This window comes from Elephas maximus, chromosome 16 (genome assembly GCF_024166365.1).
Source record: "Elephas maximus indicus isolate mEleMax1 chromosome 16, mEleMax1 primary haplotype, whole genome shotgun sequence".
In the NCBI taxonomy this organism is placed as follows: Eukaryota; Metazoa; Chordata; class Mammalia; order Proboscidea; family Elephantidae; genus Elephas; species Elephas maximus.
The window spans coordinates 31,866,763-31,938,851 of NC_064834.1; the positions used below are offsets into that span (position 1 = coordinate 31,866,763).

At 38.6% G+C, this 72,089-nt stretch overlaps 1 protein-coding gene and 2 pseudogenes across 1 annotated transcript; 2 read left to right on the forward strand and 1 right to left on the reverse strand.

Moving 5' to 3' along the window:
• Positions 1-11,376: 11,376 nt before the first annotated feature.
• ZWINT (ZW10 interacting kinetochore protein) lies at positions 11,377-15,317 on the forward strand. Its single transcript, XM_049855051.1, has 7 exons — positions 11,377-11,477; positions 12,537-12,627; positions 12,780-12,903; positions 13,052-13,218; positions 13,376-13,432; positions 13,974-14,104; positions 14,184-15,317. Exons 1-7 carry the CDS (start codon positions 11,437-11,439, stop codon positions 14,353-14,355), a joined length of 783 nt encoding a protein of 260 aa, XP_049711008.1. The 5' UTR covers positions 11,377-11,436; the 3' UTR covers positions 14,356-15,317.
• A 5,472-nt stretch (positions 15,318-20,789) lies between these two features.
• Positions 20,790-21,320, reverse strand: LOC126059986 (tropomyosin alpha-3 chain-like; annotated as a pseudogene).
• A 6,255-nt stretch (positions 21,321-27,575) lies between these two features.
• Positions 27,576-49,177, forward strand: LOC126059988 (developmental pluripotency-associated protein 4-like; annotated as a pseudogene).
• The last annotated feature ends 22,912 nt before the right edge of the window (positions 49,178-72,089 follow it).

Here is a 72,089-nt window from a genome sequence, read left to right on the forward strand (position 1 = left end):
TGCATGTTTGATCAATTTTGGACTATAGAAGTTGGTAAAACTCTTCAATTTCTTTACCATTGGCATTAGTGATTGATACTTAAATTTGAATGATGCTTGTATTAACTGGTCTTCCTTGTAGGTGTATGAATATTATCCTATCACTGATAGCATTGCACTTCAAGACAGGTCTTCAAATGTTCTTTTTGGCAGTGAACGTGAGGCTGCTCCTCTTCAATCTGTCTATTCTATCATAGTAGATAATATGATTTTCCAATTCAAAATGGCCAATACCAGTCCATTTCAGCTTGCTAATGCCTAGGATATCGGTCTTCTAGCTTTCAATTTCAGTTTTGACAACTTTTATTTTTCGTTGATCTGTTATCACATAGTGAAATAGAATTCAGGACATTTTAAAGCATCCTTTGAAAACATCATGGCACACGTGGTTTATTTACCTAAATCATTTCTGCTTTAGCCTATAATTTAATAAAGATCATAACTGGATTATATTTTTGTAATCTGAGAGTAATTATAACACGGAAAAAAAAAACGATTCCAGAGAGAAGAAAGGCTGATGTTAAAATGACAAATTCTGGAAAAAAGTGGATCTTAAAATATTACTTTTTAGTTAAGGTTTATGGTGTAAGATGATAGATATACACACATAGGTATACGTGAATACACACACATATTTATATAAAAAATCATATTCATCTGATTTCCCATGACTTTTTTTGATACACTTGCCACAGGATAGAGAAGATATAAAAATAAAGCTTCAAATCTTAAAACAATGCTAAATAAATAACTGGACCGCCCATGTGTCTGTCAGTTTGTCGTACTGTGGGGGCTTGTGTGTTGCTGTGATGCTGGAAGCTATGCCACCAGTATTCAGATACCAGCAGGGTCACCCATGGAGGACAGGTTTCAGCTGAACTTCCAGACTAAGACAGAATAGGAAGAAGGACCCAGCAGTCTACTTCTGAAAAGCATTACCCAGTGAAAACCTTATGAATAGCAGCGGAACACTGTCTGATATAGTGCTGGAAGATGAGCCCACCAGGTTGGAAGGCACTCAAAAGATGACTGGGGAAGAGCTGCCTCCTTAAAGTAGAGTCGGCCTTAATGACGAGGATGGGGTAGAGCTTTCAGGACCTTCATTTGCTGATGTGGCATGACTCAAAATGAGAAGAAACAGCTGCAAACACCCATTAATAATCGGAACCTGGAATGTATGAAGTATGAATCTAGGAAAATTGGAAATCATCAAAAATGAAATGGAACGCATAAAATCGATATCCTAGGCATTAGTGAGCTGAAATGGACTGGTATTGGCCAATCTGCATCAGGCAATCATATAGTCTACTATGCTGGGAATGACAACTTGAAAACGAATGGAGCTGCATTCATCGTCAAAACGAATGTTTCGAGATCTATCCTGAAGTACAACGCTGTCAGTGATAGGATAATATCCATACATCTACAAGGAAGACCAGTTAATACGACTATTATTCAAATTTGCCCACCAAACACTAGGGCCAAAGATGAAGAAATAGAAGATTTTTATCCGCTGCTGCAGTCTGAAATTGATCAAACATGCAATCAAGACGCGTTGACAATTACTGACAATTGGAATGTGAAAGCTGGAAATGAAGAAGGATTAGTAGTTGGAAAATATGGCCTTGGTGATAGAAACAATGCTGGAGATCGAACGATAGAATTTTGCAAGACCAATGACTTCTTCATCACAAATACCTTCTTTCTCCAACATAAAGAGCGACTACACATGTGGACCTCGTCAGGTGGAACACACAGAAATCAAATTGACTACATCGGTGGAAAGAGACGACGGAAAAGCTCAATATCATCAGTCAGAACAAGGCCAGGGGTGGACTGTGGAACAGACCATCAATTGCTCATATGGAAGTTCAAGCTGAAACTGAAGAAAATCAGAGCAAGCCCACGAGAGCCAAAATATGATCTTAAGTATATCCCACCTGAATTCAGAGACCATCTCAAGATTATATTTGATGCATTGAACACTAGTGACCAAAGACCAGAAAAGTTGTGGAATGACATCAAGGACATCATCCTTGAAGAAAGCAAGAGGTCACTGAAAAGACAGGAAAGAAAGACAAGGCCAAGATGGATGTCAGAGGAGACTCTGAAACTTACTTTTGAGCGTCGAGAAGCTAAAGCAAAAGGAAGAATTGATGAAATAAAAGAACTGAACAGAAGATTTCAAAGGGTGGCTGGAGAAGACAAAGTAAAGTATTATGATGACATGTGCAAAGAGCTGGAGATGGAAAACCAAAAGGGAAGAACGTGCTCGGCGTTTCTCAAGCTGAAAGAGCTGAAGAAAAAATTCAAGCCTCGAGTTGCAATAGTGAAGGATTCTATGGAGAAAATATTAAATGACCCAGGAAGTATCAAAAGAAGATAATAGGAATACATAGAGTCATTACACCGGAAAGAATTAGTCGATGTTCAACCATTTCCTGAGGTGGCGTATGACCAGGAACCAATGGTACTGAAGGAAGAAGTCGAAGCTGCTCTGAAGGCATTGGTGAAAAACAAGGCTCCAGGAATTGATGGAATATCAATTGAGATGTTTCAACAAACAGATGCCGCGCTGGTGGTGCTCACTCATCTATGCCAAGAAATATGGAAGACAGCTTCCTGGACAACTGACTGGAAGAGATTCATATTTATGCCTATGCCCAAGAAAGGTGATCCAACCAAATGTGGAAATTATAGAACAATATCATTAATATCAAAGGAAGCAAAATTTTGCTGAAGATTATTCAAAAACGGCTGCAGCAGCATATCGACAGGGAACTGCCAGAAATTCAGGCCTGTTTCAGAAGAGGACATAGAACCAGGGATATCATTGCTGATATCAGATGGATGCTGGCTGAAAGCAGAGAATACCAGAAGGATGTTCACCTCTGTTTTATTAACTATGCAAAGGCATTCGACTGTGTGGATCATAACAAATTATGGATAACATGGCAAAGAATGGAAATTCCAGAACACTTAACTGTGCTCATGAGGAACCTGTACATAGATTGAGGGGCAGTTGTTTGGACAGAACAAGGGGATACTGATTGGTTTAAAGTCAGGAAAGGTGTGCGTCAGGGTTGTATGCTTTCACCACATCTATTCAATCTGTATGCTGAGCAAATAATACCAGAAACTGGACTATATCAAGAAGAACAGGGCATCAGGATTGGAGGAAGACTCACTAACAACCTGCGTTATGCGGATGACACAACCTCGCTTGCTGAAAGTGCAGAGGACTTGAAGCACTTACTAATGAAGATCAAAGACCACAGCCTTCAGTATGGATTACACCTCCCAGCTGGACCAATGAGCAACATCATGATAAATGGAGAAAAGATTGAAGTTGTCAAGGATTTCATTTTACTTGGATCCAAAATCAACAGCCATGAAAGTCAAGAAATCAAAAGACCATTGCATTGGGTAAATCTGCTGCAAAGGACCTCTTCAAAGTGTTGAAGAGCAAAGATGTCACCTTGAAGACTAAGGTGCGCCTGACCCAAGCCATGGTATTTTCAATCACATCATATGCACGTGAAAGTTGGACAACGAATAAGGAAGACCAAAGAATTGATGCCTTTGAATTGTGGTGTTGTTGAAGAATATTGAATATACCATGGACTGCCAAAAGAATGAACAAATCTGTCTTGGAAGAAGTGCGGCCAGAATGCTCCTTAGCGGCAAGGATGGCGAGACTGTGTCTTACACACTTTGGACATGTCATCAGGAGGGATCATTCCCTGGAGAAAGACATCATGCTTGGCAAAGTACAGGGTCAGGGGAAAAGAGGAGGACCCTCAATGAGGTGGATTGACACAGTGGCTGCAACAATGAGCTCAAGCATTGCAACTACTGTAAGGATGGCTCAGGACTGGGCAATGTTCCATTCTGTTATTCATAGCATCACTATGAGTCAGAGCTGACTGGACGGCACCTAACAACAACAACAACAATTAACTGGACATACCAAATAGAAGATTTTATGTAATTGGAAATTTGTCACAAAGCCATGATATGTCAGTTCTAACTTTTCATAAAGTGAGAAAGGTGTTTTTATACAGACGATCAAAAAGAGATATTTTTTTCTCAATAATTATATTCACTTAATGCTCTATGAATCTCAGAAGAATTTGCTCCATGATCATTCTGAGATAGGGAAAAAAAAGGGACTGAGCCCTTAGGCAAGGAACCCTAGAACACGTGCAACTTACTTTTTTTTGTGTGTGCTTGGGTAATGACCAAAACCCCCATCCTGGAATGTGATAAGTAAAGAACAAAAAATGTACTTCCTTGCAAGATGTTTTTCAGAAGGATAGACTTGATCTGGTCCCTGGAACAAGCGCAGACATCCGTAAGGTTACCGACAGATGACTTCTGCCTGATGCAAGTACCCGTGACAGGAATCGAACGGGCACCACAGGAGGGACTGCACAGGTGCAACACCCCATAGTAAGTCCTGCCACCCAGTCCCAGGAGCCTTTGCTACGGGTTCCATCTTGGATTTCAGATATGGCAGCAACCTAATTTAGTATGCACCGCCATTCTGAGAAGTAGCAGGCCCTTGAAAGAAATTTACTAAATATTCATTACCCTATTTTCCTCAGAAACCCTGGTGGTGTAGCAGTTAAGTGCTTCGGCTGCTAACCAAAGGGTCCACAGTTTCAATCCACCAGGCACTCCTTGGAAACTCTATGGGGCAGTTCTATTCTGTCCTATAGGGTGGCTATGAGTCGGAATCGACTGGACAGCACTGGGTTTGGTTTTTTGCTATTATCCTCGCCAAACCCATATAAGCCCCAGAAAAACTTTTGTTCAGGGGAACAGAGACTAGCGTTGCCTGGTTGCTCTCTGTTCCCCACTGTGAGCCTCTGGTTTCTTTCTGCTGCTAATAAACCTTTGCTTGTGTGGAACCTCTGAGCCTTTCCTGGTCATTCTTGGTCAGTAGAAGGGAAGAACCTAGGAAGGGCTTAGTCCCGAGCTGGGAAGCCTTGGCCTGCAACAATTCCATGTGTACTGAAAAAGCAGTTATGTTCTGTTTGACTGCTAATGTACTATCTTCACAGCCATTTCACATGTGCTACACAATAAAAGCTTCAAAATAAGTAAGGAGATTTTCTATTTCCAAGATTGCATGCTTTCTTTTTTTGATTTTACATTTGCTCAATGACTCTGAGTAGATGTTTCCATCTTTATAAGGAACATACAGTGTCCATTCAATTATATGCTTAAGGAAATTTATTTCCTTGCTGGTCGTGATATTATTTTCTGTAACAGTGGTAAAAAGGTTGAGCAACACAAAATTTCTATGTATAATTCATGGCCATTAGAGTTTGAGGAGCTACAAACTAGCACTCTTTACATTTACAAACATACACAATTTATACATTATAACATGTTTACTACAAATGTGACTTCTTAACCTTTGGATATTTTTTACCCTTTTGGTTATGTTTAAATGAATGTAAATGTAAACTTTTGTACATGAAGTACAGGACATGCTTGCTTAACGTAACTAAAAGATTGTTTGAAGCAGTACTACCCCAATTAGACTTCTTGTGGTAGAAATGTTCTATAATCTGCATTCTGCAGTATGGTAGTCACTAGCCATATGTGAATATTGATTATCGACATGTGGCTAATGTAACTGAGTAAATTTTTCATTTTATTTAACTTTAATTAAAATTTAAATATCAACATGTGGCTAGAGGCTACCACCAGTCAGACAGCACAAAAAAAGAGGAAATAGAATCATGCTTTTTTTTTGACCTGGAGTAATTTTCATTACAATCCCAGGTCAGTATCTCTAAGTCAGTGGCAAGTGTACAGTTAAACAGACTTGGCAAATTTACATAACATGATGTCTGAAGTCCTAGCATTCAAGATCAGTTTGTAGATGCCACTGTGATTTGCTATTTGTTGTTTGATACCTTGATGGTTTGGTCTTCAGTTCATCCTACAATATTTAAATTTAGATATGAACTGTGAGATCATTTAACATATTCAAAAAGAGTTTACACAAAAGAAAATATTCTTGGCGGAAACTGAGATAAATGGATCAAAGGGGTCTAAATCCTCAAACATAAAGATGATCCTCGCTACCTCAATGAAATGTGCCTTTTAGAAAGTTTATTTTCTACACTGTATCATGTATATAGAAGCCCTGGTGGCACAGTGGTTAAGTGCTTACCTGCTATCTGAAGGGTCAGTGACCCACCAGTCACTCCATGGGTGGAAGATGTGGCATTCTGCTTCTGTAAAGATTTACAGCCTAGGAAACCCTACGGGCAGTTCTACTCTGTCCTGTTGGGTTGCTACGACTCAGAATCGACTCAAAAGCAATGGGTGTATCATATATATAGAATAAATAGAAAGTGCTAAAAAAAATAGATACAACAAGCAGGAAAAACTCTTAATAATCAAGGAAGAAGATTCTATATGGAAAGCCCAGATAGATAGATAAAGAGCTGCCATGGAGTGGACTCTGACACATGATGGCCTATATACTTCAAAACAAAATGTTGCCTCTCATGACTCGTCCTCACAATTGCTGGCATGTCCTAGTGCATCACTGCAGCTCTTGTGCCAACCCATCTCACCAAGGGTCTCCCTTGCCCTTGCTGGCCCCCTGCTTCACCAAACATAATATTCTCCATCGAGACAGACAATATTCTATTTTGATTCATAAGGTTTTTATTGGCAAAGTTTTGGAAATAGATCACCAGGTCTTTCTTCCAAGTCTGTCTTATTCTGGGAGCTTTGCTGAAGCCTGCCCACTATGGGTGACCCTTGTGGTATTTGAAATACCAGTGGCATAGCTTCCAGCATCACACCAGTATTCAAGTTATCACAGTATAACAAACTGACAGGCCATGGAAAGCACAGGAAAAACAAAGAGAAAGCATTTATCAATAGATTAGAAATACGTATGTGATACAAATTACAATCGAGAGTATTCAAACTTTGATTAGCATTGAGAATTAGTGTAACTGTATTCTAGTATATTCATCCAAAATTCTCCTAAGGACTTTCTATAGTATATAAATCTGTTTCTTTGCTGCTCTAAAAAGGTTTTTTTTACAGTCTACATTATATTTGATCTATATAATGTGAATTTAATGCTCTAATTATTTTATAAAATACCTGTCACAAAGAATCTAATAATAATCACATTGCTAAATCAAATCAATAATTTCCATCCCATTTTACTTGACTTTACATTATGATTTGGCATGATGACCTGTCTCTTTCTTGGAAAGCTTCTTGTCTCTTGTATACATTGTACCGCACTTGATTGATTTTTCTCTTCCCACAGTAGACACTTCCTAGAAAGCTAACCTTTCCCCACAAATCCATAATATGTCAGTTACTCAAGTACTGGTTCCAGCACTTTTTTCTTTTCACTCTCTATACTACCAACTTAGGAAATGGCATCCAATTCCATGGCTTTAATTGCCTGTATGACTATCAAATGTATATTTCCAGTTCTGACCTTCTTCCAAGCTATAAACCTACTTGCCCAAGTGTCTTTTTAAAAGATCCACTTGGACAGAAAAAAAACCCCTCAAAGTAGTAGGTCAACAGAAACATGTTAATGATCTTTCCAGGTCAATCCCCAAACAGAATGCTCTTTCAGAAATCACTATTTGAAAAGATTGCAATGCAATTCATCCACCTGCAGTCAGAAATCTAATTATATTTGATACATAGTTTAGCAACTCCAACTAAAAAAAAAATAAATAACTAGATCCAATCACATTATAAAAGTTATTGATTGTTCTACGTAAAGGCATCCAGTCGTTTCTATCTCCACTGTCACTTCACCTGTCAGAATAATAGAATCCAAAAATGTAAAAATAGAAAAAAAAAAAAATACTGAAAATGACCTTTCACTAGGAATGCTAGAATAGCTATCATTTCCCAGTCTTTTTTAATTTCCACCCAGAATCCAGGTTTAACTCTTTCATTACTGAAATCTGACTTGCCATAAATAACTTAAGAAACCTCTAATGGTTTTCCATTATCTTAGGAAACAAAACAAAACACAGTATCTTTAAAATAGCTTAAGAAGGCCTTGCATAAACTGTTCCTCACATAACATGCATATAACAAATTATTATTCACTGTTTAATATTAGTCATGTGATAAAAAAAAAGCATCCAAATATATGTCCAACTCTAGCCCTCAATAAGCTTGCTGATTAGAAAAATGACAGTGATCAAAAAATTCTACTATCAAATGTAAAAATACAACTGTGACAAGTATTAAAAAATCATAGAGCTTTGGGAGCCTATGATAAAGAGGTTTGATATAGATGTAATATAGAAGTGAAGGAGGATTTGAGCATGGTTGAGAAATTTGAGCAGCTATCTGAAGAAATACTGACTTATTCAGATTGAAAACAAACAATAACAGAAGACTGCTCCAGTAGGGTGTACTGTTACGCTCAAAGGCATGTAGGAGACTAGTTCCACTACAGACAGAAAACATACTTTACATGATTTCTACTCATATATATTTATTAAGGTTTGTTTTATTACCCACAATATGGATTTTCCTGTGGACTGTTCACTGTACATGTGAAAAGAATGAATATTCTGCTGTTGTTGGGTGTACTGTTCTCTCAATTATTGTCAGAGGATTACTGAAATCTGACTATAGACTTATCTATTCCTCCTTGCAATTCAATCAGTTTTTGATCTGTGTATTTTGAAGGTCTCTTATTAGGCACATAAATATTTATCATAGTTATGTCTATTTGATGAATGACCCATTTATCATTTTTTCATTATGAAATCACCTCCTTTATTTCTGGTAGTAGTCTTTCCTCTTAAGTACATTTAGATATAGAGACTGACTCCAGCATTCTTTGATTAGTGTTAGCATGGTATATCTTTCCTTTCTTTTATTTTTATCTATTTGTGTCTTCATATTTAGTGTATTTCTTGATTGCCAAATATAGTTGAGTCTTGCTTTTGTATCTAATCTGGTGATTTCTGCCTTTTAATTCTGTATTTATGCCATTTAAATATAATGCGATTATTTATATGATTAGTTCTAAGTCTATCATTTTGTTCTTAGTTTTCTATTCCTGTCATCTTTTCATTGTTCCCCTTTACTCTTAAATTAATTGAATAGTATTTATGCTTACTTTTCATCTCCTCTATTGGTTAATTAGCTATAACTTTTTATTTTGTTATTTTAGTAGTTGCTCATAGATAATAGTTTTTATTGCTTCTCAACACACTGCCACACATTTAGCAACTTAAAAGAACACGCATTTATTAATTCAGTTTCCACAGGTCAAGATTTCAGTTTCCAAAGGTCAAGGTTTTAGATTCTGCTCAGGATCTAACAAAGTTGCAGTCAAGGTACTGGTCAGGCTGTGTTATTTCTAGAGGCTCAGTTAGAAAAACAATCTGCTTTTGAACTTAGATTGTTAGCAAAATTCATCCCTTGTGGCTGTAGACTGAGGTCCCCAACTTTTTACTGGCTGTCAGTTAAAGTTTACCCTCAGGTCCTAGTGGCCATCCACAGTTACTTGCTATATTCACAGAGTTGTGCAATCATCACTATAATCTAATTTTAGAACATTTTCATCATCCCCCCAAAAGAAGTCCTATACCCACTCCCCAGGCTTTCCCCACCCCACCCCTAGGTAACCACTAATCTCCTCCCTGTCTCCACAGATTTGCCTAATCTGGACATTTTACATAGACTCATACAAAAATTGGTCTTTTGTGACTGATTTTTTTCACTTAGCATGTTTTCAAGGTTCATTCATGCTATAGCACGTATTAGTACCCCATTCCCTCTACTGCCAAATATTATCCCATTGAATGGATATACCACATTTTTCCATTCTCCAGTTGATGAGTATTTGTGCTGTTTCCACTTTTTCACTATTATGAAACATACTGCTATAAACATTTGTGTACAAATTTCTGTGTGAACATATCTCTCCATTTCTCTTGGATATATGCCTAGGAGTGGAATTTTGAGTCATATGGTAACCCTAGGCTCAACATTTTGAGATATTGCTTAACTTTTTCAAAACAGATGTACTGTTTTATCTTCCCACCAGCAAAGAATGAGTTCTACTTTCTTCACATCCTGACTACCAGTTGTGATGGTAGTCTATTTGATTATAGCTCTGCTTAACTTTTTGATCATATGGAATATAGTTATAACTGTTTTAATGTCCTTACCTGTTGATTGCGACATCCATTTCAGTCCTGGCCAGTGATTAGTTTTTCTCCCCATTATGGGTTTGATTTTCCTTCTTCTCTGCAAACCTGGTAATTTTTAATTTAATGCCAGACATTGTAATTTGTACTTTATTGGCTCCTAGAAACTTCTGCACTGCTACAAATATTATTGAACTATGGTCTGTCATATAGTTAAGTGACTTATAAACATTTTGATGTATTTGGGTCTTGATCAATTGGTAGCTGCCAGTGGAGCAGTGATCAGTCTAGGGCTAATTATTCCCTATTCCTCAGACAAGACCTATCTATGTGCAGGGATTATGAAGTCGTCCCTCCTGACTGATGGCAACAGTCACTATTCTTGCCCCAGTGCGATCTCCACGCACTGTTACCTTTAAACCTTTGCAGTGATTCTTGCCTTAGCTAGCACCTGGTAGTTTCCTCAGACACACGCTGATCAGTACTCCGCTGAATACTGAAGGAAGGAAGCCCTCTGCAGATCTCCGAGTTCTCTCTGAACAGTTATCTCCTTTCCCGTATACTCTTTAGGGACCATTAGCTCCTTTAGTGTCCCTAGAATTTTAGGTCCATCTTGTCCACTCAGGTAGTCCGCTGAGCTGTTTGGGTTCTCTCTCCCTGCACTTCATCCTGGAAAATCTCTCAAGGCAGTAAACTAGAAAATCACTGAAAAAAACTGAGCTCACATCATTTGTTCCCTGCGTCTCCAAGTTCACTGTTCTTCGTTACGTGATACCCAGTGTCTTGGGAGACAGCCCTACTCTTCTTCTACCGCAGTAAATTTTGTTAGATGAAGTGAATTCTAGGTACTTCCCCTAAAACCCCAAATCAACGTAACACTTCAGCCGCCTACGCGTTCCGTGAGTAGAACGCTGGGAAGGGCAGCCTAGCTTCCGCTCCACCTCCTGCCGCCGGCACCGCCCACGGGCGACTGCGCAGGCGCAGAATCTGCGCTGGAAGGCAGGGCCCGGCTACAATTGCGCCTGCGCCAAGCTGACTGGCGGACTAACGCGTGAACCTGAGTCTGCCAATCAGAGAGCACAATGGTCCTTGCTACCCGCCTATTTACCTGGGAGCCAATCTCCTGTCCCGGCGCGGAGTCCGCTGAGAATTCAAAGCGGCCAGAGAAATTGGTGGAGGGAAGGTGAACGGGAGCCAGACTCTGAGGAAGATGGAGGCGCCTGCGACTGAAGCGGAGGCAGCGGCCCTAAAGTGAGTGTCTGGAGCCAGGGATAGCCGGGGATGAACGGGAAGGACCGTACATGCTCCCACGTACTATGAAGGGTTCTTCCTTCCCCGACTGTCTCGACACCGCGGGAAAGGGGTCCTGACCCTTGTCTCCCATCTTAGGTTCCTGAAGTGACTCTTGCCCTTCTCCAGGAATTCGACGAAGAAACTGTTGGTCACTCCCCACATGTACACTCTCCCCTGGGGTGTGTCCTAGAAGGGAGCAGTTTAATCCCTGTCGACCCTCCACATCCCTTAGCAGGTCACTCCATCCAGGCGGGAGAATTTCCACCCCAGGAGACATCCCGGAAGGGCCATTTAGTTTTTGTCTCATCCACTCTCCCAACACACGAACGTGCGCACACACACTCATACACTCCCTGGGTTGTTTCATCCCCACTCCTACCCCCAGTGGGCTGCCTAATCCCCTAAGGAGAAAGAACCTGGACAGCCTAGACTCAGGCATCTAGCTCCCTGTTCTGAGCCCCTGCCCAAGTATCCGGAGATCCTGCCCCAAGACTAGTGCTCTCTGCCAGAAAGTCTCCCTAGGCCTGTCAGAGCATTGCCCTTGTTTGTCCTTTGCCCTCTATATCTCCCTGACTGCCTTAAGATCTAGATTCAAAGGGTACCTCCTACCTGAGACACTGCCTGTTTAAAACTGCATTCACACACTCTTTGTTGCCCTTGTTGTTGGGGGCCATGGAGTCGATTCCCACTCCACCCCATTGTTACAGAACAGTCCCATAGGGTTTTCTTGGCTGTAATCTCTATGGAAGCAGATTGCCAGGTCTTTCTCCTGGAGCTGTTTAACCCTTTGCTTCATCAGGGCTCCTTGTCCTACAATTTTTCTCCCCTCCATGGCACATCCATACACACATCCCCCTTGGTCTTAAAGGTGGACCCTTCAGGCCCTTGTGTACCCCTTGGCCTAAAAGAGAGAGACTGTCAACACTGATACACACATTCACATATTTGCATGTACATACACCTTCAGAATTAGCACTCTAGGAGACTGCAGTTACCCCCGTTTTCTTGCCATTCCAGGGTCTTGGCTGAGCTGAACGCCATCCTGGAACCTGTAGGCTTGCAGGAGGAGGCAGAGCTGCCCTCAGAGATCCTGGCTGAGTTTGTGATGGTATGTACAAACTGGGAAGCCAGGGACTGGCCCTGGGTCCTCCTGTGGAGACACTGGGCAGCATTTATGGTGAGCAGTCAGGAAAGCAGCTTTGTTGGATTATAGTGCAAGGAGGAGAGGACGCTCCCTGTCTCTACCCTCCCTCTGAACAGGACTCACGGAAGAAGGATAAGCTGCTGTGTAACCAGCTACAGGTATTGGACTTCCTGCAGGGCTTCCTAGTGCATGAGGACACTGCCCAGGGTCTGGACCCCTTGGCTTCTGAAGACATGAGCCGTGAGTAGGCACAGGGTTGGGGTAGAGTCTGGCCTGAGTGGGGAAGGAAGAGGGGTATCAGGCCAACTGTTTGCTGGTGGCCCCAGTATTGCACGGAGACAGGATGGCCAGCCTCACCCATGCCCTCATTTCTGGTGTCTGATTTCAGGGCAAAAGGCGATTGAAGCCAAGGAGCACTGGAAAGAGCTGAAGGCTACCTATCAAGAGCATGTGGAGGCTATCACAAGTGCCCTGACGCAGGCCCTGCCTCAGATGGAGGAGGCCCAAAGGAAGCGGGCACAGCTCCAGGAGGCCCTTGGGCAGCTCCAGACCAAGGTCAACCCAGGGCCCTTGCATGGGGGGAGGGGAGGGGAGGTAGAGAAGCAGAGAAAAAGGATGAGCAAGCTGAGTTGGACCCACTTCTTACCTTCCAAAATTTAATGAGAAAAACACACTACCTTTCTCCCTAACCACTTGCCATATTTACCCACAGAAGCAAGTGGCCATGGAGAAACTCAGAGAAGCCCAGAAGCAGTGGCAGCTGCAACAGGTGGGTCCATCTCCCTGTGAGAGCATCCCTTCCACCAACATGCCATTATGTGGACTGTGTCCTCTGCCTATTAAACCTATGTCTCATTTTCTTGTGTGAGGTGGTACAGTGTATTCACAACATGGGCTTGAATCCTAGGTGTCACCACTTACCACTACATGACCTTTGGTAGGTCATATAACTTTCTGTGCATCTGTTTCTTCATCTATGAAATGGGGGCAGTAATAACACCTGGTTGTTAGGAGAATTAAGTAAGTTATCATTACAGAAAGTGCCTAAGATGGTACCTGGAGCATAGCAAGCTAAATAAGTATCATCATCATCTTTGTGTCCCTTCCATCCAAAGCACGTTACCCTGGGAGAGCTCATTCTGACGCTTTCTTTTCTCTAGGCCCTTGCTCTTGCCGAAAGCTAGCAAGGTCCCTCTTTTCCTCTGTGGGTCTGATTCCTTAGCCAGTTCTAGGATGAAGGATTTGTGGGGGGTGGTGGCTCTAAGATTTTGACTTCTGATGAGCCTTGTCTGCATCCTTGCCCATGGCAGGAGAAGCGTCTGCAGCATCTGGCAGAAGTAAGGGATCGTCAGAGAGGAACTCAGCAGGAGGTCGAGCAGCTGCGTCAGGAACTCAGAAGCCTGAAGCATCAGGCAGAGCAGGAGCAGGACAAGCTGCAGAGGTGAGGCCAGGAGTACAGGCTGTAGGCTAGGGTGGTCCAGCTGAGGTTCCACTTTCTAATATCCTCTGTCTCTTCCCAGACACCAGGCCTTCCTCCAGCTGTTATACACCCTGCAGAATAAAATGCAGTTGCCTGAGGCAGAGGTAGAGCTGCAGCCATTGCAGAAGCTGCCCTTCCACCTGGATCTCCCTGAAGATAAGCCCCAACAACCATCTAGGCCCCAGGAGCAGAAAACCGGGGACAACATGTGAGGAAAAAGGGTTATGATGTCCCAGGTGAATGAGGGACAAGACAATGGGCAGGTAGGGGACAAACTGGAAGCTAGGCCTCACCTTCTTCCTATACCGTGCCTCCCCAAGGCCAGTGGCACACAACCTGCTCACATATGAGCTTGCCACAGCTCCTTGGGAGCCAGCAGCATGAGAAAGGATCACAGAGCAGGTCAGACCCCAACTCAGACCCCAGACTCCTGGTATGGAAGGAAGGAAGGCCTTTGGTCTGTCTCTCTGGATTTGAGTTCTGCTGCTTATAGGGGAGAGGTGGGGAGGGATGAGCTTATGTTACACAGTTGAAGTTTAGCTCATCTCCATGCCCACTTGCTCTGGGCTAACCCCTTTCTTCTTCCTCAACTCTTCCCTTGGCCCCACTCATTGCAGAATGGACTCTGATCTCTTCAACACAACTGATTTCTGAGCATGACACAGGTGGAGTCTTACTGTATATCCTGTAGATTAAAAACCCTGGATGTCTCTCAGGTGCATGTTTCTCTGTTCACTTCTAATACTGTACCCTGCCATAAAAAGAAAGGCTATCTTCTGCTACTGTTTATTTCCAATAGTGATAAACTTGTATTTTTTGCAGCACCGGTGATCAATGACGGTCTTGAATGTCCCTGAAAATAGATCTCTTCTTCCCTGTGCTATCGTTACATATTCATATAAAATTGGGATTGTATATTTTACCGAGGTGGTATTGGTTGTTTTCGTGAACTTGTTCTTCTAAACAGGAATAGAACAAGTGTCTACAAAGATGTATAGAATTATTAGTCATAAATAACACCTGAGAAGTTTCTGCTAACTTTGAAAATGGACTTACTAGCTAGCTTCACACAATGTTAACTTTCTCCTTTTTGTGAGCCTTTCTGTGATTAATACACCCCATTCCTGTTTTTATGCAACTTGTTGTATTAAAACCTTTATGTCTCGTCTTAGAGCCAAATACCATAAATTTTGAAATGAATGTATGAAATTAAATAAACTGATTTCATTATTATTCCCAGCCTTATCTTTGACCCTTTGGTACTTCGAAGTTTGGACTCTGATGAACTTAGTGCTCAGATTTGGAATTTATTAATTGATGTGCCCTATTGACATTTTTTTTTTTGACATACTTCGCTCTTAAAACCTTAAATAGCCTAGGTATTTTTTTTTTTTTTTAATTAGTTCTGAGTACTGGGTCTCAGGAGTCAGCATCTTTTGTGTTTGTTTTGAGGACTTGTTAAGCTGTTCATATTTTGTGGTGTAAATTCTCCTCTTTATGTTATTAGTTTGGATTTATAACCATTGACACAGTTACCAAAAAACAAAAACTGTTATAGAGCTCTGCAGTATAGATAGATTAGATTTCACATGCTGCATTAACATGCATTTCTAAACTTTAAATTAACAGGTGGACTTTAACAAGCATGCTTATATAAGGCACACAGAATGTATTTCATCCTGCATTTCACAGTGATAAAACCCAGGTGAAGGAGTCAGGGATTATTTAAAACGAATGAATTACTATGCACCGGAAGCTGTGTTTTGAGGTGAAAAAAGGAAGGAGAATCCAGGGACTGCTTTGAGGAGATGGCAGGACCATTAAAATATGAAATTACCACATATAAAAACTATGAAAGAAATAAGCTATAGAGTTTGTACCTAATCTATTGTACCCATATTTGTTCTGTTTATTGTACTATAAAAAATCATAGAAAGGAAAAACACATGGAAGAATAGGTGAGTTTCTTTAAAATACAATCTTTTAAATTTCTCAAGTTATGAAATTATATTACAGCAACTTGGGGGTCTAATCTTAGCCAATCACAAATACCAGGAATGCCAATTATATTAATCTAGCTTTAAAAGAAAAAGTAGATATATTAAATTTTCAGCCTTCTCATGCAGCTAATCTGTGGACAATAATTTATGCTTTACCTATATATTTGGGGGTAATATTTCCCTTCAGAGGCAATGACAAGTCCACAGTCTCCATATATGTAAGTCCTAGATCACCCTGGCCAGATATCCTACAAATAAAAGAGTGATTTAGAATGACGTATTTACTGGTTTGGAGCTATTCCTGGTTGTTTCATTCAGTTACTCTCTAAAAACAATAAACCCACTAGGGGAATATGTGCTGGTTTGTGTTTTGAAAACTTGATGATGACTACAGTGCTTAGCTCTATTCCAGTGTGTCATTTTCAACCACGTGGAAGAAATAAAAGAGGAAAGAAATAATAAATTGAGTAGAGAAATTCAATCATAAATATACGTGTATGTGTGTGTGTATATATATATACATACACACGCACACACATATATATATAAAACCCAAACGAAACCTGTTTTCACTGAGTTGATTTCAACTCATAGCAACCCTATAGGACAGAGTAGAACTGCCCCATAGGATTTCCAAGGAGCGGCTGGTGGATTCGAACTGCCAACCTTTTGGCTAGTAGCTGACCACTGTGCCACCAAGGCTTCATATATGTATATACACACACACGTATATATATATATATATGTACTGGGTGAGTTATATATATATAATATGGAGCTCCATAATATACAGGTATGTGTGTATATACATGTACGCACACATGCATATGTGTGTACGTACACACAGAAAATTGACAGAGGTGGTGGGGATGGGATAGAGGAGATGAGAATGACTATATAAAGGTGGTGATTGTTAGCTGCCGTGGGATCGCTCTAACTCGTGGCAACTCAGTGCACAATGGAATAAAATGTTCCCCCATCCTGTGCTATCCCCGTGATTGGTTGTAGATCGACCCATTGTGACCTACAGGGTTTTTATTGAGTGATTTTTGGAAGTGCATTACCATACTTTTCTTCCTAGTTTCTTAGTCTGGAAGTACCTCTGAAACCTGATCAGCATCATAGGAACATGCAAGCTTCCACTGACAGGTGATGGCTGCAAATACGGTGCATTAGCCGGCAATTGAACCCTGGTCTCACACATGGCAGGTGAGAATTCTACCAATGAACCACCACTATCCTTTCTTTTTTCAGATACAGACCCTGTCATTAACCATCTTCTCTCTTAATTGCTTCGTAAGAAATACACATAATTTTGTATCCACAAGTGAACATATATCAGTGTCTTCATACTTTAAAACCATTGGATCATATGTCATCAAACATTATTAATGGCTTTTCTTGGAGCTGCTGGTATTTTAATAATTCATAGAGTGTCATCTCAACAATATGAGCATAGTTCCATGTTATCCAATCCTTTAGTAGGGGATTTAAAGAAGATTATTCTGGTCCCAACAATTACGAATTCATTCTTTCATATTGATAGACCATGAATTAAAGACATTGCTGTGTGCTATCGAGTTGATTCCAACTCGTAGTGACCCTATAGGACAGAGTAGAACTGTCCCATAGGGTTTCCTAGGCTATAATCCTTACGGGGTAGATTGCTAGGTCTTTTCTACGTAGGAGCTGCTGGTGGGTTCAAACCGCTGACCTTCGGTTAGCAGCCGAGTGCTTAGCCATTGCACCACCAGGGCTCCTTGTTAAAGACATTACTGGTGATCTCCTACAGAGTTTGTTAAACTATCTCTTTCCATTTAATGCTAACTTTATGTCAAATTTTGGGAAAAAGATGGAAAGAAAAAAAATTCCTATACCCTTAACACCAATTACATCTTTTTGTAGTAACATTAAAAGGAAAACCAAAAACAGTTTCCATGGGTTTGATTCCAACTCAAGGCAACCTATGTGTGTCAGAGTAGAACTGTGCTCCAGAGGGCTTTCAATGGCTGATTTTTGAAGGTAGATCTCCCTGTCTTTCTTTCAAGGGTCCTCTGGGTAGACTTGAACCGCCAACCTTTTGCTTAGCAGCCTAGCTCATTAACCGTTTATTCTACCCAGGGATTGTCAGAACATATTAGGTATGTCATTTTTCACCATTGAGTATCCTGTATGAATGTCAGGTGCTAAATTCTGGGGGTCAAAAGAGATTTATTTTCGGGTCCTACCATTGAGGAATTTATTAATAAACAAGGGTCACACAAGGAATAGTACTATGATAGAAACAGCCTGGTTTGAAAGGGTCAGAGGTTTCCCAAAGAGCTGCAGATTTCATCAGACATTTACTGAACGCAAACTATATGCTGAACCTAACTTCTGAGAAAAAAAAAGATGATAAATACAATATTCCTGCCCTCTTTAAGTTTAAATTTGGAAACATGTAGGAAAAATCTGTTCAAAACTAAATGTAACAGAAAATAGTCTTTGTTATTGTAATTGTTAATGTTTTGATAGCACCAAGGATACTCACATATACTAGGCAAAAGGAAGCTCAGGTGGCGTGAGAAAAGGCCAAGTTCAGGAATGCAAGTGGCCGAGCACAGGTTGGAGCATATGGTGAAAGGGAGGAAATAGAAGTAATGATTTCAGGGGGACTTTCTACCTTTACTCTGATTGCTATAGAGTCAAAGCCTTTACCCAAGAGCCATGGAAACCTATTAAAAAGCTTTTTTTTTTTTTCTACTTTGGTAAAAAAAAAAAAAAAAAAACCTCCAGGTACATTTTTATCTTTAAAACAGAGCTATCTGCAAAATCATAACAGTGGTGAGTACATTTAGGCATTCTGGCAGAGTACACACTTAGAAAGCAGTACAAATGCTCCCATCCTCCTGAGGTAAACGCATCTCCCTGAGTAATCGTTGCTTATTACTAAGACTTGCTATAATGATAGTAACTGAAGAGCTGACATGCATTTAAGTAATTAGATATCATATTAAAGCAACATGAGAGTGACACCAGAATGGATCTTCTATTTTGGAATGTTACTACTTAAAAACAAATCAGTAATTACGTAATTATGGGTTGACACTGTGGCTGCAACCATGGACTCAAACATAGCAACAATTGTGAGGATGGTGCAGGTACGGGCAGTGTTTTATTCTGCTGCAGGCAGGGTTGCTATGAGCAGGAACTGACTAGATGGCACCTGACAGCAACAATTATAAAAGGCTGAATATTATACCCACCAAAATAGTCTCTGCAGTAGTACAATGACACTAGTATTTGTAGATGGTGACACTTACCAATCACAACAAGTACACACCCATTGGCAACTAACTGGAACTACCTATCTCCCAGCTTAGTGCTGCTGCTTGGTGTATTAGTCACTAAGGGCTCATAAGTGGACTTTCTGAGAACACTGGAAAGCATTTTCAGCAATACATAATTGTGCACTGTGTCTAACATTTTACTTCTCACAGTTTTAGGGACTGTTGAAAATAGGACAGAAAAAATCCATAATGTAAAATGTTTATATTAATAAACAATAGTGACCTATTTCACATTAATTAATAAAACAAGTGTGGTTTTTAAGCACCATCTGACTACTGTGATAACTTTAATTTTAACAATATTAAATTTGTTAATTTAATATTAAGTATTAAACAGATCAGCACACTGCCAGCCTACAGACCGTAGATGGCCAGGGCACACCAAACCCAAAGAAAGAAATTTTAAAATAATATAAAATTTCAAAAGAGTTTAGTACGTAAGATATTCAAGATTTCTGCAGAAAGGACTGATACAAAGCACTTTGAGATGGCACTTGGAGAGACAGCAGCTTCGGACTTGGAATAGGGTAACGAGATGAGTTTCATATGACTAAATCAGTGGCAAAAAACGTAGTCTTCTGTCTTTTTAAAAAGGAGGCAGGAAAGCGAATAAGTGGTCACTCAAACACAGGAGCCCATGATCCATTCTGTGAGTAGTTGGGTAGAGAATGGATGGGACAGTGATTTGGCTTCAGAGGTCTCATCATATTAATTTGTTTGGTCATTTCTAATGAAAAAAATAAAAGCTTGCTCCGACATACCTTACAGCTGAAAACCTGAACAGCACTTTTTAAGGTCTTTTTTGCTAACTCCCCCTGCAATCACCTTTCTCATTTCGCTGGTGCTTTGTACAGAGCAATGAGGGTTCCCATAGTGGAGTCTTTCCCTTGGCTATGTTCGGCTCTTGGTAAGGCAAGCCCATACTTCTTTCTCTTCTCTATAGAGAGGGTAATATGCAGTAAGTTGAAAAGTTACCTTTCAAAGGTAAGAAAGGGATTAGATTGCTGCTTTTGAGCTGTGGAGTTATTTGGAATGTTTTACAGCAAAAAAGGTAATTACGAACTGTGTACATCACAATATGGTTTCAAAGACACTTGCACTGTGCTCCTGTTCCCTTAACTGTTGTTCCCAAAGGTGTGCAGCCCTTAGCCCAATCAGAATCTCTGGTGAGAGGCAGGGGCAGCTTGGAAGAAAAAAAAAAAAAAAAGATGTGATTGCTGGGAGGATGGACAGAGAAGAGAAAGCATCTTGCAGTTAAAGATCAACCCTCAGTTTAAAGGTCAGCTTCTAGCTGGATGGCCTCAGGCAGAGAAGGGGTCACAGGAAGGAGCAGCAACAGGGCAGGACTGAGAAGCTTTTCATCTCTTTCAGGTCAAGCAGAGTTTGGTCCAGCGTCCTTTGTGCATTTTGGTGCATTTCAGTTTATCTTGCAAATTATAAATTGTCTTTTCCAGCTTGGTTACCAATCTCTCAGCAAACTCAACATGGGTCTCTGCCTCCTTGAGTTTATCAGTAAGAATCTTTATCTCTTCCTCACATTTGCCTTTTCAAGAGTACTTTCTTCAGCAGCACTCAGACACTTCAGGTTCTGGTCTGTCAGTCTGACCTGCTCGTCCATCCCTCAGCCACTGGACTCTGCCAGTTCAGCTCGCTCCTCTGTGCATTCCAAGTCCCCTTCAGTAATCACTAATGTACTAGCCACCTCTTCGTACTTCCAATCTGCCTTTTCTACAGTGTGTTTGGCTTCTTTGAGTTAGATTTCCTGGAGCTCCATCATTCATCTTTTAAGGCCTGGTTTTCAATAGCTTTCATGCTTCTCTCGCTCTGATCGGCAGCTTTCTCTGCCTCCTCCAGCTTTTAACAGTGTTGCACAATATTCAGAGATTAATAAAATGTAAATATGAGAGAAGCTGTATTTTAGGTACCTATGTCCTATCTTTAAGGAACCTTGGTGGTGCAGTGGTTAAGTGCTCAGCTGCTAACTGAGAGGTGGGCAGTTGGAGCTGCTCCATGGGTGAAAGATGTGGCAGCTGGCTTCTGCAAAGATTTACAGCCTTGGAAACCCTATAGAAACCCTATAGGGCAGTTCCACTCTGGAAACTATGGGGCAATTCTGCCCTGGAAACCCTATGGGTAGTTATACTCTGGAAACTCTATGGGGCAGTTCTACTCTGTCCTGTAGGGTCATTATGAGTCAGAATCGACTGGAGCGCAATGGGTTTGGTTTTTTGAGTTGGAATGGACTCGAAGGTTCCACAGCAATGTGTGTGTGTAGTTTATTTAATTTCATTTTTTTGGCCCTTTTTGGCAGTAGCAACAAGATGTTCTAGTTCTTTTGACACAAGAATATGAAAAATCTTATTTGATTAAAAAATATTTGGCTGGTATCATAAGAGATCTATTTCACTCCATCTCTCCCCCCATCCCAGGATTTTTCAGAAACTAATTCACTATTTCAAGTCTGTTGATATGGTGGCGATGATCTGAAAGAGTAGAAGTAGTTAGTGGAGAAAAAAAAAGGTAATTTTACAACAAGAAGGAAGGGATAATAAATTCTAAAAATCATTATATATTGTACATCTGTAAAAAAAAAAAATGTACATCTGTAGCATAAGAGAAAAAGGAAAACCATGGGGTTACATGTGCATCGAGGAATATATATATGTATACACACACACCCATACATGTATAATTAAGTGATTTGGTCTTTGTGCTACAGTATTACAGTTACATATATTCTAAACAATGAAATGAGGCATCCTTCCCTCTTTATTATTTTACTTTATATTTTAAAGAGACATTTTAGTCATGAAGACACCTGGAAGCTACGGGAAGCTCATTTCACTTTGTTGCAGTACTGATTGCTATCAACAGTTTGCCACTTTCTACCTGAATATTCTGTTTTGTTTTTAAAGAAGTTAGTGACAACCTGGTTCATTTTTAAATGTCGTATTAGGAGCAGCATTCACATTTAGTGCTATTTTAGACTTCAAGAGATGTTTTCTTCTAGGCTGTTTGTCTTAGTTTGACAATATTAAAGTTTTGTGAAGAGGATAATGAGCTTGTTTTATTCTCAGTTGAAGTCTCTTGAAGCCTGTCTAACATTTCCTACATGGTTGTTGTTGTTATTGTTGTTGTTCGGTGTCCTTGAGTCAGTTCTGACTGATAGCAACACTATGTACAACAGAATGAAACATTGCCCAGACCTATGTGATCCTCACAATTGTTTTTATGCTTGAGCCCATTGTTGCAGCCACTGTCTCAATCCATCTCATTGATGGTCTTTCTCTTTTTTGCTGACCTTCTGCTTTACCAAACATGATGTCCTTCTTCAGGGACTGATCTCTCCTGATAACATGTCCAAAGTATGTGAGACAGTCTCACCATCCTTGCTTCTAAGGAGCACTCTGGCTGTACTTCTTCCAAGGCAGATTTGTTCATTCTTCTGGCCATCCATGGTTACTTATCTATAATTATATTTTATGTATATAAATATATTTATAGTGATGTATATACATATATATGTTTTATACACACACACACACACATAGACTATATGAAGAACATGGCTTCAGGGTTGGTGGAAGACTCATTAAAAACCCGCAAAATACAGATGACACAGCCTTTCTTGCTGAAAGGAAAGAAGACATGAAGCACTGATGAAAACCAAAGACTACAGCCTTCAGTATGGACTCCACCTCAACATAAAGAAAACAAAAATCCTCACAAATGGAGCAATAAGCAACATCAGGATAAACGGAGAAAATATTGAAGTTGACAAAGATTTCATTTTATTTGAATATACAATCAACACCCATTAAAGCAGCAGTCAAGAAATCAAATGACATATTGCATTGGGCAAATCTGCTGCAAAAGACCTCTTTAAAGTGTTGAAAATCAATGATGTCACTTTGAGGACTAAGGTACACCTGATCCAAGCTGTGATACTTTCAGTTGCCCCATATGCATGCAAAAGGTGGACTATGAACGAGGAAGACAGAAGAAGAATTGATGCCTTTGAATTATGGTGTTGGCAAAGAATATTGAATATACCATGGGTTGCCAGAATAGCAAGCATGTCTTGGAAGAAATACAGCCAGAGTGCTCCTTGGAAGCAAGGAAAACGAGACTTCATCTCATGTGCTTTGGACATGTTATCAGAAGGGACCAGCCCCTGGAGAGGAACATCATGCTTGGTAAAGTAGAGGGTCAGCAAAAAAGAGGAAGATCCCCAGCGAGATGGATTGACACAGTGGCTGCAACAATGGGCTCAAACATAGCAATGATTGTGAGGGTGGTGCAGGACCAGGCAGTATTTCATTCTGTTGTACGTAGAGTCTTTATGAGTTGGAACTGACTCAATGGCACCTAACAACAGCAATATATATCGATGGCACTGGGGTTTTTATATATAGAGAGAGAGAGAGAGTGAAATCTGTGAGAGATAGAACTTGATGGGACTGCCTTGTTTTTCCTCTATGCTAGATTCTTTTATATCTCAAAAAAGATTGATTCAAGACACAACCTAATCCTGTAGATTGTATCCTGCCTCATTACCATAACTGCCTCTAATCCTGCCTCAATATCATCATTAAAAAAAAAAAAAAATGATTCCAACTCATAGCGACTCCACTGGGTAGGATTTATAGTATAATAACATCAGATCATAAAATGGAGGACAATCACATGATACTGGAATCATGGTCTAACCAAGTTGACACATATTTTGCAGGGGCATAATTCAATCCATAACATTCTACCCTTTGTCCTTCGAAAATTCATGTCCTTGCCAAATGTAAAGGACATTTGCTCCATCATATTGTCCCAAAAGTCTTAACGCCAAGTCCAAATTTCATCCTGGGGCAAAATTCCCCTTCATCTTTGAAATCTAGAATACAACTTATCTTCTTCAAAGCACGATGGTGGAATAGACACAAAGTAGATATTTCCATTACAAATGGAAGAAATTCAAGGAAAAGAAGGGATAGCAGACACCAAAGTGAGTCCAAAACCCAGCAGAACATATTACATTAGCTCTCAAGGCTTGAAAATAATCCTCTGCTCTTTGAGACCTTTTAGGCAACAGCCCTGCCTCCAGACTCTGGTTGTTGGCCACCACTCTCTGAATTCTGAATGGAGGCCCCTTGGCCCAGGGCTTCAGCTGCACCTTCCAGGCCCACTGGGATGGCCTCTCTGCTCCCTCGGATTTAGGCAGCCCCATTCTCCTAGTCCGTCTGAGTGACAACCCTATCCCCTCGGCCCTGGAGGGCCCTGTTCTTCTGCATCTTGGGCATGGCAGCCCCCCGCCACCCCCCCCCAGCTTTGGGCAGCAGATTCAGCCTCATCTTCCTGGCACTGGTGAACGGCAGCCCTACATGCTGGAAATGAGTTAGTGAAGGTCTGACTCTTGAAAACCAAATGGCCCCACCCTTTGAGACCCAGCAGGCCATGGTTCCAGCCTTTAAGACCCCAGAGGTCATGGTTGTACCCATTTGAGACCGAGGCAGCTCTGCTTCCTGTGTTCCTTGTCTCTTAAGCTTCTCCTTCCTGATTCCTTGGCCTCTTGGCTCCTTGGATCCTCAGGCCTCTTGGCCTGGCCCAGCCTCTGCCCTGTTTGGGTAAGTGTTAAGAAGCTCTTTAGCTCTACCAATAAGTGTCTAGAGGCACCCCACTCTACCAGTAAAGATGACCAGAAGGCACTCAGCTTTCTTGCTTCATGGGTTGGCAAGTCTAGCTCTGCTGATAAGTGCCCAGAGGTGCCCCACTTTGCCAGGAAACCTCTTGCCCTAAGGTGCTTAACCCTCTCACTCCATGGGTTGACACCTGCACTGTCTTGCACTGGTCTCCTCAATTTGCTACTGTTTCTCTGCTGCTGCTTGTCACTGTCTGTGCCATCTGTGGTGTTACAGCTATCCTCACTTTATTCTGAGCCCTCACCAGAATTGTCTTTGATGTCTATAATTCCACCAACAGTCTGTTCAAGGCAATCTAGGCTTTTACTATTGGGCACTTTAAAACTCTTTCAGCCTCTACCTATTCACAATTTCAAAACTGCTTCCACACTTTAGATAACTGTTAGAGCAGCACCTCACTCCCAATAGCAAATTCTGTCTTCGTTGTCTAGTGCTGCTATAAAGAAAATACCACAAGTGGATGGCTTTAACAAACAAAAATTTATTCTCAGAGTTCAGAATGCTCGAAGGCTGAATTCAGGGCCCCAGCTCCGGGGAAGGCTTTGTCTCTTTGTCAGCTCTGGGGGAGGGTCCTTATCAATCTTCCCCCAGTTTAGGAGCTTCTCAGCACATGGACTCCAGGTCCAAGGAACATGCTCCATTCCTGGCTTCTCTTGCTTTGTGGTACTGAGATCCCTCCCTCTGCTTGCTTCTCTTTTTCATATCTCAAAAGAGATTGGCTACAGATACAACCTAATCCTGAAGATTGTGTCCTGCCTTATTAACATAACTTCCCCTAATCCTGCCTCTAACATCCAAACCCGTTGCCGTCGAGTCTATTCTGACTCATAGCGACCCTATAGGACAGAGTAGAACTGCCCCATAAAAATAGAGGGTGGAATTTACAACACATAGGACAATAATATCAGATAACAAAATAGAGGACAACTATATTTTTTATATAACACTGGGAATCCTGACCTAGCCAAGTTGACACATATTTTGGGGGGGCACAATTCAATCCATAACAAACAATTACAAATTAAATTTCTTTCAGGTACCACTCGCTTGTCACAGAAGTGGCAGGAAATCTGGATAAAGAATTTCTGACCTTACAAAAAACAATCCAAAGTTTTCCATAAAGTTTCATCTGATTTGCAAATTCTCTAAATCCTTGAGCCGTTTTATAACATATAATGTCCTTGGATTGGTCAAGTTTCTCATTCATTTTACTGAAAGATACTACTCTTCTTGTGTTCCTTTTTAATTTTATTGTGCTTTTTTTTCTTTTTTTTTTTAGGTGAAAGTTTACAGCGCAAATTAGTTTCTCATTCAAAAATTTATACACAGCTTATTTTATATTTTATTGCAATCCCCCCAATGTGTTAGCACTCTCCCCCTTTCCCTTTACATCTCAGTCCCTCAAGGTGTTTGGATGTGTCTAGGAAGCTTCTATGACTTTGACTTGGTCAAGTTGTGTTGACTTTCCCTATATTGTGTGTTGTCTTCCTTGTCACCAAAGTTAACGCTTGTCTACTATCTAGTTAGTGATTTCCCCTCCCAACCCCTCCCCTCCCTTGTAACCATCAGATTGTTTTTTGTTTGCTTGTTTTTCTAGGTGTAAACTTTTTCTTGGGTTTTTATAATAGTGGTCTGATACAATATTTGTCCTTTTTTGATTGACTTATTTCACTCAGTATAATCTCCTCCAGATTCATCCAAGACTTGTGGTGCTTTGTGGGTTCATCATTGTTCTTTGTTGTTGCATAGTATTCCATCGTGTGTATATATAAAAAAGAAGTTCTGCTTATATTTGGATGTAGGCCATACCCTCAAGGAAACTCCATTTCAACCGATTGGCTACTCACAGAAGATTCAGTCCATGAAAGTGATCACGTATAAACACTGAGAATCATGGCCCAGCCAAGTTGACAGTCTTAACCATCACAAATAGTAATTAACACTTTAAAAATAAAATTAAGAAAATTCCATTTACAATAACATCAAAAAGAATAAGATACTTAAGAATAAATTTAACAAAAACAGTTCAAGGCATATGTACCATAATTTGCCCATTAATTTGCTGATGGGCGTCTTTTTGCTATTTTTGCTATTGTGAACAATAATGCAATGAACATGGGTGTGCATATGTCTATTTGTATGATGGCTGTTAGTTCTCTAGGATATATTCTTAAGAGTGGGATTGCTGGATCATATGGTATTTCTATTTCTAGCTTTTTTAAGGCGTGCCATATCATTTTCCAAATTGGTTGTGCCATTTTACATTCCTACCAGCACTGCATAAGAGCTCCAATCTCCTTGCAGCCTCTCCAGCATTTGGTATTTTTTGTTTTTTTGATTAGTGCCAGTAATTTCAGGGTGAGATGGTATCTCATTGTAGTTTTAATTTGCTTTTCTCTAACGGGTAATAATGGTGTCTTCTTGTGTTCTTGAATTAGAAGCCACAGTCCTGTATTTATCACACTATGTCAAGTACTGGTTGCTTACTTCTTTAATGATGATTTTTGCTGAACAGGCCATATCTGGGAAGGGTAAATGAAAACTAAACTTGCTAAGTCTCCTTACTTATTGAATCTGTGTCTTCCAAAGTATATTTGGCATGGGTATTGTTCTTTGAAGGCAACCAGAGACTCTTTGAACATTGCATTCCTTCATGAAATGTTCCATCAAAAATCCATTTGAAATTTATGGGGTAATAGAATGAAGGCCTGAGAGAAGCAAGCTAACCACTTGTGACATGATTATAACACAATGCAAGTATCCTTTCATCACAAACATCTTTGAACATCTATACCAATGAGTTTTAGAATTAGAGCATAAATGAAACATTGCTACAATATTTTGGTGTGCCAAATTCTGATTGACTTTGATCCATACAGCTACAAATCATTCTATAAAAGAGTTACCTTTGATGGCATTCTCAGCTCTTGTTCACATAACCGACATCTGTAGTCAGTCTTGACTCCCTTTCTTAATGACCCTAAATGTCTTTCCTTAGACCACTGCACTCACACAGTATCCTATTTAGTCCCTTCTAATTGATAGACATTTGGCATACAAGATTAAATATTTTTGCTCTATCTACTAAAATATGTTAAAATCAACATTAAATATACTACATAACTATGTAGACCTATGGAAGAGAACAGAGATACCCAAAATAAACTCATGCATATATTGAGATGATTTATGACAAAGGAGGTACCCCAGAAGAATGGGAAGAGCGATGTTTTTTGTTAAGTGATTCTGGGATAACTAGGTAAAATTGGAAAAAGACTAAACCTGAACCTCTCCCCGACACCATACACAAAAACTTTCTCCTTGTTTCTTTTCTTCATATTGATTTTGTCATCAACTTTATATATTCAATAAAAATAGAAGATATTTGGCAGTTTACAATTTTAAAGCAGATATTAATAGTAATTTAATAGGTATTGAACCTCTCTATGCTTTCAGGTGTTGGTTAATTAAGTATTTATCATTGTAGACTGAATAACTGAGGATCAGGTGTTAAATGCTTTGCCTGAAGGGAAAAAATAAACAAAAAAGACACCAGAAATATCTATGATATTCAAATTGAGGGTTGCTATGCTCAATGTTTCTTCGCATGTGTCATAGTAGCAAAAAAAAAAAAAACCCAAAATTAATACATATAAATATATATACACACACACACAGTGAAACCTGTGAGAGCCAGAACTCTATAGGACTGCCTTGTTTTTCTGCATCTTGATTTCGTTTTTCACCTTTGGCAGGGTTTGGCTTCCACTTTTCTATTGCCTTCTATTAGTGGAAAATATTTGCGTTTTCCTTCTTTGAGAGGTTTCCGCCTTACACACGTTCTGGCTTTCCCAGGTTTTACTATGAGTGTTTGTATATATATATATATATATGTTGTATACGTTATATATGTATACTATATATATATATTCCTCTCTCTAAGGTCACTATAGTAATCCAAATATGTTTATGTTTTCTGGCAAGACAGTACCACTCTCTGTCACTCTCTCTAGTTCTTAAAAATTGGTGTGCAAGAGAATCACATGGAGATTTTTTTTTTAATGTAGATTGCAGACCCTCCTCTGGGAAGTTCTGATTCACATTTTTAGGTTTAGATTTTACAAGTTTAACAAACACCTCCAGTGATTGTGTTGCAGAGGATTTGTGTACCATTTTGTTATAAACAGTGTACTAGTCCATCATTTCCCATTAAGACTTTAACATACATTGTTTATCAGCTCACTAGATAGTCCTTAACACTATAGGATGCCTGACACATACATTTTAGAAAGGGTTTTATATCCAGGAAGGAGTTAAGGGTTCTGGTATACTGGGAAGAGTTGAATGTGATATAATGGTAAACCAAAACAAAACCAAACCCATTGCCGTTGAATTGATTTGGTTTCAAAGGCTGTAATCCTTAAAGAAGCAGACAGCCACATGTTTCTTTCATGGAGCAGCTGGTAGGTTTGAACTGCCAACCTTTTTGCTCTTAGTCCAACGCTTAACCACTGCACCATGAAGGCTAATGATAGGGGACCTCTATTGTCTGACAGAATCTGAAGTTAAAGAATAGGCGCTGCCTGAGGCAGCAAGGTGATGCTGAAATGAGAGCAGTAAGAGTGAGCAAGCAAATTTTTGCTTCAGAATTCTGGCAAAGTATTATTTTTTACTTAAATTTACATACACGTGTATGTGCATGCACACACACGCACACACACACACACAATGGTTGAAAAGCAGACAGAACTAGGTAAGGTAAATATGTAAACTTGTTTTGTTCTCACAGGAAATAAACTCAGGAAGTATAAAGCACTATCTATAGTGAGAGAAATTGTCCAAATTATTGGATATTCACCAAAAATGCTTCTTTTTCCCACTGATCCACCAAAACGCTACATTTCTAACCCTCCCTTGCAATTAGGTATACCCACGTGACTGGATTCTAGCCAAGAGAATATGAGTAAAAATGATGTATACCACTTCTAGCCCTACCTCATGAAACCCTCCCACACATCATCCTCCATTCTCTTTCCCCATCTTTTGACTGAATGGAGAAGATACTGAGGACAGTGAGGAAGATAGAGCCACAGAACGGAGGGAGACCGAGTCCTTGCCCACAGCCTGAACACAGGTATTAGACCACATTGTGCTTGAGGATAAAGTTTTATATTATGTGAAGTTACAGATATTTTGGAGTGGTTATATCAGGTAGCATAAACCTTCTGAACCCAATTCTGGGTTCACCAGGCAAATAATTCAGGAAAATCTCCTTTAACCTTCGGTGATAGTAAGTTCACATTTGTTGGACTGAGAAAAGCCACTTCTCAAAGGATCTGCATCTCAAGTAAAAATGTTTTGTAGGTTTCAAATGGAATTAGGTCAAAGGCAGGGTTACCAGCCCTGTTAAATTTTCTATTTCCCATACCAGAGATGCAAAAATATGTCATCACACAGTGCTTCACTCACTACTCCTTCAATCTCTTTAATTCTGTGCTTAAATTCTAAGGCATATCTGGATCAAAGAAACAATTGCTGGGCTATTTATAGCTTAAAAATATATGTTAAGCAATAAAATATTTCTGTGTTCTTAGGAACACAGAATAGTTTGAATCATATTGCCTCACACTTAGAAGGATGTCCTGAATTTAAAAATTCTATTAAAATACCTCTCTCTAAGAACAAGCACACTTGAGTTATGAAGTAACTGCCCTATACTCCAAACAACGAGCAAAAGTTTTGTTTGGAAAGTTTATAATGTTTGGCTTCAACCTGTAAATCAGAAAAACTGCGCAGTGTTACTTCTGAGTATGAAATATTTTATTCTCCTAGGCTCTTGGAGAGATTTTTTTGTTCATTCAATTGCTGGAATTTCTCAGCTATGAGTCATTTGACTGCATGCATTCATATCACATTTGTGCATGCCTTTTACTTCTCACATCACTTGCACTATTTTATTTCTTTCTTACCTATATGTCAGCCTCCTCACTGCAGCCTGAAGACGAGTAAACTGCCATCTGAGAAGATGAGTGAACTACCAGCACCAATGGTCCTCAAAAATTGTTTTAAAATATTTTCAGTATCATAATTCAATGTTATTATTTCAGATCCTACCCATGAAGATTTCATACTTCAGTGAAAAGCTGGGGAAAAAAAGGAAGGGGTTGCAATCTTATTTTATTTTGCTTTCTAACTTTGAGAAGTCACTTGTCATTTTTTACCTTTTAGTATTTACTGCGTGATTACTTCTCCCAACCTCTTTCTGCCCTCCCACACAGCACATGTACATGGAGATGAGATCTATATAGGATGGTGAGGTTTGGAGGTGGTTGTTTTCCCCATTTTGATTTTTTTCTGAACAAAATGATCTTGAAGACACTGTTTACCTATGAACAATATTTTCTAATCTTATTCTTTTTTAATTGTATAAAGTAAGAAATCTCAAACAATTGATATTGAAAGTATGGTACATAAAGTGAAAGTGTTGATTTCCTACTGTACTCACTGGATCACAGTGTTCCACCGTAATCTCTGGATAACTCAAGATAATTGAGTTGCCCAGTAGTTAAGAGCTGGGCTATTAACCAAAAGTCCAGTAGTTGAAATCCACCAGCCGCTCCTTGGAAACCCTGTGGGGCTGTTCTACTCTGTCTTATAGGGTCACTATGAGTTGGAATCAACTCCATGGGAATGCATTTTTTATAGCAATACCTGTTAGATGGACAATAGCAGGAAAAACTTTAGATGCATTCTGGTTGCATCTCTTCCTAATTGGTACTTTCTCATTTCCAGAGGCTGTTAACATTATTTCCATTAGTTGTTTTTATAACAATTTAGTGTGGTAGATATTTATAGGTAATGAGGCAATGAGGAGTTGTTTTATATAAAGTAAAGCTATTACAACTATATATTTGATTAAAATATCAAATATATTTTGCAGTGGAGTATTTTTAAAACTTTAATAAATCTTTTAAAAAAAGCAATGTATTAATAACACATATCTCAGAGTGAGAGGAGCCCTGGTGGTGCAACAGTTAAGCACTCAACTGCTAACCAAAAGATAGGCAGTTTGAACCCTCCCAGCAGCTCCATGGGAAAAAGACCTAGCAATCTACTCCAGTAAAGATTAAAAAAAAATAAATAAAACCCTATGGGGTGGCTCTACTCTATCCTATAGGGTCACTATTAGTCGAAGTTGACTTGGTGACAAGGGGCTTTTTGGCTTTATATTTCTGACCTTCTGATTCTATAATACAGATAGTAATTTTGAATCTAAGCACCATAATACAAATGAGAATAAGAATTTTTTCATGTATACTTAGAAGCATACCTACCTGAAATATTTTGGATTAGGTTACCAGGAATACCCTACAGAAATAGCAAAGAAGGCACTGGGATAAATTCTTGGAAACTAAGATAACAGAATCAGAGAAAGACAAAAATGCACATGCCCCAGCCTTTCAGAGAATACTTGAGGGTAAAATAAACTACATCTCTGGGCATTATCATGAAGGTTTGTTGAGGTCAGGGAGGATCTTCGGAGAATCATAGTGTATGATATAGCTGAAATCTCCTTTGATTCAGTGCTTGGAGGATATGGTTCAAGTTCTTTAATAAAAGGAGTTATAAGAGTCTAACAGAGAAAGCCCACCTTTTCTGGAATGTAGTAAAATATGGAAAGGAAAAGAACACTGATGAGCAGCTTCAAAGTCAATAAGAAAAGAAACTATACAGTATTTACAAGCAAATACCTCCCAGGAATATGTGACAAAATAAGACATTGCTTTAATATTGCTCATTACCTAAAATATGAAGTTTGAATATTTTAGTATTTGAGGCCTGTTTGACACTCTCATGATGAGAGTTTATGTACACAAAAGATTTTTCTCCACTGTCAGCAATCATGGCATGAAAAATGTCTTAGTCATCTAGTGCTGCTGTAACAGAAATACCACAGGTGAATAGCTTCAACAAAGAGAAATTTATTCTCTCACAGTCTGGTAGGCTACAAGTCCAAATTCAGCATGTCGGCTCTAGGGGAAGGCTTTCTCTGTCAGCTCTGGAGGAAGGTCCTTGTCATCAATCTTCCCTGGGACTAAGAGCTTCTCTTCCCAGGAACCCTGCGTCCAAAGGATGCACTCTGCTCCTGGCACTGCTTTCTTGGTGGTATGAGGCCCCCAACTTTGTTTGCTTCCTTTTCCTTTTGTCTCTTGTAAGATAAAAGGTGGTACAAGCCATGCCCCAGGGAAGGCCCCTTTACATTGGATCAGGAATGTGATCAAGGATGTTAACATCCAACCCTAATCCTCGCTTATAACATGTAGGAAAATCAAAAAATGGAGGACAACCACACGATCATGGCCTAACCAAGTTGACACATATTTTAGTGGGACACAATTCAATCCATGACAAAAAATAAAGCACAAAATATATCTGAAGAATCCAAACCAAACCTGTTGCCATTGAGTCAATTCATACCTGATGGTGCCTCTAACGACAAACAAAATCCTATAAGCGTTCCCTTCATTTTAGGTGTTAAAGGAATATCGATGTTTTTGAGTAACAATAGCCTCAAATGTTTCTTTTGCCTGCTTATAATTTACACACAAGTGATGATTCTTATGCTTTATAAATGTCTAATGTACATTGCTACTTATTTATTTGATATTTCTATGTGGCTGTTCAAATACGCCAAACCATTATTTCAGATATTTCTCCATTTCACGTTTTTGCACATATGGTGCTCTTAATTTATGTCACTTTTTGTGCTCACAAATGTCAGTAATAATAGAAAAAGGAACAAAAGAATAACAAAAAGCCTGAAAAGTTCTTCAAAGTCTGAATAAAACAATTTAAAAACAGGTGAAAGTTTATGAATTTTGCATAAAGGTTTCATAAAAGGGAAGTTCACTTATGTGAAAAAACAAGGAATTTTTGGCCAGGGTGCTCAGAAGTCCAAACCTTTTCATGTCAAGTAGATGCAGGCAAAATACAAAAAACCAAGGATGAAAGAACGTGGCATTATCATTCTGGCTCTATCTTTAACAGGCCAGGAATAAATCAAACCTTTGTGGGAAGGAAAGGATTAAAAACACTTTAGTAATTTACTCCTTCCTTACCTGGAATGCCCAGAGAAATAAATACCTCAACTGTACCTCTTTGTAAAGATATGAACAGTATTTATTGGTGGAAAGATCTAGAAATTCCTCTCAATAAAATGCTTTCCAAGGCTGTAAATCATTACAGAAGCAGATCGTCACATCTTTCTCCTGTGGAGCATCCTGTGGATTTGAACTGCTGACCTTTTGGTTAGCAGTAAACACTTAATCACCAGGCCACCAGGGCTCACAAGGATTTACTTTTTTTATCATGATTGCTTATTATGAATAATCCTGGACTTTATAGACTAAAAAAAAGATTTTTTTTTTTTTTTATAGACTAAGGGGGCATGGCTGGCTGGATAATTTGAGGAAGTTACATAGCGTAATTCTAAAATTTAAATATAGTCCCATACGAATGAGTCCAAAACTTAAACAGTTTCCTTTGCAAACAACATTTCCACATACATACCTGAAAACTCATCTGTTGCTCTGAAACACAACCTGTCTTACTGCTAGAGGAGATACTCTTAGGGCTTGCATCTAACAGTTTCAGGCTCCTCCAAGAAAATAAGATATCTTGTGCCCGGTGTTTTTACCTGTATACTTTGAAACGTTAGTCAAATTTGGTATTGCTTAAGATTTATAATTTGCCTTAGCCTGTTTTGGCAATTTAAACCTTTGTGGGGAAACACCCTCCATTGCGTCTATATATTTTTTTAACGTTTATTTTGAAGTTTGGACTAGATTATCTATTTCCAAACTATTCCATTGAAAATCAGAAGTTTATACCCTGCTAGTCAGTGAGATATAGGGGAAAATATTTGGTAATTATGTCACTGGTTTGGAAAGCCATAAACAGAGTTAAACAGCCTTTTTACTGCCAGAATTCTGACCTGTAATATTCCTTTGTGTATGTGATTTTTTAAGATGGGGATATTATACATTGAGTTTCTCATCCAGTTTAAAAAAGGAACTCCCTTTCCAAATGGCATTTAAAAACCAAAAGCCAAAACCAAACCATTGCCATCAAGTTGATTCTGACTCATAGCAATGCAATAGGACAGAGTAGGACTGCCCCACAGAGTTTCCAAGGAGTGCCTGGTAAATTCAAACTGCCTTTTGGTTAGCAGCCATAACTCTTAACCATTATACCACCACAGTTTCCAAGTAGTGTTTAGTAATGCCTAGATTATAGTTTGAAAAATGATCTCCGAATGTGAGTTATTTATTTGGGAGATGATTCCAGGAAGCTTTGGATTTGAGTGGTGAAGTTAAGTGAGAGAATATAAGAAAACCAATACCCAGTGTGGTGTGCTGATGCACATGCTACTGCTGTGGGCAGCTGGAGCTCAGACCCACTGTCATCTCTGGGGGATGGTTTAAAACATGTTTCAGAGTTGTTCCAACTCAGTGGCAAAAAAACAGGGATAGATAGCCAACATTTTCCATTTGTCATAGGTTGGAGTTGCTTCTGGAGCTGTGAACTTCCTGACTCCACTGTAAGAAATCAGACACTGGGTAGAGTTCCCCCCAAAGTCCAGAGAATCTATGAAGTATGACATTTAAGGGCAAAAGATGCTCTTTCCACTCTGATCCCATGTGCTCCACAACTTGTATATTGATGCTAAAATTTCACCATCAGAATTTAATTTTTTTCTCAAAACTTACAAGGAGACAAACACTAACTTAGGTAGTGTTTGCTCTTTCAGACTTCAGAAATAGGAACAAGCTAGGAGCTGGATTTCATTCAGGAAGTAAATGTGAGAGCAGTGATGCCAGTTAGGGATGAAGGGGTATAAAGCACATTAATTTACTTTTTAGAGCTCCCGAAAGTAAATTTATTTACTATACGATCTTATTTCCAGCCAACTGGCGAGCCATCGTCCTGCTGAGGATAACCTGGCTTATTACCATAAGCAAAAGCCAGGTGTGGAGGAATGTGAGGTATCCCTGCCAAGTGATAGGTCAGGCTGCACTGCATGTGCAGGGGCCGCTTCAGCTGAGTACAACTGTTGACGCGTTTGATACACAAACTCTATTTGATACACAACCTCTGTTTGATATTTGACTCTGCTTATGTCTACAGTGGAAACCCTGGTGGCGTAGTAGTTAAGTGCTACGGCTGCTAACCAAAAGGTTGGCAGTTCTAATCCACCTAGGCTCTCCTTGGAAACTGGGGCAGTTCTACTCTGTCCTATAGGGTCGCTATGAGTCGGAATCGACTTGACGCCACTGGGTTTGGTTTTGGTGATTTGTACAGTACCTAGTGATGTGCTTGCTTGCCTATCATATAAACAATAAAAAAAACAATAGCAAATACTTTTTCCCAGTGGCAATTTATAAAAATAATTCATATGAAAGACTACTTCCAAAATTGTTAATGAAGTTAGATGATATAACATGTCAGCATTTCTTTTCCCCAAACTCATATTCTTTTTACAATGCCAGGAAGCTTTCTTCCAAATTTTGTGTTCGTAAATATATACTGTAAAGTGGAGGTAACAAAAAAAAAAAAATTATTAGTGACCACAGTATTGTTTTTTTAGGAGCCCTAGCGGTTTTTAGTGGTACAATCTGGAGCCCTGGTGGTATAGTGGTTAAGAGGTATGGCTGCTAATCAAAAGGTTGGCAGTTCGAATCCACCACGTGCTCCTTGGAAACTCTGTGGGGCAGTTCTACTCTGTCCTAGGGGTCACAATGATTTGGAATCAACTAGATGGTAATGGGTTTGATTTTTTTGGTTACGATGGCACAATGGTTAAGTGATCGGGTGCTAACCAAAAGGATGACAGTTCTAACCCACCCAGTAACTCCATTGCAGAAAAACCAGGCAATCTGCTTCTGTAAAGATTACAGACAGGAAAATTCTATGGGGCAGTTCTGCTGTGTCACATGTGGTCACGATGAGTCAAAATTGACTCAATGGCACCCACCAACAATATTGGTTTTGAGGCTCCATTTTATTTATTTATTTATTTTTATTTATTTATTTTTTTTAATTTTTATTAAGCTTCAAGTGAACATTTACCATTCCAATCAGTCTGTCACATGTAGGTTTACATACATCTTTCTCCCTTCTCCCACTTGCTCTCCCCCTATTGAGTCAGCCCTTACAGTCTCTCGTTTCGTGCCAATTTTACCTTCTTCCCTCTCTCTCTATCTTCCCATCCCCCCTCCAGTCAAGAGTTGCCAACACACTCTCCTGTGTCCACCTGATTTAATTAGCTCACTCTTCATCAGTATCTCTCTCCCCCCCACCGACCAGTCCTTTTCATGCCTGATGATTTGTCTTCGGGGATGGTTCCTGTCCTGTGCCATCAGAAGTTCTGGGGAGCATTGTCTCTGGGATTCCTCTAGTCGCAATCATACAATTAGGTGTGGTCTTTTAATGAGAATTTGGGGTCTGCATCCCATTGGTCTCCTGCTCCCTCAGGAGTTGTCTGTTGTGTTCCCTGACAGGGCAGACATCGATTGTGGCCGGGCACCAACTAGTTCTTCTGGTCTCAGGATATTGTAGGTCTCTGGTTCAAGTGGCCCTTTCTGTCTCTTGGGTTCTTAGTTGTCGTGTGACCTTGGTGTTCTTCCTTTGCCTTTGCTCTCGGTGGGTTGAGACCAATTAATGTATTTTAGATGGCTGCTTGTTGGCATTTAGGACCCCAGGTGCCACAATTCAAAGTGGGATGCAGAGTGTTTTCATAATAGAATTGTTTTGCCCATTGATTTAGAAGTCCTCTCAAACCAAGTTCCCCAGACCCCAGCCCCTGCTTCGCTATCCTTTGAAGCTTTCATTTTATCTCGGAAACCTCTTTACTTTTAATCCTGTCCAATTAGGCTGACCTTCCTTGTTTTGAGTGTTGTCTTTCCCTTCACCCAAAGCAGTTCCCATCTACAGATTGATCAATAAAAAGCCCTCTCCCTCCCTCCCTCCCTCCCTCCCCCCATTGTAACCACAAAAGTATGTGTTCTTTTCCGTTTTTTCTATTTCTCAAGATCTTATAATAGTGGTCTTATACAATATTTGTCCTTTTGCAACTGACTCATTTCGCTCAGCATAATGCCTTCCAGATTCCTCCATGTTATGAAATGTTTCAGAGATTCGTCACTGTTCTTTATCGATGCGTAGTATTCCATTGTGTGAATATACCACAATTTATTTACCCATTCGTCCGTTGATGGACATCTTGGTTGCTTCCAGCTTTTTGCTATTGTAAACAGAGCTGCAATAAACATGGGTGTGCATATATCTGTTTGTGTGAAGGGTCTTGTATTTTTAGGGTATATTCCGAGGAGTGGGATTTCTGGGTTGTATGGTAGTTCTATTTCTAACTGTTTAAGATAACGCCAGATGGATTTCCAAAGTGGTTGTACCATTTTACAACCCCACCAGCAGTGTATGAGAGTTCCAGTCTCTCCGCAGCCTCTCCAACATTTATTATTTTGTGTTTTTTGAATTAATGCCAGTCTAGTTGGTGTCAGATGGAATCTCATCGTAGTTTTAATTTGCATTTCTCTAATGACTAATGATCGAGAGCATTTTCTCATGTATCTGTTGGCTGCCTGAATATCTTCCTTAGTGAAATGTGTGTTCATATCCTTTGCCCACTTCTTGATTGGGTTGTTTGTCTTTTTGTGGTTGAGTTTTGACAGAATCATGTAGATTTTAGAGATCAGGCGCTGGTCTGAGATGTCATAGCTGAATATTCTTTCCCAGTCTGTAGGTGGTCTTTTTACTCTTTTGGTGAAGTCTTTAGATGAGCATAGGTGTTTGATTTTTAGGAGCTCCCAGTTATCGGGTTTCTCTTCATCATTTTTGGTAATGTTTTGTATTCTGTTTATGCCCTGTATTAGGGCTCCTAGGGTAGATCCTATTTTTTCTTCCATGATTTTTATCGTTTTAGTCTTTATGTTTAGGTCTTTGATCCACTTGGAGTTAGTTTTTGTGCATGGTGTGAGGTATGGGTCCTGTTTCATTTTTTTGCAAATGGATATCCAGGTATGCCAGCACCATTTGTTAAAAAGACTATTATTTCCCCAATTGACTGACACTGGTCCTTTGTCAAATATCAGCTGCTCATACGAGGATGGGTTTATATCTGGATTCTCAATTCTGTTCCATTGGTCTATGTGCCTGTTGTTGTACCAGTACCAGGCTGTTTTGACTACTGTAGCTATATAATAGGTTCTGAAATCAGGTAGGGTGAGGCCTCCCACTTTCTTCTTCTTTTTCAGTAATGTTTTGCTTATCCGGGGGTTCTTTCCTTTCCATATGAAATTAGTGATTTGTTTCTCTATTCCCTTAAAGTATGACATTGGTATTTGGATTGGAAGTGCATTGTATGTATAAATGGCTTTTGGTAGAATAGACATTTTTACTATGTTAAGTCTTCCTATCCATGAGCAGGGTATGTTTTTCCATTTAAGTGTGTCCTTTTGAATTTCTTGTAGCAGAGTTTTATAGTTTTCTTTGTATAGGTCTTTTACATCCTTGGTAAGATTTATTCCTAAGTATTTTATCTTCTTGGGGGCTACTGTGAATGGTATTGATTTGGTTATTTCCTCTTCGGTGTTCTTTTTGTTGATGTAGAGGAATCCAAGTGATTTTTGTATGTTTATTTTATATCCTGAGACTCTTCCAAACTCTTCTATTAGTTTCAGTAGTTTTCTGGAGGATTTCTTAGGGTTTTCCATGTATACGATCATGTCATCTGCAAATAGTGATAGCTTTACTTCCTCCTTACCAATCTGGATACCCTTTATTTCTTTGTCTAGCCTAATTGCCCTGGCTAGGACTTCAAGTACGATGTTGAATAAGAGCGGTGATAAAGGGCATCCTTGTCTGGTTCCCATTCTCAAGGGAAATGCTTTCAGGTTCTCTCCATTTATAGTGATATTGGCCGTTGGCTTTGCATATATGCCCTTTATTATGTTGAGGAATTTTCCTTCAATTCCTATTTTGGTGAGAGTTTTTATCATAAATGGGTGTTGGACTTTGTCAAATGCCTTTTCTGCATCAATTGATAAGATCATGTGGTTTTTGTCTTTTGTTTTATTTATGTGATGGATTACATTAATGGTTTTTCTGATATTAAACCAGCCTTGCATACCTGGTATAGTATAAATCCCACTTGATCAGGGTGAATTATTTTTTTGATGTGTTGTTGGATTCTATTGGCTAGAATTTTATTAAGGATTTTTGCATCTATGTTCATGAGGGATATAGGTCTAAAATTTTCTTTTTTTGTAACGTCTTTACCTGGTTTTGGTATCAGGGAGATGGTAGCTTCATAGAATGAGTTGGGTAGTATTCCGTCTTTTTCTATACTTTGAAATACCTTCAATAGTAATGGTGTTAAGTCTTCTCTGAAGGTTTGGTAGAACTCTGCAGTGAAGCCATCTGGGCCAGGACTTTTTTTTGTTGGGAGTTTTTTGATTACTGTTTCAATCTCTTTTTTTGTTATGGGTCTATTTAGTTGTTCTACTTCTGAATGTGTTAGTTTAGGTAAGTAGTATTGTTCCAAGAATTTATCCATTTCTTCTAGGTTTTCAAATTTGTTAGAGTACAATTTTATGTAGTAATCTGATATGATTCTTTTGATTTCATTTGGTTCTGTTGTGGTGTGGTCCTTCTCGTTTCTTATTCGGGTTATTTGTTTCCTTTCCTGTTTTTCTTTAGTCAGTCTAGCCAATGGTTGATCAATTTTGTTAATTTTTTCAAAGAACCAGCTTTTGGCTTTGTTAATTCTTTCAATTGTTTTTCTGTTCTCTAATTCATTTAGTTCAGCTCTAATTTTTGTTATTTGTTTTCTTCTGGTGCCTGATGGATTCTTTTGTTGCTCACTTTCTATTTGCTCAAGTTGTCGGGACAGTTCTCTGATTTTGGCTCTTTCTTCTTTTTGTATGTGTGCATTTATCGATATAAATTGGCCTCTGAGCACTGCTTTTGCTGTGTCCCAGAGGTTTTGATAGGAAGTATTTTCATTCTCGTTGCTTTCTAAGAATTTCCTTATTCCCTCCTTGATGTCTTCTATAACCCAGTCTTTTTTCAGGAGGGTATTGTTCATTTTCCAAGTATTTGATTTCTTTTCCCTAGTTTTTCTGTTATTGATTTCTAGCTTCATTGCCTTGTGGTCTGAGAAGATGCTTTGTAATATTTCGATGTTTTGGATTCTGGAAAGATTTGTTTTATGCCCTAATATGTGGTCTATTCTAGAGAATGTTCCATGTGCGCTAGAAAAAAAAGTATATTTTGCAGCAGTTGGGTGGAGAGTTCTGTATAAGTCAATGAGGTCAAGTTGGTTGATTGTTGTAAGTAGGTCTTCCGTGTCTCTATTGAGCTTCTTACTGGATGTCTTGTCCTTCTCCGAAAGTGGTGTGTTGAAGTCTCCTACTATATATGTGGAGGTGTCTATCTCACTTTTCAATTCTGTTAAAATTTGATTTATGTATCTTGCAGCCCTGTCATTAGGTGCGTAAATATTTAATATGGTTATGTCTTCCTGATCAATTGTCCCTTTTATCATTATATAGTGTCCTTCTTTATCCTTTGTGGCGGATTTAAGTCTAAAGTCTATTTTGTCAGAAATTAATATTGCTACTCCTCTTCTTTTTTGCTTATTGTTTGCTTGATATATTTTTTTCCATCCTTTGAGTTTTAGTTTGTTTGTGTCTCTAAGTCTAAGGTGTGTCTCTTGGAGGCAGCATATAGATGGATCGTGTTTTTTTATCCAGTCCGTGACTCTCTGTCTCTTTACTGGTGCATTTAGTCCATTTACATTCAGCGTAATTATAGATAAGTAAGTTTTTAGTGCTGTCATTTTGATGCCTTTTCATGTGTGTTGTTGGCCATTTCATTTTTCCACATGCTTTTTTGTGCTGAGACGTTTTTCTTAGTAGCTTGTGAGATCCTCATTTTCATAATGTTTAACTTTGTATTTATTGAGTCGTTACGTTTTTCTTGGCTTTTTTCTTGAGTTATGGAATTGATATTCCTTTTTGTGGTTACCTTTTTATTTACCCCTATTTTTCTAAGTAAAAACCTAACTTGTATCCTTCTATTTCGCCTTGTATCACTCTCCATCTGGCAGTTCAATGCCTCCTATATTTAGTCCCTCTTTTTGATTATTTTGATCGTTTATCTATTGATTTCCATGATTTCCTGTTGTGTGTATTATTTTGTTTATTTATTTATTTTTTAGAATTAGTCTTAATTTGTTTGTTTTTGTGCTTTCCCTGTTTGAGTTGCGTTGATATCAGGACGTTCTGTTTTGTGACCTTGTATTGTGCTGGTACCTGATATTATTGGTCATCCGGCCAAACAATCTCCTTTAGCATTTCTTGCAGTCTTGGTTTAGTTTTTGCAAATTCTCTAAACTTGTGTTTATCTGTAAATATCTTAATTTCTCCTTCATATTTCAGAGAGAGTTTTGCTGGATATATGATCCTTGGTTGGCAGTTTTTCTCGTTTAGTGCTCTGTATATGTCGTCCCATTCCCTTCTTGCCTGCATGGTTTCTGCTGAGTAGTCTGAACTTATTCTTATTGATTCTCCCTTGAAGGAAACCTTTCTTTTATCCCTGGCTGCTTTTAAAATTTTCTGTTTGTCTTTGGTTTTGGCAAGTTTGATGATGATATGTCTTGGTGTTTTTCTTTTTGGATCAATCTTAAATGGGGTTCGATGAGCATCTTGGATAGATATCCTTTCTTCTTTCATGATGTCAGGGAAGTTTTGTGTCAGAAGTTCTTCAACTATTTTCTCTGTGTTTTCTGTCCCCCCTCCCTGTTCTGGGACTCCAATTACTCGTAAGTTATCCTTCTTGATAGAGTCCCACATGATTCTTAGGGTTTCTTCATTTTTTTTAATTCTTTTATCTGATTTTTTTTCAGCTATGTTGGTGTTGTTTCCCTGGTCCTCCAGAAGTCCCAGTCTACATTCTAATTGCTCGAGTCTGCTCCTCTGACTTTCTATTGCGTTGTCAAATTCTGTAATTTTATTGTTAATCTTTTGGATTTCTACATGCTGTCTCTCTACGGATTCTTGCAACTTGTTAATTTTTCCACTATGTTCTTGAATAATCTTTTTGAGTTCTTCAACAGTTTTATCAGTGTGTTCCTTGGCTTTTTCTGCATTTATCCTAATTTCATTTGTGATATCTTTAAGCATTCTGTAAATTAGTTTTTTATATTCTGTATCTGATAATTCCAGGATTGTATCTTCATTTGGGAAAGATTTTGATTCTTTTGTTTGGGGGGTTGGAGAAGCTGTCATGGTCTGTTTCTTTATGTGGTTTGATATGGACTGCTGTCTCCGAGCCATCACTGGGAAACTAGATTTTCCAAGTAGTCAGCTAAAAAAAAATGCAGTCAGATCCCTATCTGAATTCTCTCTCTGGCTCCGGGTATTCGGATGTTAATGGGGTCGCCTGGGGAGGGTGGGGGAGGGATCTGAGAGCTAGGAGTGTAGCACCACAGAATATAGAGCTGAACACCACGTTCACGCTCCACCCCCGTTCGCCAAAATCCGGGCTGGACGGGTCCCTGGCTAGGACACTGCTTTCCTTGCTCGGAAACCAGTCACTTCCTCCTGGGGACTTCCTCCGGTGCGCGGCACCGCTCGTGGGCACTGGGTGGGCGTTTCCCGCACGAACGGGTGGGCCCGCCCCCAGGGTCTATTCAGGTGATTATAATTAGGTCCCGCGGTCACGCCCCGCCTGTGCACGCGCCCAAATCCCAGCGGGATGACTTCCGGGTTGAGACGCTGCTTTCCCTGTTCGGGAACCAGTCACTTCCTCCCCGGGACTTCTCCTTCCGGAGCGCCACACCTCTCGCGCGAACTGGATTGGTGTCACCTGCACGGCCAGGTGGGCCCGCCCCCTGGGTCAATTCAGGGCAATAAAAATGAACTCCGCGCTCACGCCCCGCTCGTGCGCGCGCCCAAGCCCCGGCAAGACGGCACCCTGTCTGGGACGCTACTTTCTGCGCTTCGGGACCAATCAGTTCCCCCCGGGGACTTCTCCTTCCGGTGTGCCACACCTCTCGCGCAAACTGGGAGGGCGTCACTCGCACGACCAGGTGGTCCCGCCCCCTGGGTCAATTCAGGGTAATAAAAATGGACCCCGCGCTCATGCCCCGCCGCGCGCGCGCGCGCGCGTGCCCAGATCCCAGCGGAATGGCTCCCCGTCTGGGATGCTGCTTTCCCTGTTTTGAGACCAGACACTTCCGGGGATTTCTCCCTCTGGTGTGCCGTGCCACACGCGCGGACTGGGTGTGCGTCCTCCTGCACGAACATGTGGGCCCCGCTCTGGGGTCACTTTAGGGAAATATAGTTGACCCCCCCCCCCGCTCGCGCCCTGTCGGCTTCTCGCCTAACTCCCGGCGGGACGGCACCCCAGCTGGGACGCTGTTCTCCCCCCTCCCAGATCAGTCACTGCCTCCCGGGTGCTTCTCCCTCCGGCTGAGCCCCTACGCTGCCCGCGCCAATCTGCTAGGCTTCCTCCCGGGATGGGTTCGGGGGGGAAGGGGTGGGCCCCCTTTCTGTGCCGTCTGCCCCCCTGGGCTCTGCCCCAGATCGAGCTCCGAAGGTCACCTGCCTGGTGCGCTGGCTCCTAGTTCTGAAAACTGTCGCTGTCTGCCCGTATTTGTTCGTTTTCCGTCTCTAAGTCTGTGCTTGTTGTTCAGAGTTCGTAGATTGTTATGTATGTGATCGATTCCCTTGTTTTTCCGAGTCTTTGTTGCAAGAGGGATCCGCGGTAGCGTCCACCTAGTCCGCCATCTTGGCCCCCGCCCCATTTTATTTTTAAATATTCTGATTATAATACATAATTTTTAAAAAGTGAATTCCAGAAGACATGACAGAAACGTGATTTTTTTTTTTTTCATGTCCTGCAGCCTTCATATCATTTCCTAATTCCAGGAGCTCACTAATCTAAACACCCTAACTGGTATTTCTGTTCAGCATTTCTTATTTCCTTTTTCTTCAGTGTTCTGCTGCTTACATTTTAGTGCAGGAAAGCAGGCATAGAAACAAACTAATAAATAAAATATAATGATGAAAGTGCTCTGGATAACAATATAGCAGAGAAGGAGAAAACAGACCACTAGACAGGAAAGAGAAATTGACAGGGGATATGGTGTTTGGTTATGCAGACATGGGAAATTCTGCCAACTTCTTATTTTACTTCACATTTCCCAAATGCTCAGGAAAAGTTTCGTTTGCTAGATAGGACTGAAGAAAGAAAGATGGAAGGCATTGTTCTGTATTCAAAAGGCTATATTTCAAATCATCTTCCTGCCCCTTTCTATGTCTTGATTTCTCTGAACATAATGGTAAAATAGCCGTATAAATTTCCTCAGGACTTAGGTAGTAGTTAATTACTTTTTTTTTTCAATGCATTGGGGTTAAATTTTAAAATCAATTAAGGGTGGTGTACCAAAATGTGTCATTAATTCAATGTACTCATTTTTAAGAACTACTAGAGTAATACATGATTCCTTTTTACCTCAGTTAATAAGTAATTCACAAAATGTTGTCCAAACTACAAGTCTGTGATTTTACTCTATTTGCAAACAGCAATTTAGTCTGCCACAATTCTAAGGATGTTGACAGAAGACATAGACTCCTGGGTCAGAGAAAATAACCTTATTATTTCCATCAACAATAATAATAGCAGTAACAAGGGTAATAACTTATTTTTGTGCTTGTGTTTGTGCTCATTCCCGAAGCCATAATTTCTATAAGGCTATAAATCAAAACCAAACCCACTGCCATCAAGTTGATTCTGACTCAAAGCAACTCTATAGGACAGGGTAGAACTGCCCCACAGAGTTTCCAAGGAGTGCCTGGCAGATTCAAACTGCCAACCCTTTGGTTAGTAGCCGTAGCACTTAACCACTACGCCACCAGGTTTCCCTATAAGGCTATACAAAAAAAAAAAAAAGAGGTGTAGCACTAGCTCAGACAATGGGTTGCATTATAGGAGAGGAACATTGAGCACTGAGGTTAGAGAACCTAGATCTTTTATAATAGGCAGTAAGCTTGCCTACCCTCTGCTCTGGAAGGATATATTATCTCAATATTCCAAGGCTGTAAGCAAACATGCCCTTTGCTGTAAAGGGAAATATTATCTCTTTCTTCCAAGGATGCTCTCTCTTCAAACATCATTGAAAAAATAGTCCTGAACAAAGAGAGTTAGTGCCTCTGCTGTCAAGGCTTGCAGAAACATTGAGAGAACCATATGGAGATTTGTCTCCCATAAAGGCATGCTAATTCACTCATCCTGTGTGATTATTAGATATAAACTGTTTTGCTGATTTATGAAAATTTTAGTAATACGTTCAATTCTGTTAACAAATCTGAGAATCGATGTTAATGATGCCAACAAAGAAATATGCATGATAGGAGGAGGAAAGGGAAAGTAAAAAGGTAAAAGAAGGTAAAATTAAATGAACATGAAATTGATATGATTGGATCGTCCACTGCTAGCCAAGATGGAGTAAAAGGATAAGATTCACCTTCCCATCTGAATTAAATTTAAAAAAGCTAGAAAATATATGTAACAATTGTTTATCAGACACTGTACCTCAGGAAATTCAGGACAGACTTGCAAAATTAAGAAGAGAAACATTGTTTTAAATGGTCAATTGATCCAAACAGGCACTTTACCAAATATGATATATGAATTATAAATACACACATGAAAAGATGCTCAAGGTTATTAGTCATTAAACCAAAAACCAAACCCATTGCCATTGAGTTGATTCCAACTCATACTGACCCTATAGGAACCCTAATGGACAGAGTAGAGCTGCCCCATTGGGTACTAAGGGACAGCTGGTGGATTCGAACTGCTGACCTTTTGGTTGGCAGCCAAGCTCTTAACCACTGCACAACTAGGGCTCCTATTAGTCATTAAACCAAAAATCCATTGCCATCGAGTCGATTCCGACCCATAGCGACCCTATAGAACAGAGCAGGATGGCCCCATAGAGTTTCCAAGGAGCAGCTGGTGGATTTGAACTGCCAAGCTTTTGGTTAGCAGTCTGAGCTCTGAATCACTTCACCACCAGGGTTCCTATTAGTTGTTAGGGAAACACAAATTAAAATGAAATCCCATTGCACATCTGTAAGAATGTCTAAAATTAGCAAAACTGATTATTCCAAGTGTTGGTGAGGACAAGGACCAACTGGAAGTCTCATACACCACTGTAAGAATGTAAAATGGTACAAACACTTTGGAAAGCAGTTTGGCAATTTTTTGAAAAGTAATCGATACCCCCATATGATCCAATCTGTAAATCTATAGGAATTTTCCCAGGAGAAGTGAAAACGTATGTCTTTACCAAGAATTGTACAAGAAAGATCACCGTGACTTTATTCATAATAAATGAAAACTAAAAACAACCCAAATATCCACTAACTAATGAATGGATCAAAGAATTGTTGTATGTTCATACAATGAAATAAAAATATAAAGCAATAAAATTGAACGAACAAAGGATATAGGCAACAACATGGTGAATCTCAAATTAACTATGCTCAGTGAAAACATCCAGACAAAAGAGAGCACATACCGTATGATTCCATTTATATAAAGTTTTAGCTACCAGGTGACCCCAGGGGTCAGTTTCAGTTCAAGGTTTGAAGAGTATCTCAGGGCAATAGTCTCGCGGAGTCCTCCAGTATCAAAAGAAGTTTTTTTTGGTTTTTGTTTTTTAATTTGAGGTTCTACTCCACATTTTTCTTCCATTCTATCAGGCTCCATCTATCATGGCCCTGATTATAATGACTGATAGTGGCAGCCAAGAGCTTTCTAGTTCTTCTGGCCTTAGGGTAAATGAGGCTGTGAACAGCAGATTTTTAATGAAGCAAGCACATCACTTTTACCAAGAACATCAGATAAGGTGACTAAACAAAAAAGATCTGTGATTGAGTCTGGTGACTTAGACCATTCGGCCTCTCAGACACCCATTTAACCCAGTACTGAAATCACTCTTGAGGTTTACCCTTCAGCCAAAGATTAGACAGGCCCATAAAACAGCCCAGGGGCAAAGATGACAAGGAAGGAAGGGACAGGAAAGCTGGTAATAGGGAACCCAACATTGAAAGGGGGAAGTGTTGACATGTCATGGGAATGGCAATCAGTATCACAAAACAATATGTGTATTAATCATTTAATGAGAAACTAACTTGTTTGGTAAACCTTCATCTAAAGTACAATAAAAAAAAAAATCTGTGAAAGATGACAATGCTTTCTGTTCACAGAACACACATGTAATGACAACCTAAAACCTCAGAAGAAGATATCAATTCCTTCGTTTCCTTCTAATCCACCACCCATTAACCTGTTTCACCTAACTAAGCATGTGTGGGCCTGGTGCCATCAATTAAAGCTGAGAACTAATGGCCAGAAATTAGAAGCATTTACGTGACTCTGTGAATATGCTGACCCAAATCAAAAGAATATTCCTGTTATAGCAAAAGAAGCCAAGATCCAGACGTGGTTACCAAAAAAAAAAAAAAAAGTAGACAAGGGAAAAATGCTTCTGGAAAATTCTGAGAAAAAGATGATATGCCCTGAGGGGACTAATCCTCCCAAAGTGGTTCCATCCTCTGAGACGGAGGCAACTGCTCTTGAAGCAACTACTCTTCTTGAGGGAGTTAGTACAGTTGTGGTAACGACTTCTATCCAGGAGGCAATTTTGGCCTCCTGGACAAGAAAGGCAGCCAGGACCAGGAAAACGAAGGAAATGGAATCACCACAAGAGGCCTGTGGTGTCAGGTATTGTGTGGTGAATTGGAGAAGTCTCCCTGAAACACAGATGGTTGGGTTCTCCTCCAGTGTCCGGCTCGATAAGCCTGGGTCCCTGAAAAACAGGGGAAAGTGAGTACACTCTTCTTGTTATACCAGGTGCTGTAGAATCAGCTCCAGTTCATGGAAACCACATGTGTGTTAGAGTAGAACTGTGCTCCATAGGGTTTTTAATGTTCTCTGGGTGGACTTGAACTAATCAACCTTTAGGTTAGCAGCTGGGCACATTAACCATTTGCACCATTCAAGGGCCGGAAGTAGTTAGGAAAAGTAAAAAAGCGATACTGATTTAACACAATTAACTACACAGAAGTTGTGTGATTCTTAGAATGGAATACATCCTACTGAAAAACATAACTTTTACCAGAATTTCAAAGTACATACCAAATGGAAGGTTTTAAAATGGATTCCCTTTTAGATTTCTGACCTCAGAAACAACTTCAAAATATACCCACAAAGAAGCAGTTTCCCATTTTGGATTCTCCAAACAACAAAAGACTATTTGGATTAGAATTGTAATCTATTCATACAATTTAGGAGCTTTGATTTCTACTAATGTTGCTTGAAGTTTTTTGTTTTTAAATTCACAGTTGCAATATTTGCCTTTATTATAAATATGCCAATTTTTCTGTTATTTGGGGGAAAGCATAAGGTCTTCCTGAATTCCATTTACCTTAATTTATATTTATTACATTTTTCAGTTCGAAACAGTGAGTCATTTATTTGATTAACTAAATCTTTTGTCCCTATTATTATAATGAGCATAAACAGGTAAAGCAGTAGTGTTTAATTTTTTTAATTACTTTTTCTTTTTACACAAAATCCACTGTGTTGTTTGAGTTTGTTGAGTACTTTGCAGCATTTACAAACGTGAAAGAGTAACACGATCAATACCACATTAGCATACAGCAATATTTCAATGCATAGGATTTGGAGTAAATATTAAAGTGGGATTTATGTTACAAAGGAGGGGAAAAAAGGCGTCTCATATTCAATGGTAATTTCAGTGGAACTCTTTTTTTTTTTAATACCCTAAAAAGAACTTACTCCTTTTACTTTGAGTATAGATAAGAAATTACTGGCTCTGAAATATACCCTTGTAAAATATTATATAATGTTTGCTTCCTCAGTACCCATGACACATGATTAAAATAACTGAAAATCATTAGCATGGATTCTGTTTAAAAAGTACAGTTATTTAGGTATTAAAGTTTTTATAAATAAATTCAGTATAATAACAATTCCATTTTGATTTTCAAAATCAATTAATTATGCCATATTCTCTTATTTAATCTCACAATTCTCTTTGGCTCTTACTAATGGCATAAGTGAATATATGATAGTTAAGCTTGATCTTCATTCTCTTTAAGAAAGACATTAAAAATATGTATGTTTTCATTTATATAAAAAATCTAGAAATTACCTATTTCCTCCATGAGGCAAATTTTTAATTATACACAGATTTCTTTGTATCTTTTTCTTCAGAATCCACTTTTTAATGCAATTTTTTTACTAGAATAATTATAATTCCATAGCTCCGGAAAAAAGAGAGGAAAAAGAGAGCCATTTGTCTAAGAGCTTTCTATTTGCTCTACTCTCCCACCCGAGTGCACAAAACTCCCTTGATCTAGTATTTAGAACATGTTCTGAAATGTGTTAAGTTTTTAAAACTAAATGATGACATTGATCCTTATTTGAATCAATGAGTATAGAACACATCATATTTATTTCTCTACCAATTGTTGTCAGGCTTTGGTCCACAGCTCGGTAAAGATACAGAGTTTATTTACTATAAGTAAATCCTGACTACTTCTATGTGCCATACTCTGTTCTTAACAACTTATACTTAATCTTTATGACAATTTTTTGAGACAGGTTTGGTTACCCATTTTTACTGTAACTTAGTGAATCTAACATATTCCGCTTGTACTCACACAGCTAAGGTATAATGGAGTTAGAGCTTAATCACAAAGTTGTCCTGGCTTAAAACTCCACCTGATAATCACTAACAATTCATGCCAGTGTGTCGTCTTCAGACCATATGACATGCCCCTTGAAATGCAACAGAAACAAAACACTTCCCAGTCCTTCACCATCCTCAAAATCATCACTATGTTTGAGCCCACTGTTGCAGCTACTGTGTCAAGCCATGTCATTGAGGGTCTTCCTCTTTTTTACTGACCCTTTGCTTTACCAAGCTTGATGTCCTTCTCCAGGGACTAGTCCCTCCTGATCACATGTCCAAAGTACGTGAGACGAAGTTTCACCATCCTCACTTCTAAGGAGCATTCTGGCTGTACTTCTTCCAAGACAGATTCGTTTGTTCTTCTGGGTCCACAGTATATTCAATATTCTTCAGGAACAACACAATTCAAATGCACCAATTCTTCTTCCATGGTCCTTATTCATTGTCCAGATTTCAAATGCATTTTAGGTAATTGAAAATACCATGGTTTCGGTCAGGCACACCTTAGTCCTCAAGGCAACATCTCTGTATGCTTTTTAACACTTTAAAGAGGACTTTTTCAGTAGATTTGCCCAATGCAATATGGCCTTTGATTTCTTCACTGCTGCTTCAATGGTTCTTGCTTGTGGATCCAAGTAAAGTGAAATCCTTGACAACTTCAATATTGTCTCCATCTGTCATGATGCTGCTTATTGGTCCAGTTGTGAGGATTTTTTTTTTTTTTTTTTATGTTGAGGTGTAACGCATACTGAAGGCTGTGGCCTTTGATCTTTTTCAGTAAGTGCTTCAGTCCTCTTGGCTTTCAGAAAGCAAGGTTGTGTCATCTGCATCTGGCAGATTGTTAATGGGCTTTCCTCCTATCCTGAAGCCATGTTCTTCATATTGTCTGGCTTCTGGGATTATTTGCTTAGCATAAGATTGAATAAGTATGGTGAAAGGATACAACCTTGACATACACCTTTTCTGAGCTTAAACCACTCAGTATCTCCTTGTTGCATTTGAACAACTGCCTCTTGGTCTATGTTTAGGTTCTGCATGAGCACAATTAAGTGCTCTGAAACTCCTGTTCTCCCCAGTGTTGTCCATAATTTGTTAGGATCCACACAGCTGAATGCCAATGGATAGTCAATAAAACACAGGTAAACGTCTTTCTGGTATTCTGTCCTTTCACCCGAGATCTGACATCAACAATGATATCCTTCACTCCAAGCTGAATCCAGCTTGAATTTCCAGCAGTTCCCTGCGGATGTACTGCTGCAATCATTTTTTAATTATCTTCAGCAAAATTTTACTTGCCTCTGATATTAATGATACTGTTCAATAATTTCCGCATTCTATTGGAATGCCTTTCTTTGGAATGGGCATAAATATGGATTTCTTCCAGTCAGCTGGCCAGGTAGCTGTCTTCCAAATTTCTTGGCATAGATGAGCTAGCACTTCCTGTGTTGCATCCATTTATTGAAACACTTCAATTGGTATTCCCTCAATTCCTGGAGCCTTGTTTTTCGACAGCGCTTTCAGTGCAGTTTGAGCTTCTTCAGTACAATCAGTTCTTGATCATATGCTACCTCCTGAAATGGTTGAATGTTGACTAGTTCTTTTTGCCACAGTAACTCTCTATTTTCCTTCCATCTTCTTTTGATGTTACCTACCTGCGTCGTTCAGTTTTTTTGCCCATAGAATTCTTCACTATTGCAACAGGAGGCTTGAATTTTTTCTTCAGTTCTTTCACCTTAAGAAATGCTGATTGTTTTCTTCCTTTTTAGTTTTCTAACTACAAATCTTTTATGTTTCATTATAATACTTTACTTTGTCTTCTCAAGCTGCCCTTTGAAATTCTATATTTAGCTTTTTTATGTGATTATTTCTTCCATTAGCTTTAGCTACTCTACATTCAAGATCAAGTTTCACAGTCTTTTCTGACATTCATTTTGGTCTTTTTTCTTCCATGTCTTTTTATTGACCTCTTGCTTTCTCCATGTATGATGTTTTTGATGTCATTCTACAACTTGTCTGGTCTTCGGTCATTAGTGTTCAATGCATCAAGTCTATTCTTGAGATGGCCTCTAAATTCAGATGGGATATACTCAAGGTCATACTTTGGCTCTCATGGATTTGTTTTAGTTTTCTCAGCTTCAACTTGGTCTTGCATATGAGCAATTGATGGTCTGTTCCACAGTCAGTCATTGGCCTTGTTGTGACTGATGATATATTGAGCTCCTCTATTGTTTCTTTCCACAAACGTAAGTCGATTTGGTTGCCGCATATTGCAACTGGTGAGGTCCATGTGTAAACCAAACACCCATTGCTGTCGAGTCAATTCCAACTCGTAAGCGACACTGTAGGACACAGCAGGACTGCCCCATAGAGTTTCCAAGGAACAGCTGTGGATTTGAAAGACTAACCTTTCAGTTAACAGCTGAATTCTTAACCTCTGCACCACCAGGGCTCAGTTCACTGGTGTAATTGCTGTTCATGTTGTTGAAAAAAGTTTTTGGGATGAATAAGTTGTTGGTCTTGCAAAATTTTATCTTGAGATTTACAGCATCGTTTCTACCACCAAGACCATATTTTCCAACTACCAATCCTTCTTGGTTTCCAACTTTTGCATTCCAATTACCGGTAATTACCAATGCATCTTGATTGCGTGTATGATGAATTTCAGACTGCAGAGATAGGTAAAAGTTTCAATTTCTCCAAATTTTGCATTAGTGATTGGTATGCAAATTTGAATAATAGTCATATTAACTGTTCTTCCTTGTAAATACATATATATAATTATATCACTGACAGCATTGTACTTCAGGATAGATCTTGAAATGTTCTTTTTGATGACGTATGTGACACCATTCCTGTTCAATTGTCATCCCTAGCATAGTAAATCATATGGTTGTCTGATTCAAAATGGCCTGCACCGGTCCATTTCAGCTCAATAATGCCTAGGGTTTTGATCTTTATCCAGTCCATTTCATTTTTGATGACTTCAAATTTTCCTAAATTCTTGCTTCACACATTCCACGCTCCAATTATTAATGAATGGTTACAGCTTTTTCTTCTCATTCTGAGTCTTTCCACATCAGCAAATGAGGGTTCCAAAAGCATTACCCCACGTCACTAAGGTTAACCCTACTTTGAGGAGGGAACTCTTCCCCAGTTGTATTTTCAGTGCCTTCCAACCTCAGTGGCTTATCTTCAGACACTGTATCAGACAATGCTCCATTGCTATTCATAAGGTTTCCACTGGCCAATTTTTTTAGAAGTAGATGGCTGGGTCCTTCTTCCTAGTCTGTCTTAGTCTGGAATCTCCACTAAAACCTGTCTGCCATGGGTGACCCTGCTGGTATTTGAAATCTGGTGAAATAGCTTCCAGCCATCATATAACATGCAAGCCAGCACAGTACAAGAAACTGAGAAATGAGTGGTGGCTGTATATACACATACCTAAAAACATAGGGTGGGCATAGTTCACATGAATGGCGTGTTCTTAAAAACTTCTCAGTGCTAAAAAAAAAAATGATAATTCAAGCTAATCTTGAGAATGCACAGAGGACACTTTGTTTCTTAGCTAAATTGATGCCATCTAGGTAACAACAGTATAACGCTTTTATGGCTGAATTGTTATTTTTTTTAATAAATGTCCCATTCAGAAACTACTTGGACATACAAAGCCCAGTAAATTTTGTGGTTTTTGGTTTTTGTGGGCCGACTGTGCCCCATGCTGCCATTTGATAGCTGGAAAACACAAGTCCCTCTTCCCTGCTTTGCATCTGAAGTTTCTTCGGCTGCTATTGCGTTATCTTGGGATGCTAGTACAGTCTGAAATGGATGTGCATAATAAATAATCTGGCCATGAAAGGTTTCAAATTTAACTGGGGCTGGCCTGTCCCATGGGCCATAAAAGAGATAAGCAGAGGCTACAATTCACTTAGCGAGATTGTTTTGAAAATATATGATTTGAGAGCACGGAGGAGAATCTAAGATCAAAAGACAAAACAATTTTTGTACTGGTTTAAAAATTGTATTAACAGTTAATATTATACTATATCAAATTAATATAATTAGATTAAAATACAGCTACACTGAGCAGCTGGCTCGCTCTAAATGGATTTACTACCCATAGAGTCACAAGATTTTGAAGCCTGAGTATCTTGGCATTAAATCTCACTAAATAGTGGGAGGTGTTATACTTAACATGGTCCTGATTAATTAGTGATATATGACTCATTTCTTTGTTCTTCACATGACATTAGTTTGGTACATATAAGGTTTTCTTCATGTTCTGAGAAGAAGACCTAAAATATGCATTAGCCAATTGGCTTAGTCACTTTAAACACCTCTGGATTTAAATCTTATTTTTATTTCATTTTCTATTTGCAATCTCAGGCTCGCAACCTAATTAGAGTGACAAAAAATATATATAATTATAAAAGTATGACCTCAAGGAGGAATCGAATTGTTTTCAGAACTGTCCCAAACACTTCTTTGTCACTACAGCAGGGATTAGGGAAAACACCTAACAACAAATTATCAATGCACTTGATAAAGCATTCTGGCAAAGGGAAACTCAAAAAGGATTAAAGGATATACTCTATTGCCTCAAAACCTAGGCCTTTGTGGGACAAACACTAAAGTAATTTAGATGTTTTACCATAAGCCCAATCAAAGAACTGCGTGTACAGACGAGTGTTGTTGCATCTCTACATTTTCTCAGAAAGAATCTTCCCTCAGAACTCTAGGGATTGAGTTCAATCAGCTATGAAAGAACAGAAAATTTAAGAATACATGAAGGTGAATATATTAGAACTGCATGGGTGGGTGGAATATTCCAAGTCCTTTATATAATTTAAACTTAAGAAGAAGTTGGTTTGCTGTGGAGGATATAAGTTACCATTTATAGTTCAGTTATTTAAAAGAATATTCATGTGAGCCCAGGATGGACCAAAGTCTCAATGTCCTGGGACCCCATATGTCTCTACTAGGCCGTCAGAATTTTCGAGAAATCCCAAATGTGCAAGGTGCATTGCTTTATCCAGAAAAAATCAGTGTAAGATACTCTGGCAGTTCTGCAAATACGTGAGTAAGAAGGGGAAAGAAGAAAAACCAGGTGGAATAATGGCTAGGGAAATTTATAAAATGTAGGTTTTGCCTCTATAAGGCTGAAGCACAAAAGGGGGATGTGGGACCTGAACTTGGCTAAGACTTTGACAGTATTCATTTATTTATGTTGTTGTTGTTGTTGGTCCCCAACTCATGGTGACTTCACGCACAATAGAACAAAATGCCGCCCGGTCCTGCACCATCCCCGTGATCAGTTGTGGATTAGATTGTTGTGATTTATAGGGCTTTCATTGGGTAAGTAGATTGCCAGGCCCTTCTTCCTGGTCTGTCTCAGCCTGGAAATTCTGCTGAAACCTGTTCAGCATTATTTCAACATGCAAGCCAGACGGCACTGGGTTTAAGCCTCCACTGACAGAAGAGTAGTGGAGGCACATGAAGTGAACCCAGTCACCCACACAGAAGGTAAAAATTCTGCCGTTAAACCACCACTGCCCCCATTCATTCATGTATAATAATAAACTAATTAAAATTATAGCTACGTATTTTGGGCATTTAATGTTAGTCAGGCATTTGATTTATCAATAGGTGATAAATTTTTACTTTAAAACTACCTGTGAATATGAGGAAAATAAGATAGTCATATGTCAAATCAACTTGCCATAACTATGAATTTTAAATTGAATATCATGTTAGAAGTTATGCAGACTATACAGCAAACAAAGCCATGCATGATTCTTGGTGAAAAGTTCATATACAACATGAGGCCACAAGATTTTAGGGCATATATGGATGAGAATCCAGCTACCTATAAAAGTAAGCTGGAAAAAGACGTGAGGAAGATGAGGATTTCAACTAACTCTGGTGAGGCCATAAGCAGGGATCACATCCCACTGGGAATTACAGTGTTAGACGCAAAAATTGAGTCCACTTAATAAATTAAAAAAAAAAAAAGCTAACCACATATTGCAAATGTGCTATGTGAGCAGAATTATGCTATACACCTTGCATTCAAACTGTGTAACCTTGACAAATTATTCTAAGTTATACACCTATAAATTGTCTTAACTGGGATTCCGAGTCAGGTCTACCTGACTTTGAACACTACTTAATTTCCATTATGCAATGTTGTTTTATTTCTGAGAACTGGCGTAACAGTGAGGCATAAGGACAGCCATAGTCCCCAAACATGTTCAGGTTCTCTCTCACATAAAGGTTGAAAGAGATGGCATCAATGACTCCAGCTGTGAAAGGCTATTGAAGGCAAGGATTACTCTATACCTCCTGGTGGAGGGGGCTGGTCTACTGATTTGCAGAATAAATAATTTAAATAGAGATGTGGATAAATATATAAATACAGCCTGATATAGTTAGACAGTTCTTCTAGAACATAGATGGTTAAACTTGGAGTTTATAGAGATGCATGGAAATATTACATTTTCCTTCCTCACCCTTTAGGTCTATAACAGTTACACAGAGACTCTTCTTTAAAGCAACACCATAATAACAAATTTTAGTGTATGAAAAGAACCATAGACTTTAATTAGAATCAATACTGAATTCATTTTTATTTTTTTTTAATTGTGATTTAGGTGAAAGTTTACAGAGCAAATTAGTTTCTTGTTAAACAGTTAATACACAAATTGTTTTGTGACATTGGTTGCCAACCCCACATGATGTGTCAACACTCTCCCCTTCTCCACCCCAGATTCCCTGTTACCATTCTTACAGTTTTCCTTTCCTTTCCTGCCTTCTTGTCTTTACTTTTGGGCTGGTGTGCCCATTAGTCTCATATACAAGACCGAACTATATCTAATGTTTGGCAAAGGATGAACTTCAGGAGTGACTTCAGTACTGAGTTCAAAGGGTGTTTGGGGACTTTTCAAAGCATGTTGGGGTTTTTCCAGCCTCTGTCAGACCAACAATCCTGGTCCTTTGTGTGTGTGTGTGCATGTGTGTGTGTGTGTGTGAATTTTCTTCTACATTTTTCTCCCAGTCTATCTGGGACCCTCTACTGTGATCCCTGCAGGAGCAGTTGGTGGTTGAATTCCTTTTCAGATTTAGCCAATTATGTTGAGCAAGACTCATACTCTCAGAGACATCATTCCTTTATCAGGCAAATGGAATAGCCATCATCACCTACCTACATTAAAAAAAAAAAATTGTTGCAATAATGCATTTAAAGCTCTAATATTATCATCTTCTTCATCATCCTTCCTTTCTTTCTACTTCACCTTTCTCTGTCTTTGAATGTGGAATAATTTCTGCCCTCCTTGACATCATTGTTTCTACAAAACATGTTCATTCCACTTTGAATTCCATTGTCCCTCTAAGTCTCTCCACTGAACACTCAGGCCCTTATTGAGGTATCTGTTTGTGAAACAAAGAGCCATTTCTGTATTTTACATAATCCTTCACTGATCATGTATTCGCCTTTTCCACTTTATGGGTTTAATGAAATCAAAATTCTAATTCCAATTACCTTTTACTTTTAACTTCTCACAAATAGAAAATAATACCAACATGGGTGGCCTTGGCAAAGTGTGAAGACCTTGCCTCACATTCTCATCTTCTTTCAGTGTTCCATGGTCATTGATGACCTGGCAGAGGCCGCATGAAGACAAGAAAAGAAACAAGGGCTGTGCTGAAGGGGAGATATATACATCTATAATGCCTGACTCTAGAGATTCTTGCAGTTTTCATTGTCTCTTTGGGATTTTTTATAGTTTCCTCATACCAGAAAGGCTGCTACTCACAATGACACCTGGCTTCTCATTTTCAAAGATAATTCCAAACATAGGATTCAATGAAGATGGATAGAAAATCAACTATTGGTCAAATTTCAGGCAGTAATAATATTTGAGATTAATGCTGACACTGCAACATTCACTAGTTTCACTAGCTGCCACAGTAGGAAACAGAATTAAAACATCACCTGCGAAAGAAGGATGGGGAATTACGTACCTCTGCTGTTTGTCTGGAAACCCTGGTGGCGTAGTTAAGTGCTATGGCTGCTAACCAAAAGGTCAGTAGTTCAAATCCACCAGGCACTCCTTGGAAGCTCTATGGGGCCATTCTACTCTGTCCTATAGGGTCGCTGTGAGTCGGAATTGACTTGATGGCAATGGGTTATGGGGCTGTCTGTCTTTTATTAAGGCCTCTCTTTAATGTCTTTTTGGCCTGAGAACTAAGAACTAAGGCATTTGCCAGGTTAAAAAAAAAGATTACAAGGCCAAAGAGAAAGGACACTGTGCCATCTTAGGCAGGCAGAATGACAGATACCAAGGTTTTCTTATTTCATTCACATATACTTTCTAAGCATACAAAAGATTATATCTTACACATTTTTTTTTTCCTTTAACTTTTGGTCAGACTGCAAGATTTTCAAGGTTGGTATCCATCCCTAAAATATTTTAACATTCTCCTGTGAGATTGTCATAATTTTCTTAGCAGATATTGAAATCTTGTGAGTGTTGATATTGCACCAGGCCCTCTTCTAAACACTTTACCATCAACCTTATGTTGAAAGAACAATTTTATCTCCATTTTAAATGAGGGAACTGAGACTTAGGTTAATTAATACATTCAGTGTTATATACAGCCATTAAGTACTGAAACCAGATTTTGAGCTCAGGTTTATTTGATTCAAAAATCCATTCTATTAACCACTACATTATGCAGCTTTGATTGCTGCACTTAACACATATTTGGTAATTGTTGGTTGATGTGTTCCTAAATTTTTGTATTTATTTTTCACCCCATGGGTGATAAAAAAAAAAATTGTTTTAGATTATCATAAATTAAGTAATACATATGCCTATTAGATTACCTTTTACTGATTTACTTTTAAGTATGTCGTATTCTTTAGAGATATGTTTAGAATATTGTACTCCTTGGCAGCTCTTTTCCACAAATGGCCTCCGTTTGGAAAAATTTGGATCCGCAATGTGTTTGGAGTAAGGACAGTTCACCCACTTAGAGGTCAGCGCCTGGTAATCTCAATCTTCCAGATCATGGCTTGAAAATAAGAAACGTTAAAAAAAAAAAAAAAAATAGAAACAGCCAGAGTAATTCTTCTAGGCTTAACATTTGTGGAATTGATTATTTAAGAGTGAGTTTGAAGTTCAATACCGTGTAATTATTTGGCATTTGACTGAAACACGAAATATATACAAGATCCATATTGACGGCACTGGGCTTTTTTTTTTTTATATGGTAAGGAGGGGAACAGAGCCAGGGAATGAGTTCTGTTACTATCCACATTCACAATGTAGTATTATACTGTTTTAAAAAAAACAAAACACCAAACCCATTTTCATTTAGTCAGTTCCAAATCATGGCCATCCCGTGCGTTACAGAGCAGGAATTCCACATGGGGTTGTCTTGGCTGAAATCTTTAGGAAGCAGACCACCAGGCCTTTCTTCTGTGGTTCTGCTGGATGGGTTTGAATGGACAACGTTTAGTTTAGTAGCCAATTGCAAACCACTTGTGCCACTCAGAGACATTATGTTACATTGTTATGCATAGAGAGAATGTGTCAGGGTGTACCCTACTACGTTAAATATATTAACTGTATACCAAAGTGGTGATAAATAATAGGATTTACAATGGTGTCAAGATATATTCTTTAAAATCATTAAGGATCTACTACAATGTTTTTCACTGAAAACAATTTTAAATGTTTACTTGATGTTAAAGATTTTACCTTCAATTACATGAGAAATTCATTCAAGAATGAAAGACTTTTAATAAATGAAGTATTCTTTTAGATAGTCATTCATATATAGGTATCTCTACACCCCCCCCCCCTTTTTTTTTCTAAAAATGTCTGTGTCTATTCTCTAGGACCAATTAAAGATTATAAATTATGGAGTCATCTGAAGCCAAAATTATATGTACAAGCATACACATACACAAGCATATGCATAAATAAAATGAATCTGTAATACATATTCTGAAACAATTTTACAACTGAAACTGAATTGATTCTTCTCCTTTCTAAAAGGATACAATGGAAGCCTGTAAAAACTAGAAGAACTCTGGTGTCCAGATGCATGTTTCCTATTGTTAAATGCAAAACCTCCCCTTGACAGCTGGTGACTGCAAATGCAAATGAGTTTAGGAAGCAGATGATGACAATGAGTTAACTTAATACAAAAATCTTTATGATAGACAGAGACTCTAATGGATCATGCCAGACTCCGTCAGCCACTGGACTTCCAAGCATGATAAGAAAACATCCTTAAAGAAGATTTATTTTTACTGAATTCAAACTAAATGCCATGCAAATATCCAGTGTTTCACATGTCCTTATAGCATCCAGATGACTCTGGTGAAATTTAGTTCTGAAAGACAACCTACATGTTTCCCCAAATACTCCAGATTATTTTTATATTAGAACAGTAGCACTTAGTTATATCATGCAGAGTGTACTTTAACTCAGTTTTCTTTGAATTGTTTTATTAGTTAGTCAAGAATGGACTGTGAGAGAAAGAATGTGTATATGTGTCTTAATATACATAATATGTACTGCAGATGCAGCAATCTGGTCATTTTGTTGCTGCCAAGGGTTCACAGAACATATTTTCCTCTTACTTTAGATCTAATACCCAAAAACCAAACCCATTGCCGTTGAGTCGATTCCGACTCATAACGATACTACAGGACAGAGTAGAACTGCACCACAGAGTTTCCAAGGAGTGCCTGTCGGATTTGAACTGCTGAACCCTTGGTTAGCAGCCATAGCACTTAACCACTATGCCACCAGGGTTTCCTCAGACCTAATAGGGAGTGTGATATGGGAAGTCGAGCTCGGATCTAAAATCTAGACTGGAATCTTAATGTCTGGCTCACTGGCCGTTAGCCATTAATTTCACTCAGGTCTTCTGCCACCACTTCCATCTGGGGTCTTTGTTTTTTCATCTATAAAATAAGGATATTGAACTGGATGACACCTGGTTCCAACAAGCACTGAGTCACCCCAGATTAAGTGCAGGCACCTTGAGGGCAAGGACAACTACATGTACTTTCTTTATATTCTCCCAACACTAGTTGTCAAGTTCTACAAGTCCTCTTGGGAGCTTCATTCATAACTGTTAGCCTGTTAATACAATGCTGACGATACAATGGATAAAGAGGCACAGAAACAAAGTTTCTCCCTATCACTTTCTTAGCTGTGATACATCTCCAACAAGCTAAACTGTACTCCCTCCAATATACATGTTTTCACCAGAAGAAACATGTGAAAGTGGACAATGAGATGATATATAAATGCACAATAGTGATCACTCAAAAATGATTTAAAGACACAGAAAAGTAGAGACTCTCTTTTCTACATGTTTAAGAAGATTTCTCATCCCATTCTTCTAGAAAAGTGCTTTGCACAGTAAAAGGTGCTCAATAATTTTTTGTTGGTTTTATTTTTTTTTTAATTAGTTGAACATGACAATGATGTTAGTGAAACAAGTTAACGAAGCAATGCTTCACCTCTGTAAGATTAAGTAATTTTCCTGTAGAAAAACTACTTGAAAGGTTTAGATTTAGGCTTCATGTGAAAGTATCATATAATTGCATTTGACCTAGTCATTTGTAGACTGTAATAGCGTTTCCAGTCTTGCATCATTCTTTGTGCAACACAGCCAAAAGGGCAGAAGATTTGAAAACATACTAAGAATTATATTAACTGTAGAACAGAGCTACCAAATTCCCAGTATTACTTGTACTAACAATATAGGAAAGTGGAACAAGAACAGCGCATTATTTGGGGATAACAGAATGCAGCAATATAGGAACAGTTTTCTAAACCAGATGTAAGCTACTACATTCAACAGAAAACATATTGAATGTGTAGTATTATAAGGTAAATCTAAATGGAGATGTTTCCTAAGTATACGTCTGACTCCGTGATTGCCCTACATAAAGATTTCTTACTAAGCACTGAACTCAAAGAATGGAAAGGAAAAAAAAAAAAAAACAGAAGCCCTCATATATACATTTGTTTTTTATTCTAAAGAGTGAAGATTGATCTTTATAATAATTTTTCAGATCTCTGCAAGACCTGAAGGGCCATGAGAAATTTAAAAAGGGGAGTAAACCAGATTTAGTTTTAATCCTGAAAGAAGTATATGTTGTTGAATGCCAGTGATTTGGTGACTAGCAAACCACGGAGTGTTTAACACAGCAAGTGTTTACTGATTACCTTACCTGCACAAGAAAATTTCTATATACCTTGGGGAAAAGAAAGATAAATAAGATAAATTTCTCTTTCAAGTTGCTTACAGTTTATTAGTAGGCCAAATGAAGCAATAACTATTTTATATATTTTTATATACTAACAATTTGAAAGATTTTACATACTTTTAAATAAAATTGGATGGCTGAATAGTGATACATCTCATTTTTGAATGATGGAAGAGAACCCTTTACGGTCTTCTTAAACAGAAATTAAATCATGTTTCATAGAAATTGAAAATAACTTTTTTTTTGTCTTTTTTTTCTTTTATTGTGCTTTAGTTGAAAGTTTATAAGTCAAGTTAGTGTCCCATATAAAAAGCCATACACACTCCACTGTTGCACTCCCAGTTGGTCCCGCCTTAATGAGACAGCACATTCTTTCTCTCCACCCTGTATTCCCCGTGTCCATTCAACCAGCTCCTGTTCCCCTCTTCTTTCTCATCTCGCCACCAGCCAGGAGTCGCCCACATAGTCTCATGTGTCTACTTGAGCCTCACCAGCATCGTTGCCTATCTTATAGTCCAGGCCAATCCTTGTCTGTAGAGTTGTTTTCAGGAATGGTTCCAATCCCGGGCTATCAAAGGGTCTGGGGACCATGACTGTCAGGGTCCTTCCGGTCTCAGTCAGACCATGAAGCCTGGTCTTTTTACTAGAATTTAAGATCTGCATCCCAGGGTCTTCTTGACTCAGTGGCTTTGTCTGTACCTTATAATATCATTTATACTACTAAAAACGCTCTCTCTCTCAAGGTTTAAGTCAATATCCACCATCTTCATAAAACTTAATATTTGTTACTTCTTGAGAATTGTAACGATATTTTCTTAAATACGTCTTACAAAGTACTGATTCTGCAAAGCATAACATTTAATAAAATATTAAGCACCATATAAATACTAGTTTTTTTTTTTTTTTCTCTTCTCCCTTCTATTCTTCATTCTAGGTGGTAATTATCCTCAAGGAACTCAGCACCCAATGGCAGAGAGATAAGTAAGCTGATGTTTACAATATAGAAGGATAAGGACTATGGCAGACAGTGCAAATGAGGTAAGGAGAAGGAGCAAATAACTTGAACCAAAAAACATAGCGTCATGAAACAACATAATGCCTACCCCCCCCAAAAAAAAATCAAGTATAAGGTGCAATTGGAAAAAGGAATGTGTTTGAAATATGTTTGAAGGAATGGAAAAGGGAATGTGTTTGAAGGAATCAAAAAAGGAATGTGTTTGAAGGAATAACGGAAGATGAGTCTAAAGATAATTGAAAAGAAGATCATGATATATAACATGTGATAAGAAAATATCTTTGAACCTTATTCTGAAAGCCATGGTTAGCATGGAAATGTTGTATGAAGGGAATTAGATGCACACCATGGAAAGAACTAGTATGAGTCAGAAATTAGAGAGAATAGATTATAAAAACAGTTTAGTTAGTATTACACCACCAGGGCTCCTTAAATTAGGGATAACCAACCCTTAACTCACAATGATTTGTGAGGATTAACAACACAGTGTATATGACATTCTCATCAGAGATCCTGACACATCCTCAGGATCCTCAGGAAATGATAGATGGCATTACCAGTCTGATCTTCCCCTCACTCCACTTCAGTATGATCGTAATATTTGAACTCTTTCTCATCCAGTTGTATCAGGCCTCCTTAAAATAGGGGTTGGCAATATTGAGGGGCTACCCTGTATCAGTTTGGTGGTGGGTTTACCCTGTATCAGCTAGATGTTTTTGTCTGTTCCAGTAAATGGTTTTGTTCTACCTGTTTCCTGGCTTCTTGTTTCGCCCCTAAAGTACTCTCCGTGTTTCTTGATATCTTCCTATCTGACCTTCCCTTTACCAAGCAACTAACCATAGCTTTCCATTTCTGAAAAATCTCTGAATACATCTTTATTCATGTTCTTAATTTTTTGCAGTACAACAAGATTTGAGGCTATAGAAATGTTGTTAGTTCATATATTTCAAAGGCTCCCTTGAAGTTATCTATAAATTCCATTATTGCCCAGATAACGTGGCAAGCACAGCATCATATGTAGGTTTAACCCATCTCATTGACTAGGGCCACACATTATTTTTCACTCCCAACAGTAGAACTTGGTATTGCAGAATCCCTAATAAATAAACTCCGAATCCCTAATAAATTTAAAAATCATGTTATTACGATACACATACATGCTTAAAATTATGGAAATACCATGCAATTTATATCACTAAATATACAATGGTCATATCTGATTCAGACTTAAGGCAGAAGAACCAGGTTTATAAAGATGGTTTTAAGATAAATAAGGACAAGAACTATGTCTATGTTGTTTGTCATTAAATTTGAGGTAATTCCCAATAAATATTTTTTGAGGGAATAGATAGATGGATGGATAGATTAATGGATGAATGGATATAAACTAGTATAAGGAGCTCAGTGGAGCTTCTGTTAAGTGTGATGAAAAAATTTGGAAACAGATAGTAGTGATGGCTGCACGTGATGAACACAATTAATGTCACCAAATTGTAATGTAAAAAAATACTGAAACGGCAAATATTTTGTGTTATATATACTTACCAAAATTTAAGGAAAAAAGAACTTGAAAAGGAAAATTATAAGGATACTGGAAGTCTAAGCGCTAAGTTGTAAAACTTAATTTTTTCAGGTAACTTACTTTTTCATTTTCTGTTTGTGAAAATTACGATATAAATCTATTATATATGAATTATAAAATGTACTTTAGTCCAGAAAACATTCTTCTTCTAATTCTCTCCACGTCTTTTCACATAATCAAATAATTCACCTTTTTTTTCTGTTATGAGATAGTCTATTAAATTGCAATTGATCAAAACTCAAATATGAGACAGTATTTTAGTTTTCTATTGCTACGCAGGAAACTCTGGTGGTGTAGTGGTTAAGTGGGTTAAGTGCTAGGGCTGCTAACCAAAAGGTCAGCAGTTTAATCTGCCAGGTGTTCACAAATTATCACAAACATAATGGATGAATGCAAGATCCATTTATGAGTTTACAGTTGTGGAGGTGAGAAATCTGGCAGGGTATGACTCAGTCCTCTTCTCAGGATATCACAAGGCCAAAATCACAGAGTTGGCTTGGCTGGGCTCTTATCTGGGGTCCCTGAGGAAGAATTTTTTTTTTCTAGTTCATTCAGATTATTGGCAGAATTTAGCTCCTTAAAATTATAGGGCTGAATTCTCCATTTCTTTGCTGGCTGTCAGCTGGAGACTCCTTTTAAGCATCTAGAGGCTGCCCCCACCAGGTCCTTACCCTGTAGTTTCTCTGTCTCAACACCAAAGAACCTCCCTCACATCAAATGCCTATCATGCTGCGGATCTCTTTGACTTTTTCTTCTTTGACCAGCCTGAGAAAATTCTGCTTTTAAAGGACACCTGTGATTAGGTGAAGTATACCAGGATAATGTGCTTATCCTAAGATCAACTGATCTATAACCGTAGTTACATCTGCAAAATCCCTTTTGCCAAGTAATGTAACATCATCAATGAACTAAAGATCCTAGGCTCCATCTTAGAATTTGCCTTCCACAGGCATGGTAGTCAATATATGGCACACATAGTTGCCATATATAGTTTAATTCTGATGTGAAGATAACTAAAAGTAATCAGTAAATAATTTTCCTAAAATTTTTTGTTCTTATAGTATGCTTCTACTGTAATTATAACATGTCTGTTAGCTATGGATCCACATTAGTTATGGCACATGCAGATGTTAATACTACCCATTAAAATGGCTTAGATAAACTTATACTGATGACCGTTATAAGTCTTTTGGGATGAAATAGCTCATTTTTATTTTAATTATTTTTTGTCTGTAAATTAATAGGCTTTATTTTCAAATATAAGGATCAGATCTAACTGAAAGTCTTTGACAGTTAAAAAGTGACATATAAATTTTCATTTATATAACACAGCTTACCAGATTCAAAGATTTAAATATAGATATTATGCATTCATCTGCTCAAAGATAAATTGTGGTTTGGCTTGATTTAAATGACAGGAAAGCTACCAGCCATGTTTTTGTTGTTGTTGTTGTTAGGTGCCATCCAGTTGGTTCCAGCTCATAGAAACCGTATAACAGAACGAAACAAGGCCCAGGTCTGTGCCATTCTCACATTCATTTCTATGTTTGAGCCTGTTGTTGCAGCCTCTGTGTCAGTTCATTTCATTAAAGGTCTTTTTCTTTTTGCTGACCCTCAACTTTACCAACCATGACTTTCTTCTCCAGGGAGTTGTACCTCCTGATAACACGTCCAAAGTATGTGAGACAAAGTCTTGCCATCCTTGCTTTTAATGAGCATTCTGGCTGTACTTCTTCCAAGACAGATTTGTTATTCTTCTGGCAGTCCACGGTATATTTTATATTCTTCACCAACACCATAATCCAAAGGCATCAACTCCTCTTTGGCCTTCCTTATTCATTGTCCAGCTTTACTTGCATATGAGGGGATTGAAAATACCATGGCTTGGGTCAGGCACATCTTAGTCCTTCAAGTGACATCTTTGCTTTTTAACACTTCAAAGAGGTCTTTTGCAACATATTTGCCCAATACAATATGTCATTTGACTTCTTGACTGCTGCTTCCAAGGGTGTTGATTGTGGATCCAAGTAAAATGAAATTATCCTTGATAATTTCGATCTTTTCTCCATTTATCATGATGTTGCTTATTGGTCCAGTTGTGAGGATTTTTGTTTTATGTCGAGGTGTAATCCACACTTAAGGCTGTGGTCTTTTATCTTCATGAGTAAGTGCTTCAAGTCTTCACTTTCAGCAAGCAAGGTTGTGTCATCTGCATAACACAGGTTGTTAATGTCTTCCTCCAATCCTGATGTACCTTGGTGCCTTGAAATATACTTTATGAAGATCATACAAATGCTCAGAATGAGTATTATTTAGTACAAGCATACTATTGGGGCACATAATGTTGATTCTCCAGCAGCTTTGAATTTCAGAAGCAAACTCAACATACATACATGTTCTGATGCCTAGTCAAGCAGTTACTAAATCGGCTATTTTTACTCCAGTTGTTTCAATACATTTAGATCATAGCTCTGCATGGATGCCGTGTCACATGATTTAATTGATATTTTTGTGTAGCCATGTCATATTATTTCAGTTGGAATTGTACGAGAGGTTTTATGTGTAGATCCTCTGTCCCAATCAAGTGAATTGTTGGATTATCAACTTGAGCTCACTGTAAATTAAAGAGTTGAAGATTTTTTTAGAAAAGGCAAGTGCTAAAAACAAAATCTTTTTTGCATAATGACCACCCTTTTACAAAGAACCAGCCAAGTAAAGTTGATCGTAATAATTAATCATCAACAGCAATAGAGAAAAACAATGATTGCCTAAAGCTCGCTCAGTTCTTTTTCTGAACAAGACAGCTTTGGTTCCATCTTTCTTTAACTTCCTTGACTCTCTTTTATATACACACACTATATTATTTGTAACAATTAATTTGAGAAAAGCCTCAGGGACATTGAAAGACAGATATTGTTGCACATTGCACTGAATATGAGATTTTTGTTTGTTTGAGCAAATACTGGCTATAGAATTTCCCATTGAGGGAAAGTACAGCAATACCTATGATTAAATTGCTGACGCTAAATTGAAGTAGGTAAAGGAATAGTCTCAGGTTTTTGTCATAAAGAAAATATGAAAAGGAAATGCATTTTATTGATATTTGTTTAAAGAAAAAAATGCTAGATATAAACAGAAATCCATTATATTAAACACACATATGTATAATTATTTTCTGACTTAAACTTTGTCATTCATACAAGCATGAATGAAAGAAACATAGAGCTGATCATAAAGGCAAAGAGTAGCATGTGAACTTCATTCAGTCTCTTAATGTATCTCTTCCTGAAGATCAAATACCTATACGCCATAGGGAAACTTAAGGATGGCTAAGAACACTTGGTAAGTAGAGGGCCAGGGAAAAAGAGGAAGACCTTCAACAAGTTGGATTGACACAGTGGCTGAAACAATGGGCTCAAACATAGCAAAGATAATGAGGATAGTGCAGGACCAGCTAGTATTTTGTTCTGTTGTGAATAGGGTCACTATGATTCCGTACCGACTGGAAGGCACCTAACAATAACAAAGTGCTTAGGGTAGAATACTACATTTGAAGCCGCAGGAGGGGATAGGGTGGAGATTTTATTTTTCAGTATGACTCATATTGAGCTTGTCCACAACATCTTTATTTTCTTTCTTTTCAAGAGTGCTGCTGTTTGTGAAATGCTTCAATTTCTCCATGTTATCTATATCATACTTACCCAATTCTCCTATTCTTCAATATCCATTTCTATGTGATTGTTTTTATGCTTTTTAAATTTCAGATAAAAGCAATATGAAGGAAAACATTAAAAAGGAGTAACAATATGATTCCGCATAGCACAGAGTTACAGATGTGATGAAACACGACGATACTTTGATCTTTACTCAAAAGCTCAACTAATTCAGGCAAATGATTTGTTCATAAGACAGCACTACTATCCTACGCAACAAAAATACAAGCCTCTGGATGTGTATGACATTATCTTCTGCACAAAACTATTACTATGAAAACAGAGCTAAAATTATTCCAATAATGTAATATTGACTTTTAGGGTCAACTCGAGTAGGCTCTTATAACCAATTGATTTAAAAACGATTTGCTAGATAGTCTTTCAATTTAGAATCATTTACCAGGCCTCAAAATTAAGATAAATATCTTTCTCATTTGTGATAGCACTGGACACTTACAATTTAAACTTAGTTTAAAATATTCCCATTATTTCAAAAATAGTCAATGATGTTAATCTGCTGTTACTATTAAGAAAGCCTGGTGGTGTAGTCGTTAAGAGCTACAGCTGCTAACCAAAAGGTTGGGAGTTCGAATCCACCAGGCACTCCTTGGAAACCCTGTGGGGCAGTTCTACTCTGTCCTTTAGGTTTGCTATGAGTCGGAATTGACTCGATGGCAACTGGTTTGGTTTTGGTTACTATTCAAATATATGACTTTAATTGTACCAGAAGAAAGTATAATTTACTAAGGAGATGATTTTACAAAGAGGAAAATTTGAGAAATCAAGTAAGATTAATAAACCGAAAATGTCTTTTAGAGGGGAATATTTTTATCTAACTCCCTATTCCTGACTATCATAGACACATGGGTTGGGACTAGACTTAACAATACATCAGTGGTTAGCTTAGAAATGTGAAACAGTATGTCAATGTTAAAAGGTTAAAATCTGAAGTCTGATGTTTAGATTCAAAACTTGATTCACCGTTATTAGCCACATGACCTAATGTAAGTGATTCAATCTACCTGTGTTTTATTGGAGTAAAGTATGAATTATAGTGATAACTATATTATATTATTAAAGCAATAAAGAACAAAAGAAATTGTGAATTCCCACCATTTAGTACAGCGCTTGACATCATAATAATGATTGTGTAAGAAAATAAAATCTACAGTGAGGATAAAATTATTCTTATATCATTAACCAATCACTCAATAGCAGGTAATACCACAGCATAAATCAGTCACTGTTGGAGCGAACACTACTGGAATCCTGGGGGCAAAGTTAGAGAGACAGTGATGTCAGAATGGGCCCACGTCACTTACAGCCTTAAATGGGTCCTGGGAGTCAGGGAACTGTGGTACAGGCAGTCCCTGACTTAGGACCTGTTCAAGTTACAACAAACTGTACTTAGGACCATCTGTTTTTTTGTTTTCTGGGGTTTTGGGGTACATATAATTGTCAGTACACGTTCCTGGGAGGAAGATATGAGAAAATATATGCAAGGGATATGAAAAAAAATTGCTGAGTTATATGAACATGCTCGATGCATTTGATCAGGATAATATGGTCAAAGAGATAGGTGGGAAATCATCCATACAGCAAGAACACTGAATTTAGAACCTGATATAGCCAAAGTGGAACAAACAGCTTATAGGTCATGAAGAAGGGAATTGATAGATCAGGACTTAACAGATTTTGAAGAAGGAAGAAATAAATAACGAGAAAGGAGAGAAGTTGTCAAAAAATTTTACAGTGAAAAGATTAGCTGAAGTTTTGTCTAAACTAAATCTGGGGCTTCAGTTGCATGAAAACATGGACCTAAGTGCTGATCACTTTGCTCAAGTCGATATGCAGGTTCAGGAAGCAGTGAGATGTTATTGTAAAATATGTGAAGAAAAAAAGAAAAGGACCTTGCAGACAACTCGCACTAATTTTCTGACTAGAGACACCATCCCCATTCCCAGGGATAATCCAAATGATTCTGAACTTTCCACAAGTGGAGTTATTACTACAACTGACAAAATGCTGTCATCTAACTCTTCTTCATCATCAAAGTAAATTTTTACGGTTTGTGTGCTTTTTTATGTATGCATGTAGTAGAATATATCTGTAAGTTTATATGTAAAGTTTCGACCCTCAAAGAAAAATGAGATCAGATTTATAAAGATACTGAAATAAAGGGCAATAATAATGAAAACTTTTTTAAAAAATGAGGTATTTGACTTATGTCAGAAACAACTTACAACGGAATCATTGGAATGGAACCCCATCGTAAACTGGGGACTACCTGTATTTGACTATGCTGTAGTGTCCAAGCTAACCTACGGCAGGAGCCTTTTACAAATAAATTAGACACAGCAACAGCAGTGATTTATTTTGAAAGCTTACTGTATTTTTTTTTTATCATTGAAAGACAACCTTGAAAGGACAAGGCTGAGTAATTCTTGCC

Excerpts from the sequence above, each read along its gene's own strand:
- ZWINT (XM_049855051.1), top strand. The coding sequence starts at position 11,437 with ATGGAGGCGCCTGCGACTGAAGCGGAGGCAGCGGCCCTAAA. Across the intron at positions 11,478-12,536 it reads GCGGAGGCAGCGGCCCTAAA|GGTCTTGGCTGAGCTGAACG; the intron begins GTGAGTGTCTGG and ends TTGCCATTCCAG. Across the intron at positions 13,433-13,973 it reads AGCAGTGGCAGCTGCAACAG|GAGAAGCGTCTGCAGCATCT; the intron begins GTGGGTCCATCT and ends TGCCCATGGCAG.